A 71,101-nucleotide genomic window follows, 5' to 3' on the forward strand; every position below is an offset into this window, starting at 1 on the left:
CTAAAAATTATGCAGGCAATATTCCAATAGAAAGCCACAGGAGTATGATTGTTCAAGGAGTCCAGAGCAGAATACAGGGTGATCTGTTTAACTGAGACCGTGACTGGAAAATTTTAATACACTGAAACAGTGTTTCTCTTTTCATTGGCAAACAAGAGAAATATTTGTTGATATGCTAAACAAGTCCCTTCATATCTGCATAGGAGTAAAAAGGCTCTTGAGGCTGGGGAGGAACAGGGAGGAAATTGTGCCTGGGTACTTTCTCTTGATTAATTTCAAGTATGAGTCTTGAAATACACTTGGCTTTCCATTAAATGTGTAATCAGTTAATTGCACAATTAATCAATGAACAAGGCAGGAAAACGAAAAGAGCCCTGTGTGCCTGTGTGGTTCTGAGAAATAAATAAATTGCATAGCTACCTATATAATGTACATGTATTTAGGGAATAAGTAACTATTTTTATATTTCTGAAGTAGGGACCAATTTATTCCTGGTTGCTGCTCATGAACTTGGCCACTCCCTGGGTCTCTTTCATTCGGCCAACCCTGAAGCCTTGATGTATCCAGTCTACAAATCCTTCACAGACCTGGCCCGCTTCCGCCTTTCTCAAGATGATGTGGATGGCATTCAGTCCCTCTATGGTAAGTGATGCTGGTCAAAATAGGTAGCTTTGCAACCAACGATGCCATGTGAGTATTGGAGATTTAGCTCACAGCACCTTGAGGATGTTTGCAAAGCATCTAAATCCACATCACCTTTCCCCTCATGTTTGCCTTCTTTACTCTTTCCTTCAGGACCTGCCACTGACCCCCCTCGGAATCCCCTGGTGCCCACAAAGTCTAGCTCACCAGAGTCTGGGCTAGGCTCACCACCAGCCATGTGCGATCCTGCTTTGTCCTTTGATGCAGTCAGCACCCTCAGGGGAGAAATCCTATTCTTTAAAGACAGGTCAGGCCAGAAAATTATATTTTCCTCTCTATCCTTTTGATGTAAAATGCTTAGGAAAGAAAACAAACAGAAACTTGATAGAGATATTTAAACATTAAACATTTAAGATAAAAAACATTTCCCCTGAGCTTCAAATCATTCAGATCTGGTGCTCTCCTTTCCACATTTTCCTAAATTGCCAAGTTCACATATGAAAACTCAGGATGATTTGGTTCTTGATCTTGAATTGTTTTTCCTGGACATTCTAAGTCATATTTACTTTTCTAAGGATACAAGTAGATCTTTAGATTCAGAATTTTATCTGTGCTTCCTTTCAAAATGATGCCAGGATAAGTATTACATTTAATTTGCTTACAGTTTGATATATATACACACATGCTACACATTCAAACTGCCCAAAAGATTTACATTTTTGCTTCCCCAGATGACTCTACAGTCAATACTTCTTGTGTTTCCTCCCAGAATTATTCTAGGCATATACAAGAATATATTTAAGCAACACACACACACACACACAATCTTTTTGAAAAGTGTGGACGGTAACATGGTGTATACACCATTTTGCATGCCCTACAGGTAGTTAAAGCTTACGCTGGGCCGCCTAGTTTTCATGGTAGGATAACTTTCCTTTCACAGAAGACATTACTCTGGAAATCTGTGACAGGAAACACTTTGCAGTGTTCTGAAGAAAAAGTAAAGCTACTTTTCCAATGATGATATACCTAATTTCATCTGGAATCTAACCTAGAAGATGAAGGAATAGGAGACAGTGGGATAAGTGGGACAGGGAGGAAATTGTGCTAAAGATGAAAGACTATTTTCCAATTTACACTTCTCTTAACATGGATTTCAGGCATTTTTGGCGCAAATCTCTCAGGGCCCTGGAACCTGAGTTTCATCTGATCTCTTCATTTTGGCCATCCCTTCCTTCAAGTGTGGATGCTGCATGTGAAGTTACTAGCAAGGATACTGTTTTCATTTTTAAAGGTAATTATTATATAAACATTGAAATAAACTTTCTGACAATCAAACTTAATAGGACTTTAATTTTCTCTACTGTGTCAAATTTTGGCTGTTAAAGTTGCTAAAGGTTATGAGGAAATAGCTAAGATCAATCATATTCTATTATATCTGAGGGTTAAAAAAATGAACACAGGAAGATAAACTACCCAGGGTTGTAAATTCATTCATTTGATTTTTGTTCATTCCTTTAATATGCATATTTTTGTTAAATGTCCACTATGGAGCTGGAGACTAAATCTAAAATTTAGGCTTCATCTTTAAGGTGCTCAAATGTATTTCTAAAACTAAAAGGATTTTAACTGTTATAAAGTCAATATGACTCTGAATTTTTAACAAATAGGAAACCAGTTCTGGGCCATCAGAGGACAAGCAGTAGAAGCTGGTTACCCACGAAGCATCTACACACTGGGTTTCCCCCCAATAGTAAGGAAAATTGATGCAGCCATTTCTGATAAAGAAAAGAAGAAAACTTACTTCTTTGTAGAGGGTGAATACTGGAGGTAAGATGCAATAGGAAAGACTTTGCCTAGATCCCAGTTAGGGAGATCGCCCCTCCACTCTACCCTTGGATCTGCTTCCCTCTCACTAGAGGGTGGGGGCTCCTGACACTGTGGGCCAGCACCTCCCCAGACACAGGGCAGTGCCTCACAGCAGACATTGCTTCAGCTCTCCTGAGTGGTGTTCCATCAACTTGGCTGGCACTTCTACTTCTACACTGCTCCCCACCTACCTGGAGTCCCTCATTTTTTCTCTTCCTACTTGATCCTTCCCATTCTTTGAGTCCTGGTTCAAATCCCATTGCCCCCATGAAGCTTCCCCTCCTGAACTTCAAGACTTCAAGCCCAGCTGATCTTTGTCTCATGGCGTGTTTGTCTTATCTTATTAACATTACATATGCTTTCAAGGACTCCTTTAAATTGACCCATTTATTATCTCTGCCTGTTTGAGGAGCAACAAGAAACATTAGTCCTGTTTCATGAATACAACTCAGGATTTGAAGACAGGCTAGTGCCTAGGCCATCTTCCCAGACTCTGATATATCAGGGCAGACCATACAATGCCCAGCCCATGAGCCCAAAACATATTTTCATGCTCTGCTTCTTGTCTCAAACCCTTTTCTTAGGAGGTAGCCACAGATCTCCTCTTGTGTGGGGTGAGGAGGGAGGGCAGGTATATACTGACCAATTATGGTTGGGAACTTGAGGTTGTATTTCAGATAAATGATTAAACTCACTCTCTGTGTATCTGTGTGTACATTTATCTGTTTACAACTTCATGCTGTAAATAGACAATTAAGGATCTTTCCTTAGAGTCCATTACAAAAATTATAAGCAGCATCTTCTATAGTAGGGTGTTGCACCTGCTCCTAATGGAGCTTTGGCCTTAATAACTAAGTTGGTAGTGCTGTAAGGTCATATATTTCTATAGTGATAAATATGCTTGATGTTTATTTGCAGTACTTGGGAAATTTACTAGAATTCCATATGATTTATGAATTTGGGTAACACAGCCTGTATGCAGTCCTGAGCTGCTCTTCTTTTACTTGGTACAGATTTGATGAGAGGAGCCAATCAATGGAGCCAGGCTTTCCCAGGCAGGTGGCTGAAGACTTTCCAGGGGTGGACTCAAAGGTTGACGCTGTTTTTGAAGCATTTGGTAAGATGATTCTTACTCTGTTGACTGTAGGGCCCTTTAAACATTCCATGGCATCAGTGGGAAGAGGAGAATTGAATAAATTTTAATAACAGGATTTTTTAAAAGTCAGTTCCCTCCTCCTTCCCCCAAATTTCAATTCACCTACCTGTGTACCAACTGTATTACTATCTCACATGAGTTGTTTTGCGTCGTAAAGATAATTAACACAAACCTCTATTTTATACATGTTGTATATAAAAGCCAAATTTCTCAGGTGTTACTTTATCACATTACCATGTGTTGGTGCAAATATACCATCAAAAGATGTGGTCAGGTTTAATACTGCCTGGCTGACCTTCTCCCTCATCTCATCCAGTTTTTATTACTAATTCCCAGGGAGATTTCTCTGTCTTGCCTAAATTTATGATTGGCCACATTGCAAATACTTTTCTTCTCATGTACTCAAGGTTTTAATAATAATAATTTAAAAAGCATTTTTTTCTCACTCATGGATAAGTGAATGGAGGTTGATGATCTTTACTGAAAGATAACCTGGGTACCATGTTTTCAGAACACTGAAGTGTGGCCTTTGTTTTGAAAGATTTACTGTGATTCTTTGAGGCCAGAAATGTCCCTTAGGCTGCAAAGTGGACAAAGGGAGGAGGAGGAATGTTAGGAAGAAAGAAAGAAATAGAGAGAGAGAGAGGGAGGGAAGGTAAGGAGTAAGGAAGGAAAGAAGCAAGCAAGCAAGCAAGCAAGAGATCATAGTTTTCAAGCAAGCAGAGAGGGTTTTTGTTTGTTTGTTTTTTCTGATTAGAAGCAGAACAACCTAAAAATTTAGAACTTGGCTATGATACAGACACCTTCCTTCCTTGTGGAGTAAGTCTGGACAAGCATCTGAATCTGTCCAAACCTCTACTTGCTCAACTGTAAAATGGTGTTAGATGTGTTTACCTTACAGGACTCTTGTATAAATAAATTAAAAACAATCTCATAAAATGCTTAGTATTTTTCCTAGCACAGAGTAAAACTCTATAAAGACTTAATATTTTCAGTTATCTATTTTTCTGAGTTTTCTCTGTTGCTCGATTTCTTTTTTTGAAAAAATAATCACTGCTTCTCTTATCTGTATTTGCAGGGTTTTTCTATTTCTTCAATGGATCTTCACAGTTGGAGTTTGATCCAAATGCAAAGAAAGTGACACACATCTTGAAGAGTAACAGCTGGCTTAATTGTTAGGAGAGAGGAGAAGGCACAATATGGGCATTTTAATTGGAGCTAACAATTCTTCCTCTACATTTGTGAATTGAAGTGGTTTGTTTTCTCCTGCAAGTTCTAGGACAGAACTCAAGTGTCATCTTCACCTTACAGGGCATTCAAAAGGACTGCTGCTTAGCTTGCACTTTGGCACATGGACTGATCTTTCACAAGAGAAAGAGAAGTGTTCATGGGCAACAGACAAGTGATTGTATCTATATAAACTATTTGCTTGTTATTTAATAAATATGATTTGTCACTTATTTAATTTTTTTTGTTGTTTGTTTCAAGAATAATTCTTATCATCTTGGGCACAGTATGGGCTGAGCAATAGACAGCCTGAGCTGCTTGGTCAGTGCAGCTGGCAGGACTAGTCTCCCTGGCTAGGATCTCATAATGGTTTTATCCAGAACTGAAGACAATCATCCACTTGCCCTCCCCATGCACCATACAAATAGGATGTTTATTTCTACCACCCAGACATTGTACATGTTCTGACATACCTAAGAAGAATGATCTAGGGGATTGTCATGTTGTAGAGTAGGCTCTGAGAATAATTGTGAAGTGAACCCTATGATCATAGCAAATAACCTAGTTCACACGTTTTACAGGTGGGAAAGTCAAACTTACTCTTTCTTGGTCTCTTCCTTTTACTTATATATTCCCTCAGTAAAGCCCCTTCCCTAGCCAACAAATTTCCTCATAAATACCCTATTTATACATCAAAATATCCTCTTATACTCATTTTATATCTGTCTGTACCTAGAGGTAAATGTCCATTGACAAATAACAATTCTAAAAGATGTTTATCGCCCTTAAATAACATATCTAGCACAATGCCTGATACAAGGTAAGAGTTCGCCCTTTGGTTGATCCATTCCTTTGAGAATAATTTATTAATCATACTCATGTGCTAAGCATTGTGCTAGGTTGTAGACATAGGAACCTGGAAAAATGGACACAGTCCCTGCTGCTCTTATTGAGATTACAATTGGGCAAAAATGATTATATGCAAATAATCACAAATGTGAACATGTGATTGTAAACTTAATTAAGAGTTACAAAGGAAAAAATAGACACCTTTTGTAAAATAATAGGGAAATATAATTTGAACTTGATGGCTTTAGAAAAAAAGCTTTTGAGGAAATGACATAGAGAAGGTTTGAAGGGAGGTGTGGAGACTAGGTAGGAGATAATGGCATAACTAACGTGGTCACATAGCAGGGTCACAGAGAAGAAATGGCAAATATGCAAATAAGATGGACATTAGGACTCAATGCTGGGGGGGGGGTGGGGGATTGGACTTGCAGCTAAAGAGAAAGTATCCAAAATAATTCCCAGATAGTTTGTTTGAGCACAAAGGGAGAAGGTGACATCATTTACTGAGATGGAGGAAGAATGGCAGAGAAGGTTTATGAGGGAAGGGCAAGAGTTAAAATAAATTACTTAGTTTTGCCAATTCTTGAAATGTCTGTGAGATATTCAGGTAATTGCAAGACAAAGTAGTCTGGAATTCAAAAGACAGAACATAAATATGTGGGAATTTGCAGTATTTGTTAATTTATATATGTATTTATTTAGATATTGCATCTTGCTATGTTGTCTGGGTTTGTCTCAAACACCTGGGCTCAAGCCCTCCTTGGTCAGCCTCCTGAATGGCTGGAACTACAGGCATGCACCACCATGCTCAGCTTAGTTTTCAGCATTGAGGTTTTTCTTAAAGTCACAAATGTAGGAGAGACCATATGGGGAGACTTTATGATGAAAGTCCAAGAAATAGCTACATTTTGCTAAGAAATATAGCATTTCCTTATTTTTAAGGTTATCTAAATGTATTTAGTTTGTGTTTGAATGTCACTCCTTAGTCACAATGCAAAATTCAAAAGGTAAAAAATTATGCAATGGAAAGTAATTTTTCCCTCGCCTTTGTCTGGTTCTCAAAGACAGTCAAGTAGATTTTAAAGATTTTTATGAATCCTTCTAGAGATAGCTTATGCTTACCAAGTATAAATATCTTTTAAAATAAATCACATTGTCCTGCTCTTTATTATTTTTACTTTACATATATTGGCAACCATTCCATATTAGTGCATGTACAAATGCCTCATTTATTCTTTTTATTTTAAGATTCTTTTAATTTAGTATCAAAAGTGCAAAACTAAAGGCTCAAATGCAATAAAAGAACACATTCATCCATTTATACTAATGACAATGCACTTTTAATAAAGCTCATTACTGAAAAAAAATAATAGTGAGTCTTATCACAGTAAGTATCCTTCTAAAATCTTTTGCAAAATCATTGTTTATAATTCTGCAATCTATACCTGAAGTTAGATACCACATCTTCATGTTTGCACAGTCCTCAGTATATTATACCATATACCTCAAAGAACAAATCATTAATTTAAGAGTCAATTAAGTAATATTATCCCAAACCAAATGGTTAAACAAAGGAACCGGTTGTATTGACATCTGTTATTTGATTTTCCCAAGAGTATTAGAAGTTGTTTCTTAGCAAATTAACTTGACAAAATTCACCTTATTTGAGTTTTGACCCAGCAGCTGAACAACAATGATAAAGTCTACAGTCTTACTGAAAAATCTGATAGACAGCGTCTCTAAGTCACTATGCTCAATTAAGAGCAATGCATATTCCATTTTTACATTGTGCTAGAATTTTACTTGTTCAATTTATGGTTTTTAAATCTCTGGATTTCCATTTCTCCAAACTGCTAAAGACAAAATGTGCCACACACCTAAGACTTCTGTTTCTCCCTCTATATTTTTCCAACAGAAACATTTTCTTAAGTGTCTACATGTTCTATAGAAGAAAAAATTTTCACAGATGGCCACTTTTGTCTAATGGCATCAAGTCTCTGAATCAAGGGGACTTGGAACAGAAAAAAGCAGAAACAAGGTTCTTCGAAGTTTTACATGAGCTATTACAAGTGGGAAGTATAAGAAAATGGTTTTCTTTTCTTAGGAAGTGTGAGTCTTGTTCAGGAAATGAGTACTTAGTTGTCATATCACAACTTTTTAAGTAGTGGGATGGTCAGGGAATTCTGCACTGGTGAGCATGGTCTGTTTACTTACCAAGTATAAACTTCCAGCACTGCATTCATTTTGTGCTTTCTCCAATTTGGCTTGAGTCTGTGCTAGTTGTTTTTAGAAAAACCAAGTTGGTTGTTAAGTCTACCACTACTGATCTCAGCTAGGCAATACTAGGCTGTTGGCTTTGCTTGAGGTCCTGGATTTGAGAAGCAATCTCTTATCCATGGGTTGCTACTCCTCTGTCCCTGTGTGCAAACTCCTGCTGTGGTTGCTTTAGTTTTTCTTCAGGATGCCTTTAGCCAGTTACATCACTCAAGCTGGGTTTTGTGGATGGCCTTCCAAAGCTCAAACGGCTGTTTCATATTTAGCGTCTCATGTTAAAATGAACTCAAAAAGTGCCATGGCTTTGAAGTCTGTTCCACTCAGCCAAATCTTTAGGAAGAGTTTTTGTTGGTTATTTTCAATCTGAGAGTTGCTTCCTGGACCAGACTCAGGCATTCCTCCAACCCTGCAAGGGGATTGTGGCCAACGAGAGCCCCAGCAGCCTGACCCAGCTCTGTCCTTTCCCTGGAGTCTGTGGAATAAATATGTTGTTTATTTACTCAATTATTGGTGATTGAACACATAAATTTATGCACTAAAAAAAATTGAAGAAATAAAATGTTAAAGAATATTTAAATAAATATTATATAAAGAATATAACAATTTTATAACATACAAATACATTTTAGATACATGATATTTAAAAGAAAAATAATAAAATTTGTGTGTAGCTGTAGATTATTTCCAGTATTCAGTTATCAGTAAGCTATCATCTTCAATATTTTGCTATCACATCCAGTGCTACAATGAATATGCTTGAACACACTTGCATATTTGATGAAAAATCTAATCTTCAAAGGCTGAGCAAGGATGGAGGTGCAAGAACACTGCCTGATGATTTCTCCAACAGGAAGGCATTGGATGCTCTTCACAATAGCAGTGTTGGTGGAATAGCTGATCTGCATTAGGATTGTGGGTAGAAAAGTTGCAAAATTAGAATGTCTTGATTACAGGTAGTAGAAAATTTGTGTTGGTTTATATATAAAGGAGACTCTCGGTTTGCATTACTTAAAAGTACAAGACCAGGGCAGGTTTTAGTTTTAGTGTAATGGGGTACTGGCTTCTTCACTCTGGGACTGTCTTATTTTACTTTAAGAATGACTTTCTTCATGGCAACAAAACAAATACAGTAGTTCCAGGCATCAAACCTACATAGAATACCACCTCTGACCAGGAGAAGACAGTTTTGGGCCTCCCCCTAGTTGGATCATTTTAATCACATAAGCATCCAGACCAGTCACTGTGGCAAAGAGGAATTCACCCTGGTCACATTGGTGTTGCAGAGTGGAGGAAAATATGTTGAGGCAGCAATCTCTGTCCATTTACCACAAAACAAATCTGGGTCATGAGAATGTGGAAATAGTAGATACAGATGATTATTAGATGTTGGTCTGGGAAGATAGAAAAAAATATTTTCTGTGTCCTGGAAGACCAGATTCATAATTCTTACACATGTGTTTGTTTAATTGGGCAAAAGGAATGAAATAACTTTTTATTTACTGGATACCTCTTTTGTGTCAGCCACTGGACTAGGGTCCTGATATGAAATGCTGTTCATTTACTCCTCATAGTAACAGTTGCATTGGTGGTTTGTCTCAATAGTGCAAAAAAAATTTTGAGTGCTTCAGTAACTTAGTAAGTACAGTTACATAGTAAGTACCATTGGTGGGATCTGATTTTATATCATCCTAATTTCAAAGATCTCATTCTTACTTTGTCTTACAGACAATAAGTTAGCCTCCATGGTCTTATCTCATTAGTTTTGACTCCATTCTGTAGTAGAGGTTCTGCTGTATGCTGTATGACCACGATGGCCCTGGATAATCTTCAATCCTGCAGTTTAAAATCCCTTCAAGCTCAAAGGCCAAGGTTCTTTTGTGTGCATTTCACATATATCCTTGCTAAATTCTTCTGTGCTCTCTTAACTTGTAATTAAAATTGGGGAACCTTATACCTGCTACTTACTATTTGTGTCTGTAAATTTCCCAAGCCATCTTGTTCCAAAAGGCCTGATGTGTATGTGTGTGTGCTCACAAGCCACTTGCCAAGGTTTGCTTGATGCCAGCCGGAGGCCAGCTGCTAGAGTCCAGACTTGCAGCCCACATCAAGACAAGACCAGCCCTAATGGTGACGTGATGCTGAGTCCCAGAATGATGTTTAGTTCTTGGCTCAGTTCCTCTTGCCTTGGGCAGGTTTGCGCTGGGAACTGTGAAGTCTGCATGCATTAACAGGAAGTGATTGATCTGAGGCCTGAGGTTTCGGGTTGGAGAAGGAAAGCAGAAGCCAGAAATCAGATTGGGACTTGGCAATAAGCCAACAGAACGGTAGATTTGACAAAGATGAGAGAATAAGACAAAGAAGGTTTGGAATTTCACCAGTCAGTGAACAGAAGAGTCACGATTCTGGAGGCATTTGGGAAGCCTCTCACAAAAACTCAAGTGGAGAGACATTAGTGGTGATCCTATTGTGAAGGGACATAGTGGGGAGAGCATGCTGAGTCTACTCAAATTTGATGGAAATGACTTGTAAAAGCAGTTTGGTAAAATTGAAGAAGCTGGCAGGGTTTATTCGTGAGGAAGTGTCTAACTTGCTTGTCACAAACCATCCATGGGCTGTGTGTAAACTATGGCGCATAGTAGCCAAAAGAGGGGATAGGCCCGGCATTGCAGGCTCCCTGTCAGGGAGTGATCACACGATGCAGGTGCATCTCCCTCTCTAGCTCTGCCTAAGATCCCACACAGCACCTGAGATGGGAATGATTTGCCAAGATGTCAATCAATCTGCCGACCACAAGACGTCATGAAGCAAGACTCCACCCTTGAAACCTTATGCCTGCCTCTGATGTCCCCCACTACAAAATAAAGGAAGCACAGGCTCTTGTTTTTTTTTTTCCTAGTGCTCTTTTTCCAGTGTGGAAGCTGACCTTTAAGGTTGCAGAGCTGTCTCGCTCTTGATTTGAAAAACTAATATGTCTATGTTGCATGACTTTTCTCCACTTTCTTAGTTTAAGTTGCAGCTAGTTCTGTTAAACCCAGTGTGTCTTGTCTGCATGGGTCATGGGTGAGACTTGCTAACTTTGGATTTGGATAGAATCGTGGAAGCAGCACAAATGTCCTTTGCCTCAACTTACAATCACAGATAATAATCTGTATGTGCAACTTTAATGTGTACTGGGTCTGACATAATAATATGGTGGGGAAGCAAATTGGCCCCTGTTAGAAGGAGGAAATATATAGTGAGAGAGAGAAGAAGAATTAGAAGAAATACAATATTGAGATTTGACTTAAGTAGTATTGATGTGCTGTTTGTAGTCAGTATCAAAACTGTATGTTTTCTGTTTTTCAAGATATTTGAAAAGTATATGAGAATTCAATGTAAAGCATTTATTTATTTTTTTCATTTATTAGATTAATAGGAGTTAAAATGCTTAAAAATAACCTGCTTGTTGAATTTTAAGAATGCACCATAGGTTTGAATTATTTGAAAGAATTAGCCATATTAAAATTGTAATTATATCTTGAAGTATTGATGAAAATGCTATTTATAACTGCAAATAGTATTAAATGATCAAGGATATTTCATATTTCAACTGTAAGAGTCCATGAAACATTAATAAAAGAGTAGAGAAAGTGATTATGTTTATTTTTATACAAACATATTACATTGGTAAACAGAATAACAAGGTTAGAGTGCTGCACTTAAAACCTTAAGAAAATCTAAGACTTAATTTCTTGATAAGTTGAACGTTAATTGTAATATAAGTAGAACTCTATTAATAGGCAGGCAAAAAGAAAGCTCCGGTGGACATTACCAAATCCAACTGCAGGCTGACATATATTACTAGTCCTATTTTACCACAGAGGGAGACATATTTTACATATATTTCCTCATTTAATTCTCACCTATGAGGTAGATATTATTAAACTCATTTTGTAAATATAATTGTTGCTATTTGGAAAGTTTGTGCAACATCCCCAAGGTCATGTGGAAAGTAGCAGAGCCAGAGATCCAGCCCATCTTCCTTGACATCAAGCTTATATTCTGTCCACTCTGTTGCCTCCCTACTCTTTATGTTAACATGAATCGACCTAGAGATGTGATGAACAACAAAAGCAGTGGAGCAAGAAGAAGCCTGACTGAGGTAAGGCTGACTATCTGAATTGAAAAGAGAGAAGGAGCAGTGGCTCTTTGTAGCAGGCCAAGTAAAAGGAATAAGATGGAGTGGCTCAGCAATAGGCATATGATAGAGATATGCCAAAGTCAAAGCTTCACAAATTCAATAAGCTCCAGTAAGTGCTATCTCATATTATTTTTCCATTTAGATAAGCAATTTAAATTTTATTGATAAAAGTATTTTTACTTGCATGTAAGTGCCTACAAATAAGTATAGTAGCCATTTCATTGTTCAGAAGTTGGAATAAATCTTTTAAGAAATCACTGGAAATATTTCATATCACAAGGAAAGTCCTGGATGACTCCCTGAAGAGCATCCTGCAGGGCCTTTGCATTCTTGAAACAAGTTCTCTATCAGAAAATGACAATTTAATCCTTAACTTTTTCTCTATGTGAACTTCTTTTGAATTCTTGTCTCACAAAATCATGTTACCTTTTGACTCTGAGGCAGGTAAAATAGTCCTTTTCTAGAAGCACTCAGCCTGTAAAAGGCTTGTGACTATTCAGATTCAAATTATTCTTGTGAATGAGTGATCCAAGACCTTCTGAGGAGGGTCACAACCACAAGGCTACAGAAATTTAGGTCAAAATTCTGCTCTGCTAAGAAAAGACAGAAACACTTTCAATCCTTTGAAGCTCACAATTTGGGGATGATACCACTGATATGGATAAACAGATGGCTGACAATAAACAATAAATATAGTAGATAAATACATTGTATCATATATTAGAAGGAGATAAGTGTATAAGAAAAAAAAAGTGGAGTGGGGTTGGGTTGCAGTATTGTACAGGATGGATGAAGTGGGTCCCACTGAGACAAAGGCTTGGAGGAGGTACAAGAGCTGGCCAAGAGAATGAGGGGGATGAAAACCCAGGCAGAGAGATCAGCTGGAGTGCAGAGTGTGCTCAGGATGTTCTAAGAACAACACAAAACCCAGTCATGGTAATGAAGTGGAGGAAGGAGGGAGTACAAGATGAGAAAGTCAAAGATATGAGGGGCGAGCTGGGAACAAGTCCTGTGGGGTTATGAGAGCCCATGTGCACATTTCGTCTTTCCCGAGGAGTGGAATGGGGGCCACTGGAAAGTATGGATCAGGGAAGACCCTGGTGTTCTTATAGAAAGGGTAAAAATGCAGATACCAATTAGAAAGCAAGATGGAAAGGTGGCTCCAACCATGGTGGTGGCTGTGCAAGCAATGAGGAATGGGGAGAAGTGTATATTGGAAGGTGGAAACAGCAGGAGTTTTTTTCCTATAGTTTGACATTCTATAATTTGTTCATTTGCTTTGCTTTTATAGTCATATGTGAACCATTAGCAGAAGGATTGTACTCCAGTTTTCATGGGGACACATATTTAAATAGCATTGTTATAGAAATTACTTGAATCAACAGAGAGGGGGTAGTTCTTTGAAAACAGTTTTATTTTAAAAGGGGGTTGCATACATGGCTTAGGTCGAAGAAATATATTATTTGATGTGATATTTCCTAGATTAGGATCAGGAGCTCTCAACTCCTTTCAACCCTCATTTATTTATCCATGAGAAATCTGCTAGTGATCTTCCTGGGAGGCTTCCCCGATGCTCGATTCAGTGATATGTGGTGCATAGGAGGGGCAGGAGTTGCTCTCTGTATCCTCCATCAGCAGCACCTGGGACCATCGGGATCTAATGATAGACTGGCTGTGAAGTATGACAGAGAGGAGGAGTTTATTCTGATTCCCAATTCTTCATACTGAGCAACTGGAAGGATGAAGTTGCCAAGTTGCCATCACCCAAGATGTAGAGGACCATGGATGAACGGAGTTTGGTGGGAAGACTGGAAGTTCAGTTTTGGACGTGTGTGTTTGATAAGTCTATTTGACAGTCAAGTAGAGATTTTGGATGTATGAGTCTGTGGTTTAGGGAAAGCATCTGGATTAGAGAGATAAATTTGGGAGTTGTCAGCACATAGATAGTTTCCAACTTGAGACTAGATGAGTTTAACAATGGAATAAGAACACAGTCGAGAAGTGGTCCAAGGATCAAGCCCTGCAGCACTACAACATTGAGCTAGAAACACTTGCAAAATAAGCAGAAAGTTAGCCATTCTTTCCTAGTACTAGAACACAGCATCATAATCATTAATGAAATAAAACAGGATAGCAAATGCATTATAATCTATAATTGTAGATCGCCTCTTACTACTGTTTGTGAAAGTCAAGAAAGTGAATTATTACATTTATATAAATATGTCGGGGAGATGGGTAGGAGGTGATGTGCTGGTCGTATCAACAGTTGGGAACAGGAATGTGCGAACTCTAACAGATGATCCAGAGATGAGCAGGTGATGAGTGTAGGTGTGTCTCAGCAGGTCAGGGGAGGAAATGCAGAGAAGCTTGTGGAGAAGGAAAAGGATTAAAGTGACAAAATGTAGAATCACACTGGGAAATAATCTAGGCTGAACTTGCAGGAAGTGAGCAGAGAGTTTGGAAGAGAGAGGTATCTGGAGAATATTTATCCAGAGTCCTAGTATTGAGACCAGAGAACTTCCAAGAGAGCCTTCATTCTTTAGAAACTAGGAGCTAAGAAAGCTCCAGCAAAACCAGATTTATTGTGTCTCTAATCCAATCAGCCATTGCTGCAATTGTGGGACTGTTGGTACAAATGTGGTTGTATCAACACCACTCTCTTTCTCAAGAGAGAAAGGGAGAGCTTGCTGGTGGCTTGATTTGTGTTCATCTCATTTGTTCCTTGATTTATTCATTCACTAAACAGACTTGTACTGAAGGTTTAGGATCACCAGGCATTGTACTAGGGATAAAAATACATTCAAACAGAAGATAGTGAAGACATCGATAAATTTCTTAAGTCATATGATTTGCCCAGACTGAGTCAGGAGGATACACACAATTTGAACAGACCAATATCAATGGATGAAATTGAAGAAGCAATCAAAAGACTACCAACCAAGAAAAGCCCAGGACCGGATGGGTATACAGCGGAGTTTTACAAAATCTTTAAAGAAGAATTAATACCAATACTTTTCAAGTTATTTCAGGAAATAGAAAAAGAGGGAGCTCTTCCAAATTCATTCTATGAGGCCAACATCACCCTGATTCCGAAACCAGACAAAGACACCTCAAAGAAAGAAAACTACAGACCAATATCTCTAATGAACCTAGATGCAAAAATCCTCAATAAAATTCTGGCGAATCGAATATGAAAACACAACAAAAAAATTGTGCACCATGATCAAGTAGGATTCATCCCTGGGATGCAAGGATGGTTCAATATACAGAAATCAATAAATGTTATTCACCACATCAATAGACTTAAAGATAAGAACCATATGATCATCTCGATAGATGCAGAGAAAGCATTCGACAAAGTACAGCATCCCTTTATGTTCAAAACATTAGAAAAACTAGGGATAACAGGAACGTACCTTGACATTGTAAAAGCTATCTATGCTAAGCCTCAGGCTAGCATCATTCTGAATGGACAAAAGTTGAAGGCATTCCCTCTAAAATCTGGAACAAGACAGGGATGCCCTCTATCACCACTTCTATTTAATTTAGTCCTTGAAATACTAGCCAGAGCAATTAGACAGACAAAAGAAATTAAAGGCATAAAAAATAGGAAAAGAAGAACTTAAATTATCACTATTTGCGGATGACATGATTCTATACCTAGAAGACCCAAAAGGGTCTACAAAAAAACTACTAGAACTAATAAATGAATTCAGCAAAGTGGCAGGATATAAAATCAACACGCATAAATCAAAGGCATTTCTGTATATCAGCGACAAAACTTCTGAAACAGAAATGAGGAAAAACACTCCATTCACAATATCCTCAAAAAAAATAAAATACTTGGGAATCAACCTAACAAGAGAGGTGAAAGATTTATACAATGAAAACTACAGAACCTTAAAGAGAGAAGTAGAAGAAGATCTCAGAAGATGGAAAAATATACCCTGTTCATGGATAGGCAGAACTAACATTATCAAAATGGCGATATTACCAAAAGTTCTCTATAGGTTTAATGCAATGCCAATCAAAATCCCAATGGCATTTCTTGTTGAAATAGATAAAGCAATCATGAAATTCATATAGAAAAATAAAAGACCCAGAATAGCAAAAGCAATTCTAAGCAGGAAGTGTGAATCAGGCGGTATAGCGATACCAGATTTCAAACTATATTACAGAGCAATAGTGACAAAAACAGCATGGTACTGGTACCAAAACAGGCGGGTGGACCAATGGTATAGAATAGAGGACACAGAGACTAACCCACAAAGTTACAACTATCTTATATTTGATAAAGGGGCTAAAAGCATGCAATGGAGGAAGGATAGCATCTTCAACAAATGGTGTTGGGAAAACTGGAAATCCATATGCAACAAAATGAAACTGAATCCCTTTCTCTCGCCATGCACAAAAGTTAACTCAAAATGGATCAAGGAGCTTGATATCAAATCAGAGACTCTGCATCTGATAGAAGAAAAAGTTGGCTCCGATCTACATATTGTGGGGTCGGGCTCCAAATTCCTTAATAGGACACCCATAGCACAAGAGTTAATAACAAGAATCAACAAATGGGACTTACTTAAACTAAAAAGTTTTTTCTCAGCAAGAGAAACAATAAGAGAGGTAAATAGGGAGCCTACATCCTGGGAACAAATTTTTACTCCTCACACTTCAGATAGAGCCCTAATATCCAGAGTATACAAAGAACTCAAAAAATTAGACAATAAGATAACAAATAACCCAATTGACAAATGGGCCAAGGACCTGAACAGACACTTCTCAGAGGAGGACATACAATCAATCAACAAGTACATAAAAAATGCTCACCATCTCTAGCAGTCAGAGAAATGCAAATCAAAACCACCCTAAGATACCATCTCACTCCAGTAAGATTGGCAGCCACTATGAAGTCAAACAACAACAAGTGCTGGCGAGGATGTGGAGAAAAGGTTACACTTGTACATTGCTGGTGGGACTGCAAATTGGTGCGGCCAATTTGGAAAGCAGTATGGAGATTCCTGGGAAAGCTGAGAATGGAACCACCATTTGACCCTGCTATTGCCCTTCTCGGACTATTCCCTGAAGATCTTAAAAGAGCATGCTACAGGGATACTGCCACATCGATGTTCATAGCAGCACAATTCACAATAGCTAGACTGTGGAACCAACCCAGATGCCCTTCAATAGATGAATGGATAAAAAAAATGTGGCATGTATACACCATGGAATATTACGCAGCACTAAAAAATGACAAAATCATGGAATTTGCAGGGAAATGGATGGCACTAGAGCAGATTATGCTTAGTGAAGCTAGCCAATCCCTAAAAAACAAATACTAAATGTCTTCTTTGATATAATGAGAGCAACTATGAACAGAGTAGGGAGGAAGAGTAGGAAGAAAAGATTAACTTTAAACAGAGACATGAGATGGGAGGGAAAGGGAGAGAAAAGGGAAATTGCATGCAAATGAAGGGAGACCCTCATTGTTATACAAAATTACATATAAGAGGATGTGAGGGGAATGGGAAAATAAACAAGGAGAGAAATGAATTACAGTAGATGGGGTAGAGAGAGAAGATGTGAGGGAAGGGGAGGGGGGATAGTAGGGGATAGGAAAGGTAGCAGAATACAACAATTACTAATAGGGCATTATGTAAAATTGTGGATGTGTAACTGACGTGATTCTGCAATCTGCATTGGGGTAAAATTGGGAGTTCATAACCCACTTCAATCTAATGTATGAAGTATGATATGTCAAGAGCTTGGTAATGTTGTGAACAACCAATAAAAAAAAATACATTCAAACAAGATTCCTGCTTATTCTCTAGTGAAAAAGATGGAAAAGTGAACAGGCAGTCAGAACACAGATGAGATATGAATACTGCTCAGTCCAGGCACTCAGAACTGGGGAAGCACACAGTAACCCACCCAGCCTTAGGAGGGAGGAACTCCACAGCAGTTAAATCCAAAGGGCAATGACTTAGTAAATCAAGGAGAGGAGGGATAATTTCTTTGTCAGGTAGGGGGTTTAGAATGTTAAAAAGGCCAAGAGGGGAGAGAGTACCTGGCTTTTTATGCCCTAGTCACTGTTCTATCTCATCTCTTATCATGTCCTATCCCAATTGCAACACTGCAGAAATATTGGACCACTTGACATTCCTTATCATATCAAGTTCTCTGTCTCTTCTAGTTCTGAAGTTCAAGTTCACTGTACCCACTGCCTGGAATATTGTGGATAAAACTTGGAATGCAGGCCCTGTTGCTTTCCCTTCTCTGGATATGTCCTCCCAAAGTTCCAATGGAAGTGGTACACCTAGGCAACCATGTTTGTACCAACAATCCCACAACTGCAGCAATAGCTGGTTTGGACTACAGACAGACACAAGAATACAAAGCCTGTCAGGTGCTCTCTCCTAGAATTAGAATCAACAGCCCCAGAACTTATAGTCTGTCCATGTTGGGGACTGGATCCATAATATCACCTAGGATTGGAACCAGAATTAGAACCACGGCAAGTCAAAATCAGGCACAGGTTGATGTTATGGACAAACACTGTGCTTGAAGAGAAGCTAATGTATGGAAAGACAGGGTTAAAAAAAAAAGATAGCAAATATTCAGGCTCAGCCTAAGATCATGAAAGCAAAAAGGAGAGCCAGAGACTAAGACCTAGAGCAAAAGAGAGACAGACAGACAGACAAAGAAATAGAGATAGGGACAGAGACAACATTTAGTCTTCCCATTTCTCACGAAGGCTGTCCTGAGATGTGATTCCTAAGGCTTCCCAAGTTCCTTATTGTGGATAAATTGTAAATTATCTCCCCAAAAAATGATTCTAGGTTTAGACACGAATAAGAGTGGATTGGCAAGCTGGAGACTTCCCAAGAGCATGTGGAATTGGCTGTGGGGTCCCAGCAGGGCAGAGCAAAGTGCCGCGTCATGGTGAAGCCAGCAGTCTGTGAGGAGAGGTTCACTTCCATCTTATCAAGCTGTCTTCTGGAACCCATGCCATGGGTTCCCTGATGATGAACCTTTAAGGTCTATGGATAAAAAGTAGATATGTCTGAAGATTTTGATTCCTCCTCACCTACTGTCTATGAGGAAAGGGACATACTACAATCTAGATTTCTTTCTTGAAAAGAAGTAAAAACACCAAGGAAGCCCTTACAGCCTGTTATTCCCGTTCAGACTACCCAAAACATGTCCAAAAATTATTCATGCACCAAGCCAAATTGAAACAGTGGAATGTTCTTCCCCACCCAGGTGCTAATAGAAACATAGTGTACCGAGTGGTGAGAAATGGGATCAAGACCATTGAGAAAAGCTGGCGGAGGGATTGGAGAAGTTTAACTCTACCTGCTCAACAATCCTTTAGAACTCTTCTCATTAATGGATTCCATGAGATTCCTGATTCTTTAAACTTCTCTTTAATTCAGTTTATCATTCCCACCTACCAATCATTCCCGATTAAAACAGACTTGCCATTTTCCACTTACAGATCCAGCTCAGGGGTCAGCCTCTCTGGGAACCTACATACGCTGCCCTCTGACTGTGTTCAGTCTTCCTCCTGAGTATGTCCAGTAACACAGCACACTGCAACTGTCATTCATATACATCTACGTGGGCACATTGAGCAGTGCCAGCACAGTGCCTGTGACTTAGTGCCTATTAAACTTCTGTTGAATGAATAAGTTTGGAAAGGAAGCAATGCTTATCCTAGGTTTGAAGAAGCAGTAGGAGTCTATCAGGCTAAGTACAGAGAAAGAGAGAGCACATGCAATGGCATGAAGATGGGCAAATACGTCATATTTAGGGAATCATAAAGAGTTTGACTGCAGTGAAGAAGAGATTGTCTTTTCTGAGTCACACCTACAAGGGAGAATATGAAGAAACTTTATATAATGAAGAATATTAAGTTTCTTTTAGCAAATGTAACAACTGACAAATTTCTGCCAAATGCACACTAATTAGTTAATTCAGTCAGTAAATAAATATTCAGCTTCAGTAGAAAATCCATTTTGAAAGTAGTCTGACTATAAGCAATAAATTAAACTATGAATTTACTCAGCTAACTTGCCCTGCACACAAAGGAAATTTCAAAAACATCTCTGAAATACATTAAATATGCTTCAGAAAGGGGCAAAAAATATACAGGGAAAAGCACCTGGAAGGTACTTGAGAATCCATACAAAGCACTCATTTCCTATAGGTCAGTGGGGAAAAAAAAAACTACTTTGGGGAAGAGTTCATCCAGGGGTAATGTAAGGCAATGTAAGTGGAAGGTCACAGAAAAACAGGAAGCTGAGTCTTGGTGGTGATGATGTATTTGGTTTTTTTTTTTTTTTGCATTACTAGGAATCTGATTGCTTTTGGGAGCGATTGAACTCAGGGGCAGTCCACCACTGAGCCACATCCCCAGCCCTATTTTTTTATATTTTATTTAGGGACAGGATTTCACTGAGCTGCTTAGTGCCTTGCTTTCGCTAAGGCTGGCTTTGAACTCAGGATCCTCCTGCCTCAGCCTCCCAAGCTGCTGGGATTACAGGCATGTGCCCAGCAGGAATCTGATTGTTTTTAAATGTTGATGGGACTTTATTTTATTCATTTATTTTTATGTGGTGCTGAGGCTTGAATCTAGTGCCTCATAGATGCTAGGCAAGCACTCTACCACTGAGCCACAACCCCAGGCCCAAGGGAATCTGATTCTTAATGTAGATGTATTTACCCCCCCCGCCCCCCAAAAAAAAACCCAAACCCAAAATAAAACAAAAAACTCAGCATGGTCAGAGGTAAAATGTTCACTTTCTAAGCTAATACTAAAGGTAGGAAAGCTTCCGGGCTTTTACCAGAAATTTGCCACCTTTGCATTTCATGACAATAAAGATGGTGGTGGTGGTGGTGGTGATATAACATCTTATAGCACCATGCTTATAGCATGGTTGCCTTTCAAGCAAGATTCCAAAATTAATAAAGGAAGCAACTCAATATTTTGGTTTATGATATGCATTTAACAGAATGTTCAATTCCAATTGACTTGCTTTGCTTTATGGCCTAATAACAATTTCATCAAGAATCATTTAATTTACATATTAGAGAATCATTTAGTGTCAATATTCAATGTATCAAAACATTCTCATCAAGATGCTTGAACCACATACAGAAATCAAAAAAAGTGATTCACCACATCAATAGACAAAGACTAAAGACAAGAATCACATGATTATTTAAATAGACACAGAAAAAGCATTTGACAAAATTCAGCATCTATTCATGCTCAAAAAACTAGGAAAAACTAGGAATCGTAGGAACATACCTCAACATTGTAAAAGCTATTGTATTAGTCAAGGTTTTCTAAGGAACAGAATCAACAGGAAGTATAGTTATAAAAAGGGAACTTATTAAGTTGGTTTATGTGACCAGAAGCTGGATAGTTCACAATGGCTGTGAGAGGACTGGAGAACTAGAGGAACCAGTAGCTGCGCAGTCCAAGAGCCCCAGAACAAGAGGGGTCAACAGCGCTACCCTAGTACAAGACCAAAGGCTTCCAGAGAATCACTGGCAGAGTCCGCTTTGGAAGAGTAAAGATGTGATAGTTCAATATGCTCAGACAATTGCAGTGGCAATCAAAAATCTGTTCAAGAAGAATCAAGCTTGTATCTGCAGCTGCTTCCTTGTTCTTCCAACTTTTATTCCATTCAAGCCATTCAAGCCATTATCCTATTGGACAGTGCTGCCTATGCTTAAGGAGGGTCTCCATTTCAGTTGGCTATCCCACATGCCAATCATTCCTAGACACACCCTCATTGACACACCCATAAACCTCTTAATCCTTGGTATCTCTTAATCCAATGAAGTTGACAATTCAAATTAACCATTATAGCTATATTATAGCTAAACTCAAGGCCAACATCATTCTAAATGGAGAAAAACTGAAAGTATTCCCTTTAAAAACTGGAACAAGACAGGATGCCTTCTTTCAGCACCCCTACTCAATATAGTCCTTGATACCCTAGCCAGAGCAATCAAAGAAAGAAATGAAAGAGATACAAATAGGAAAGAAGAGCTCAAACCATCCCTAAATTTGCAAACGAAATGATTATACATTAGAATGCCCCAAAAATTCTACTAGAAAGTTTCTAGAACTCATAACCAAATTCAGCAAAGTAGCAGAATTTAAAATCAATACAAATAAATCAATTGCATTTCTATACACCAAAGATATATCAGTTGAAAGAGAAATCAGGAAAACTATCTCCTTTACAATAGCCTAAATGTGAAAAAAAAAATTGGAAATAGAACTAACAAAGAGGTGAAAGAACTTTATAATGAAAACTACAGAATACTAAATAAAAAAGTTGAAGAAGACCTCAGAAAATGGAAAGATATTCCATGTTCCTGGATAGGCAGAATTAATATTGTCAAAATGGCCATAACACCAAAAGTGCTACATAGATTTAATGCAATTCCCATAAATATCCCAATGATGTTCTTCACAGAAATAGAAAATGCAGTCATGAAATTCATTTGGAAAAATAAGAGACCTAGAATAGCCAAAGCAATCCCTAGCATGAAAAGTGAAGTAGGAGACATCACGATGCTAGACTTTAATTTATACTACAGAGCTATAGAAACAAAAACAGTGTGGTATTGCACCAAAATAGACAAAAGGATCAATGGAACAGAATAGAAGACACATCCACATAAGGACAGTTACCTCATATTAGACAAAGCTGCTATAAACATACATTGGGGAAAAGATAGCCTCTTCAACAAATGGTGTTGGGAAAACTGGAAATCCATATGTGCCGCAGTCCGTCCGGCTGCAGCAAAATAAACGGGGGTGGGGTGGGGTGGGGTGATGAACAACTTGTGTACATTGATACAGCAGGAGTGGGAGCCGTTTATTGTAGGACAGGAGGGGTATATCTACATTCCACACAGCTTATCTAATTAACATAAACTAGATACAGCAGTCAACCAATAAGGAATCCCCACACTTAATGGCTTGCTGGCGCCACCTCACAAACCACTCCCCCTGGCAAAATGCCAGGCGCCATCTTGACTTGTTTACAGACTCTAACACATATGTAATAGAAAGAAATTGAATCCCTATATCTCACCCTGAACAAAACTCAACTCTAAGTGGATCAAGGACATAGGCATTAGTCCAGAGACCCTGTACTTACTAGAAGAAAAGGTAGGGCCAACTCTTCAGACATGTCAGCTTAGGCACTAACTTCCTCAATAAGACTCCTAAAGTACAAGAAGTAAAATCAAGAATCAATAAATAGGATGGTATCAAACTGAAAAACTTATTCACAGCAAAGGAAACAATCAAGAACATGAATAGAGACCCTACAGAATGGGAGAAAATCTTCACCACCAGTACCTTAGATAAAGCATTAATTTCTAGGATATACAAAGAACTTAAAAAACTTAACACCAAGAAAAATAAATAACCCAGTCAATAAATGGACAAAGGAGCTGAACAAACAACACTTCACAGAAGAAGAAATGTGAATGTTCAAAAAATATATGAAAAAATGTTCAGCATCTCTAGCAATTAGAGAAATGCAAATTAAAACTACACTGAGATTCCATCTTGCTACAGTCAGAATGGCAATTCTCAAAAATATAAGTAACAAAAAATATTGGTGAATATGTGGGGAGAAAGATACTCTCATACATTGTTTGTGGGACTGCAAATTGGTGCAATCATTCTGGAAAGCAGTATGGAGATTCCTCAGAAAACTTGGATGGAATCACCATTTGACCCAGCTATCCCAATCCTTGGTCTATACCCAAAGGACTTAAAATCAGCATACTGTAGTAACGCAGTCACATCAATGTTTTATAGCAGCTCAATTTACAATAGCCAAGCTATGGAAACAACCTAGATGTCCTTCCGTGTATGAATGGATAAAGAAAATGTGTTGTAATACACAATGGAATATTACTTAGCTATAAAGAAGAATGAAATGATGGCATTTGCTGGTAAATAGATGGAACTGGAGAATATCATGCTAAGTGAAATATAAGGCAATCCTAAAAAAGCAAAGGCTGAATGTACTCTCTGATTTGTGGATGCTAACCCAAAACAAGGGAGTTGAGGAGGAGAATAGTAGAAATCCATTAGATTAGACAAAGGGAAATGAAGGGGAAGGGAATAGGAAAGATAGTAGAATTAACTGGACATAACTTCCCTAGCCTTGTATTTGAATACACAACAAGGGTAATGCCACATCATGTATAACTACAAAAGTGAGATCCCAAATAAAACGTTATACTCTATGTATGTATAATTTACCAAAATACATTCTACTGTCATATGTAACTGTGATAGTAGAAGCAAATCTGACTCCATTTTGTTTTATGACTTCATCCTGTAAAACAACCATGCCAAGTAAAAGGGTCATGACTGGGGCAAGATGTTCTTTTCCTTTTGCTATAGAAACCTTTAAGAACATGGAACTACCTAATGGGGTATTGTTTCTGTAACTAGGGTAACGGGGCTCTGTTTCTGTAACTGGGGTGACTGGGCTAACTGTGATTGGTTAGGCTTCCCTCCGCTTGACTGCACTGTCCCGCTTCTGTAACCTGGCTTGCTTGCATTGGCTAGACCCCCGAACATCCTTTTTGCGGTTTTCAGGCTTATGAGGAGCATCCTTGCAATTGTTCCGGGCTGATCAGGGGAACAGCTTTATGTTCTGGTCATCCACCACCAGTGTGCTTCAATAAAGGCTTGATTCGATTATACGTGAGTGGTCTGGAAGTCAGTTTATGAAACCCTGGGATGAAGCTTTAACTATAACATTACTAAGAAAAACAAATAAAAAATTTTAAAAATATACTTGAACCATACACAGTTCCAATCGTTTTGCTTCCAGTGAAATGAAAACTTAGGGACTTAATTTGCTCATCTCCAATGAAAGAGGGTTAAATTAAGTGGTCTGAGTATCTTTCTGTCCCGTCCGGCAGGACACATCAACGTGGGCAGCGAACCTAGATGGGGAGGAATGAAGGGACAAGAGACACGAAAGGTGACAGCAAGACAGGAGTTCTGATCAAGCTGCAAACTTTTATTGTTCACACAGGGGTATTTATATGCTGGGGATGGGGAAGCTCTCTAATCGGCAGTTGCTGGATAACCTCAGGATGTTTCAGGAAGACAGATGGCCGCAGGATGTCTCAGGGAGATAGATGGCTGTAGGATGTCTCCCAGGCAGGATGTCTCCCAGGGGGCTGTTTCTTGTAACTGTCAGGCTATTCTTTGAAGGAGAACTTCCTTCTAGCCCCTGGTATCTTTCCATGCTAAAAGGAATTAGTATTCATTGAACAGCTATAATGTAACAAGCATGATTTTGTTTTATTTGGGAATTTAACTACTCCCCAAACTCATGCAGATCTTATATTATTGTTTTCCCTATATATGTGGGAAAACAACAACAACAACAACAGAATACTAGAGAGGTTGACATGCTAAATCTATGTGTCTAAAAATTTACTCACAAAAATCAGATTTTGCCTCATACCAGAATGCTTTCTAGTTTTATATTGTTTCTGTGTACATCTGATAATTTTACCTTTGCAATCAATAGTAGTATATAGAATTTTTAATGCATACATAATATTTTGTATTATAATAACATAGGGACAAATTTCTCTTACTCAAGAAAATACTAACTATGGAGTAAGAAAACGAGCTACATGTCTGTGAGTCCCTCTGTTGACCTTTCATTGCCATGTAGTACCCGATCATGGGGACAGTCTTAGAGATTAGAAGGCAATAACTACAATATGCTGTGACTCCACTTGACTGTCACTTCAGTTACATCATAAGTCACTGGGCGAGGCAGTATTATCTTCTTTTTGCAGATAACATCCAAGGTTTCAGCTAATATCCAGTCAGTGAATCATCCATATTATTTCTATGATAATTTAAATAATTTTAGTTTTAGGAGACTAAAAAAAATGAAAATCCTAAAATCCTAACCACAAGCATAGACTTTTGTAGACAACTGAACCTAATAAGAAATATTCTTTTTATTCAAGTGTAATTTAAATATCTATTGATTGTTTGATTGATTCATAATTAATTCATTCAACAATCATTTGTAAACACAGGCTAAGTTGATGTAGTAAGTATAAGCTGCAATTTGAAGAAGATTGACAAGGGAGAGTGAGTAGTAACTTGAAGGGGAAGTGAGAAAGATTATTTTGGACCAGTGGGACAGGATAGTGGTGTGGTGACATTATTATAGACACAAGGTGGTTGACATAAAAGTCCTAGTGTCTCAAGATACTTTCTCTCTATTAGGGAATAAAATTTCTATACCCAGTGTGTGTGTGTGTGTGTGTGTGTGTGTGTGTGTGTGTGTTTACATGCGCATGCACCTGAAACAGGAGGGTGGGGAGATACCTGCTGGAGTCACAGAGACCTTTGTCTCCATCACTCACCTGCTGTGACCCAGGACTTAGAGCGGTTGGGTCAGTCTTTCTATCTGGAGGGCAATCATGAGGACTGAAGTGACAATGTGTACCAAGTATCTGCAGGGTTTAGCCATAAGGCTACCAGATGGCCATATATGGGGAGAATATAGAATGGGAAAAAAATTTTGCCACATGTTATTCTCAAAACAAAGCAGCATTAAGTATTTAAATTTCTAACTGAAGACCATTTCGAGATTTGTAAGACAAAAAATAAATTAAAAAATCCAACTTGAATGGATATATATAAAACTGAATAGCTTATTCTTTTTTCCAAGCACAAAAAATAAGAAAGAAGATTGAAACTACAAAATTGAATTTAATATGGAAAACACAAACATACTTGAGGTCTTCCACAGAGCAGCCAGGGTGAAGCAAACAGGAAAATCACAGAATAAGTTGCATGCTAGGAGAGTCACGTTGACGTAGTCACACTCACGAGAGCCCTTTTAAGCCTATGATTCTCCCAGCAGATGGAGGATAGAGGAGTAATTTTTACAAAATTATATCCAAAAAGGAAATTTCAGGGGAAGAAGATACTCCCAGAGAAGGACAGTTTTACTATGTTTTAATCTTGGAAACTATGCTAAATCCAGGCATTGCTAGGATTGGGTTGGAAAACAGAATCCCTGTTTTTCTGTTCTTGATTTTTGTTTTCTTTTTTTACTCTAAAGTAATCACGCACTAGCACCAGCTCAGAAGTTCCATGTGTATATTGTTGGTTGTGCTATGAATACGTAACTGCTTAACCATGACTTAATTTTAAAATCCTGGGTTATTTTAGGAAGAAATTTAACAAAACAAAACAAAACAAAAAAGTGGGCCTGACCTATGTGGGACCCTCAAGGTCAGCTTCCAGTTTCCAGAGAGGTTCTGCTTTTATCTGGTTTACAAATTGTTCAAGTAAAGGATATTCTGGTTTACAAATGTTTGAAAACCTCTAAAGCAGAATATGTAGCTCTTGCCAGATTAGACATTTTATGAGACTCTTCCAGGGTGATTGTTACGCTATTTCTTGCCCAATCCCCTGTAGTTGCAGTCTGCTTTCTTGAGTTAATTCAGTAAATTCAGTACCCCTTGTTTCCCAGCCCCCAGGGGGGACCTCTCCACACCAACCAGGTTCTCCAGCTATCAGGGTGTGTCAGACGCCCCTTGACTTTTAAAACACAGTCTGTGTCCAGCTTCTAATTCACAGAGCCCCTCTGGCTACCTCCCTCACCGGAAGTGGCTTGAGCCACCTCATCACTGATGTCCTTTGGAGTCCTCCCCACTCTCCATGTGATGTCCACCAGAAGGAGACTTCGTTTTTCTGAGAATTTTTTCCCATTTCTATGACCCTCTTGAGCTTACGTATTATTCCACTTAGATGAGGAAGTTGGTGGCTAAATGATTCGAGAGGAAATGATTAGAGTGATTTCAAATCAATCTGAGATATAGTGACACATCATTTATAAATAAGATATTGGGCTCGATGTGGCAAGCAAAACAGAAATCCACAAGGTGAGGAAAGTCTTGAAAAAGCAAGCCTGACACAGCAGTCAAGGTGAGAGACACCTCGAGGTGCCTCAGTGGGGAAATGGAGGCAAATGTTAACTCGATGTCTCATTTAAACACTTTCAAAGGAGAAGGATGCAGCAAGAGTAGAGGAAGCTACAACAACCGACCAGCTTTCCTTACTAAGGATGGTATGAATACCATGAGGGGTACTCAAGACAATTTGATATGGACCACTAACATTGGAGTGTGAATATTTCAGTACACAACTATGCATTTATTTTACTATGCAGGACATGTTGATAAGATCTTTTGAATAGCTGGATGCATAAATACATGAATGAATGCATCCATGAAAGAATAAATAAATGCTATGTACGCCAAAGGAAAAAAGATGTGCTCAAGCCAAGGGGAAAAAAGACAAAAATAAGACCCTTGCTTTGCACTTGGCCTCTTGACAGCCCCTGCCTCACCTAGTATTTTTGGACCAGTTTTAGAGAGGATCCTGTTTGTCCCATAATGCTGATGGGCAGGGTCTACATGATGCTCGGGCAGGGAGTTATCTCATATCCCACTTGTGGATGAGAGTTCTTCTTGGGCAAGGGTCTCAAATCTTAGGCCTGAATAAAGATTAAGGGAGACCCCAGTGCTGTAGCCAGCAAACCAGGAAGCTTAACAAAAGCAGACAGGAGAGCCCATGTAAAATGAGTGAGGAGCTTAACTTCAGTTAGTGCAGGGTGCCTTAAGACACAGGGTCAGAAATTTCACCCTCTGCCCCAGGGAAGGGTGTGAGCCCACACCTGCAGCACTTTATGAACAGCAGGAAGAAAAAGGCAAAACACTTTTTTTTTTTTTTTAATGGCCATGCTACTCTGTTCCTGTGTCTATAATTAATCCTTTCTCAATTAAGATGGACATGAACTAGAGAAAACAACTGTTCACATGGTAAAAAAAAAAAAAAATGTCCCCTTCACACATGTCCCATTTGATATTAATCATGGGATTACAACATCAAGCTAATCCAAATAATCTGCTTGGAGTCACCATTTCTGATGATTGCTCAGGCTATTCATTGCTAATCAAGAGGATGTTATGAAATGTGAGTCATATGGCCTCAAGCTTTCTGGGAGTGCTAGTCTGTATATAAAGAGGGAAAGTCTGAGCTGAGATATTGGAGCAACAGGCAGGTAGGAGCCCTCCATTGTCTTGCCTTGAGGAGGAAGACAAAGGCCAGCATGCTCTGCTTTTCTCTGCTGCTGCTACTGCTCTGGGACGTGGGGTCTCATGGTTTCCCAGCATCTGTAGAAACACAACAGCAGGATGTGGAGATAGTCCAGGTAAGTGCTGCATTACACACGCTAGAAATGCAAGTCTCTGGTTTGTATTTTTCTACCGCAGTAGAATGGAGTTAATTTAAGGGAGCATTTCCTACAAAGACAAATGATTTGTGTTAGATACGGGATCCTCCCCAAATTGTATCTAGCCAAGTGTTGACTCTCCTTTTCCAGTTGGAGGTGAGAAAGAACTGCAGAAACAGGATGCAAATCTTGGTCTACTGGGACGTTTGAACTTTTCAGTAACATGATGGGGAGATTTCTACTCTGAAATTGCATTTCTCCACCAATGATAAGAATAACAATAATCATGAACTCTAAACAACAGCTTTTAAAAAGTTTCTCTATTTTGGTTAAAACTTCATTGCTCTCGGTTTTGTTTGTTTGTTTGTTTGCTTGTTTTTGTTTTTTTAATGAGAAATGTTTCCTATTCAGTGTTTCAACAATTATGTCTTTTATCAGAAATACCTGGAAAATTACTACAATTTGAAGAATGAGAGACAAATTGAAAAGCAGAGAAGCAGTAGTTCAGTGGTTGAAAAGCTGAAGGAAATGCAGGAATTCTTTGGACTGAAAGTGACTGGAAAGCCAGATGCTGAAACCCTGAAGGTGATGAAGCAGCCCAGATGTGGGGTGCCTGATGTGGCTCGGTTTGTCCTCACTCAGGGGAACCCTCGTTGGGAGAAAACACATCTGACCTACAGGTAACCAGACTGGGTACCAGAATGAGGAACTATTTCCCATTCAAATGGTAACAAATAAGATCCAATGGGTCTCTATTTTATTTCATTCAAAGGATTGAAAATTACACACCAGATTTGTCAAGAGAAGATGTGGACCACGCCATTGAGAAAGCCTTTCAACTTTGGAGTAATGTCTCACCACTGACATTCACCAAAATCTTTGAGGGCCAAGCAGACATAATGATTTCCTTTGTCAGAGGAGGTAAGCTGTTCGTGTAGCATGAAAACATCCTCAGTTTAACTTCATTTTGCCCCTAAATGTCTCTAGTCTTGCAGCTGGAACTCCTTGTTGAAGAGGACTGTTGATTTTATGGGCTGAGGGAGGGAAACCTCATCACACCTGATGGAAGGCTATTGGTCCCTTCACAAGCTAATGTTTGCTCTCTTAACTTAGCTGGAATGAGAGCCCAGAGGGCCCTGGATTGATTTCTGTTTTACAGACCATGGTGACAACTCTCCCTTTTATGGACCTGGAGAAAACCTCGCTCACGCCTTCCAACCAGGCCCAGGTATTGGAGGAGATGCTCATTTTGATGAAGATGAAAGGTGGACCAAAAACTTCAGAGGTAAGTCAACTAGTTTTTTCTCTATTCTCTGCCCCTTCACAAGTCATCATAATATTGGTTAATTTAACCAACAGAATACATTAATAGAAGCTGGTATTTTTCTATTACCGTTCAGAAAGTTAATGGTAAGTTTAGAAAAGTGAGAGGTTATTTCTGCCAATACAGCATCTAATTGGTGACAAATAGGCCTCTCTAAAATTTCCATTAAGAAAATATTGGGGCTGGGGTTTTGGCTCAGTGGTAGAGCTCTTGCCTCACATATGTGGAGCAATGGGTTTGATCCTCAGCACCACATAAATAAATTTAAAAAATAAAGGTATTGTGTCCATCTACAACTAAAAATTTTTTTAAAAAAAAATAAAAGATTAAAGCTTAATGTTTTGTTTGTGGACATCTCCACTGAATCTTCTCTATTTGAAAGACAACAAAATTTAACAGTAGTTATAAGCACATGGGGAAATTAACAGAAGGAAAGGCTTTCTGTGTTTCCCAGAATTTTCAGCATTTTATCAGTTTCGAAAATAATAAAAAATATTAAATATTAATAGAACTATATTGCTTCTCTGTGAAATAATATCTGCCAGCTAATCATTAACAAGATTGGCTCATCTGTGCTAGACTCTCAGCCAGAGGGTTTGTCTTAATTTTATCTAACAACAGAACTTAGGCTTGAACATGTCCCTTTATTAATAATGTGTAATTCTCACCTTCAGAAAAGTTATTAGAAGTGTGTGTGTGTACTTCATCAACAAGAAAATATGAGCATTGATCTTTGCAGATCTGTAGATTATTTCTTAATCAAATGCCTCAAAGCTGAATACATTTCAAATAATTTAAATGGGTTCATTGACTCTTTAGATTACAACTTGTATCGTGTTGCGGCTCATGAATTAGGCCATTCTCTTGGACTCGCTCATTCTACTGATATTGGAGCTTTAATGTACCCCAACTACATCTTCAGTGGTGATGTTCAGCTTGCTCAGGATGACATCAATGGCATTCAAGCCATATACGGTGAGTAAAAATAAGAGTGTCATAGACAGGGGCCTATTGGTTTTGTACCTACTTCAAAGGAAAGAGCCATTGGTTTCATAGTTTAATAGTTCTAATACTAGGCAAAACTAACTCCAGGCCTTTTATTTTCTTTAGGACCTTCCCCAAATCCCACCCAGGCAACAGGCCCACAAACCCCAGAAGTGTGTGATAGTAAGCTAACCTTTGATGCCATAACTACAATTCGGGGAGAACTGATGTTCTTTAAAGACAGGTAAGATGCCACTTCTTTGTGTTCTGCATTCACCACTATGTGTGACCAATATGCTCCATGTATTATTTATCTTATCTTTGTTTACATTTATAACGACAGAGCAGCAATCGCTTGCATTTGTACAACGTAACATTGCAACTTTGTTTTTGCCCATGTGTTAAGTCCTTTGATTCTTTTTTTTTTCTTTTTTTTTTCTTTATCGCATTACATAGTTCATGATATATCATCTTTCATACATTAGACTCAAATTGTGTTTTGAACTCCCATTTTCACCCCCAATACAGATTGCAGAATCACATCTGTTACATATTCACATTTTTACATAATGCCATGTTAGTGACTTAGAAAATACCAATGAAGTAGAAAATCAGTAACTATCAGCCCACTTTACAGATCAGTAAATCAAGGCAGAGAGAAGAAAAGAGAAACCTTTTGGGGGCACAGAGCTAACTAGTGACAGAGTAATTATTGGTCTTCTGACCCCTTATCCAGGGTCACATTTCATTATGCCAGTCTGATTGTAAGTAAGGTAGGACTTCAGTAGGAGTAGTCAGTCCTTTCTGCAACACTATCACATTAATGAGGCTCATGGGCTTCTTGACAGTGTTTAAGTATAGCTAATAAGGTTACATATTCCAGTCCCTACAAACTGCAGAATCAACTTTGTGTACCACCAATCAAAGGACAAGGGAGTCCCTGCCAGAACTGGGTTTAAATTTAGACTTTGCCTTTTACCAGCTGTGTAGCCTTAGAAGCCTCTCCTACTCCCACTAACTCAATTTCTCATCCCTGAGATGTGAGTCATACTCTTGTCAGGTTTTTGTGATAGTCACGATATAGGTAGAAAGCCTTAGTGTGTTGTAAGTACAATTGGCTCTCCAAATCTGGAAGTTCCACCTCTACAGATTCAATCTCAAGTCCATTGATCTAACCAATATATTTTTTTAATTGCTCCTCTACTGAATCCATACATATTGTATATTGTCGTTATTCCTAAACAACTATTTACATTGTATTAGGTATTATAAGGAACCTAGAGATGATTTAAAGCATGTGAGAATGTTCACGGGATATATGAAGAAATGACACCACTTTATGCAATGGATTTGAGCATCTGCAGATTTTGGTATCCACAAGGGGTCCTGGCACCAACCCCCTGCAGATGCCTAGGGATGACTATATTTACTAAATACAGGGTATCAGTGTTGTGTTCCAAGTAGCAATGTACTGCAGCTGGCTCCTAATGGCTCACCAAAGTTGACTTAAAAGTTTGTTGTGAACCACAGCCATTATTCAAAATTAAATCATATAAAAAATAAAATAATAAAAACATCCCTCCATGGTTATTTTAACCAGATTTTACTGTTAATTCTTGTATTTGAGGTTATTCATGCCGATTGTATTTTTATGGTAGAAATACTATACAATGGTGCTCTGTTTTGACTCTTGAAATTTGCCATGGTGGGAATATTTTCACCAAGGAAATAAGCAACTGCTAGAACCTTCCATGCCTGGCCCCTCCTTTGGAAAGCCAGATGTTAAACATTTACAAGTGCACCACAAGTGCCAGCAACTAAAAGGAGCTGGAAGTCAGCCAGAGATAATTAGAAACTAGAGAGAAACCTTGCTTTCTTTTGTTTTCAAAACAGATTCTACATGCGTGCAAATTCCTTCTACCCAGTTGAGCTCAATTTCATTTCTGTTTTCTGGCCACATCTGCCAAATGGACTTGAAGCAGCTTATGAACTTACTGATAGGGATGAAGTCAGGTTTTTCAAAGGTAATGCTCCTGATTATTTTTCACTGCTTTGATGAATTATTTTTCATCTACTTTTGGGTTGAGATATAAAGATACTAGCTGTATTCTCACCATGAAGTTCTGAAAATTCAATAGTCTCACTAATGTGAATCCAATAGTTCAATTAAAAATTGCATCAGGAATTTCTGAGTCATTTTAAGTAAATTGCAAATGACTGGAGATAAAAGAGTTCAGGCCTGTTTATGAATCTGGACTTAGAACATGTTTTCTGTGAAAACTATTCATGTATTTTAAACTCCCTTCATATTTCTAGGAAATAAAAGTGCTCAGGAATAAAAGTGAGAAAGATGATCCCATTCTAGAGAGACAAAACAAAGATTTTGCTTGTGCAAGTTCCTGAATCCTATTTTAATTTGAACCCCAACTTAAGATAAGGGAATGCCACCATTGGGCAGCCAGATGGTGGCACTGATACCCTGCTGTCCAGATGTGGTCTTCAGATAGTGGCACTGGCTTCACTGGACTATCAATTACAATCATAGAACCCCAAGTCCTATCCAGACCTTCTTTGACCAAATTGAATTTTAATAAGTTCCCCAGGCAATTCATTTGCATATTAAAATATGAGAAGGCCTGAATTATTGTGAAGTGAATTAGACAAATTTGTTTGATTATATTAGAATGAAATAGAGTCCCATGCTCCTGACTTTGAAGACACTAGGCCAAACACATGTTCTTTTGCAAATTTTTGTACAGGTGTTTAGCATCATATAGACACATGTTAAGACACTTGATGAAGTCATACACTCAAGGCAATGATTTTAAAGTAGTTCAGATGGGCAAAACACTTTGAAACAGAATTTCTAGTTTTCATTTTATGAAATTAATTAGGAATTTACATGTGCAAAGTATCAAACTGATTTTTTGTGAGGAATAAATAACCATAGTGAACAAGAGCTATTATGGTTCTAGGACATAAGACTAGTTTTATGTGATATGGGGTTTATTGAGTATAAACATGTACAGCATGAATTCACATACTCATAATTGTAGTCTAGTCAGATACAGTGAATTCAATACAGGATTGCAAGTCATTTGAGATCGTGAGTCATTGCTGTGCTCTGCCCTTAGTATAGCATTGTCGTGAACTTCCACTTGAACTTTGTATCACTGAGGTAGTATGACAAATTAGCCATTGAACATCTGGCATTGGAAAAAAGCCTCCATCCCATAAACAGGTCATTCTCAAAGCTTGCTTCAGGTTAGACCCACCTAGGAAACTTTAAAAAAAAATACTGATTTAGTGGTTCAGGAAAGGATCCCAGCATCAGTATTGTAAAAGTCTCCCTAAACTATTCTAACCTGCAGCTAGGACACTGCTGTATCTTGCAAAACTATTAACTCGGTGGAAACATAGTTTACAGTCTACTGGAGCCCTGGACAATTATTTTCATCTCTGGTTTTTGATTGGCAGGAAATAAGTACTGGGCTGTTCAGGGGCAGGATGTGCTACGTGGATACCCCAAGGACATCTACAGTTCCTTTGGCTTCCCTCGAACTGTGAAGCATATTGATGCTGCTGTTTCAGAGGAAGACACTGGAAAAACCTACTTCTTTGTTGCTAACAAGTGCTGGAGGTAAAGACAGAGCACAAGAACTATTAGGGCACAAATTCTTTCTAGGCAGAAAATTCTACATGTACCCTTCTCAAAATGAGTCTCAAATTGTTTTGGACACCTGCCTCTTCTGTGATTGGCTGTATCCAAACCAACATCCATTTAGTTAATTGAACAATACCCATGACTCAATTCCTGTGCTCAGAATACAAATAATAGGTGATGCTGAATTTTGAAAATAAGAGCATTTATCTTGATAGAGCTTTGGCCAAGGAACTTACCTTTCATAGCATCTTACCTTAATAGGACATAGAACTTACTAGATAATTAACATAAGATGTTGAATTTCAGAGGAAGCTTATAAATCTTCTAGACCACCCAACATTCTACCTCTCCCCATCTAGGTCCCCATTTTACAATCTCTAGAATTAACAGTTCTTGTTAAATTTCTTGTTAACTTCTGCTAAATTTCCTGTAGAGTTTTTGAGTTTACATGTTTAGCAAAAGTTCTGACACCCCAATTCCTTTTTGATTAGATATGATGAGTATAAACGATCCATGGATGCAGGTTATCCTAAAATGATATCTCACGACTTTCCTGGAATTGGCAATAAAGTTGATGCTGTTTTCAATAAAGATGGTAAGTGAATCTAACAGTCTATACTTCATTTTGTTGCCATAGTGATAGAATCAGTACGTTATTTAGAACAGCAAAGGCCAAAAATAATTGGTGCTGATTTTGGTAGATTCAAGTCAAACCTGGAAACTTCTTGTATAATTTGATAAATTTATTTTCTTTTATTTCTAGGATTTTTCTATATCTTCCATGGAACAAGACAATACAAATTTGATCCTAAAACAAAGCGAATTTTGACTATCCAGAAAGCCAACAGCTGGTTCAACTGCAGAAAAAATTGACAAACTGTTACAAAGTTAATGAAAAAAATGTACTTTGTGAGCCCAAGAAAGATTTTTTCCTGAAGAGCCATGTATTTTTCAGTATTTTATTTAACTTCTAGAATCACTAATATGCAGCTACTAAGTATAACCTTATTTATACTTTATTTTACATATTTTTTACAATTTAGTATTATGTTTTTATTTACTAATATAATTTAATTCCACAAATGGGGGAAAAAGCTGATCAAGTTCATGGCTTATGAATTCACATTTTCCAGTGTTACAAAGAAGATCATTTCCACAGTATAAGAGTGTGACATTGGTCCTGGAGATCAGCCTCAGTGCTCTTATCTTCTTTAAAAAAAAAAAGTCAAAAGATGTAAACTGTTCTGGAGGAAAAGCAACATCTGAGCCATCATTAGTATCATCCTGACACATAGGGACAACTCTTCTTACACAAAATAAAGTGATATTTGCAATAAGGCCATCCTTGTCTCTATTTTTTTTATAAACATTCTATTACTTTTACAATACAAATTTGATCCTAAAACAAAATTTGATCCTACTGTTATTTCCTGATTATAAAGCCACATGTACAGAGATTAAATTTCAAATCTGAAGTGGAAAGTAAATGATATACAAAATATTCATGTGGGAAATTAATATATCCCCAAATTTCAAATTTCTATATTCTTGTGGAATTTATTTCACATATGGGGGGGGAAAATCATTCTCCAAGTTCCATTTAATGACCCCAAAGTTGGTTTTAGATAAAATAGATAAAGGCATGATAAACTTTCTGAGTAGAAGTCACTTTCTTTTCTGAGCATGTGTGAAGATCATATTTTCCTAGTCCTACCCTTTACAGTTACGAGGTATTGTGGGGCTGAGGATGGTGGGCAGCGGGGCAACTAACAAGTTCTGACCAAGGGTTGTACGAAGTGGCAAAATCACTTCTGGACAGAACTCTTGAGTGATGGTGCCAAGATTTCCAGCGGTCTACTGTTAGGGTCTGTAAACAAGTCAAGATGGCGCCTGGCATTTTGCCAGAGAGAGTGGTTTGTGAAGTAACGCCAGCGAGCCATTAAGTGTGGAGATTCCTTATTGGTTGACTGCTGTATCTAGTTTATGTTAATTAAGATAAGCTGTGTGGAATGTATATATACCCCTCCTGTCCTACAGTAAACGGCTCCCACTCCTGCTGTATCAATGTACACAAGTTGCTCGTCACCCCCCCCCCCCCCCCCCCCCCCGTTATTTTGCTGCAGCCGGACTGCGGCAGTCTACTCCCCTGCTGTGGTGATGGTGGAAGCATGTCATGAGAGACTTGCCACAAGATGGAAGAAGCCAGAATTGCTGGGTTACCATTCCCACCAGTTACCCCCCACTTTAGTAGACTTCACTTGAGGAAGAAAAAACTTACTATGATAGGCCACTAAAATTTTAGATTTTGTTAATGCTGCATAATCCAGTTTGTTGAGATAAAGCATTATCTAGTTTATCATGACTAATTTGGGAAGAAGTTAATGGAGGTAGGAGTCCTTTCAGTAGCTTCCAAGGCTCATGAGTTTTGTGAATAGTTCAAGGACTTTGGAGGCTTTGCAAGTACATAGAGAGTCTTGAAAATGTTATGAGGAATGCATGATTCTAACCAGTTCCAAACTAAAGATTTTGATAGTATAACTTCTCCTTTGGCCAAAATAAGTCAGTCAGTCAGTCTGTCTGTTTGTCTCTCTCAAATGAACTTTTAAATATTGAACTATAACATAAATGCAGAAAAAAATGCAAAAATCATAAATGTTCATCTCGGTGTCTAATCATAAAGTTAGCAAACTCTCGGCCAGGTCAGGACACAGGACATCATCAATACCACAGCAGCCCCCTTGAGGGCCCCATGAGTGCTCCACTCTCCATGAGGTTGATTCATTAGAAGCAGAGCCTGGAACAGAGATTCTCTGATGAGGTCATAGGGGGAGAGTGCCCTCTGGAGAAGAGGAATGAGGGAAACATTTGACAGCAGGAGGAAAACTAGACTGTGGTCTCAGTGGGGATCTAATTTCATGAGGCGACTATGAAGCAAAATCAGAATAAGAAAGTTAGTCCCCTCCTGAGGCAGAGGGGCCAGGCTTTTGTATTCCTGTGTCAACCAGCCATCAGTCAAGGTTTGGTTGGGGAAGGGAGCATAGTTATCCCGGCAAGATGTTTCCATTTGACAAAGGAACTAACTGTAAGTTGTAAATCACCAATTCTTGCAGTAGCCAGGAGGATGGATGCCCTGATATTAAAGAGATCTGAGGAGGGCTCCGACAGCACCTACTGCACATTATCTAGTCCTAAGGATGACCACCATGCTGACTCCTAACACTTTAGGTTAAATTTGCCTCTTTTTCAGCTAAACTGGATGTGGCATGAATTTCCTTACTCTGCCTTACTGTGATTAACATTATGTTTCTGCACTTCATCATTGTTGGTGGGCCTCAGGTTATTAGCATTAGGGGAGTTTATAAGTAATACTGCACATATGCAGGCATTTCTGTCAATTATCTGCCTAAAAGTGCAGTTGCTGAATCACAGAGATTTTCAGACACTTCGGGTTCTTCCTCAGACTCACCTGTCTTTTGTCCCAGCGGCAGCAGTGGACCCTGGTTCTACACAGGTCCTAAACCAGCTTCTAACCTTAGCTGTTTGGGGTAGGCCTACGCAGTATGCTTCCTGCTTCCTGTTCCAAAGCTTTCCTGGCTTTTCTGCTGATGTTGCATGAGGGTCTCCTGTGGTACCTTAACAGGTCTTAAGACCTGTTTCAAGAGGAATCTCTAGAGTAGGAGCAGTGCTTTGGCAGTGGTGGCTGTGGTGATGTTCTAATCATATTGGATAAAGGTGATGTTGAGGGTTAGGTGATAACTGAAGCAGACCCCAGTCTTGAAAATGGAAACTGTGAGCCAGCCAAGAATTCTGAGTCTGTTGAACAAAGTGCCACAGCAGAGAGTAAATTGGAACCTGTAGTGTCCACTCAGAAAAGACCAGAGGTCAAACCTTCTAGTGATCTTGAAACTTCAAAAGTTTTCTCTGGATTGGGGCATTTCTGATCGGACCATTAGCAGAGAAGGAAGAAGAGGAAGAAAACAATCGGAGGCAGAAAATACTGAGGAAGTCAATAAAAATTCAGTAGAGGATGTCCATACCTTTGCAATCTGCTGCCTAGCAGAATTGACTGCCTGCTCAATGACCTGTTTCACAAAACAGCAGCATTGGTTCTGCATGGCTGGAAGCAGGAAGTGACAGACAGAGAAAAAAGCCAAACTCTTTCCCAGATGACAGTTGTATTGTGCAAAGAGTTGTCCTTTCTGTCTAAAGAGTTCACCACCTGTCTAACAACTGCTGAGATCAAAGAAAAGGCAGAGGTCCTGAACCCATTAATCATGGCAGTCTTTCTAGAGCATCAATGGTGCCATCTACATCCAGGATGCCTTTCAGCTACTTTTACCTTGTGCTGCAGGTCTCTCTCATTAAGAACAAGACAGAATTACCCAGGCAGGAGTTGCAAGTCCAGAGGCTTGCAGAACATTGAAGAATAAAGGAGATTTGATCTAGGATTTGTGATGGCTAACAAGTGCCAAATTCTTCAAGGACCCCCACAGGAATGAATGAGAAAGGTTATTTTTAATATATAAAAATTCAGACAGGAGAACAGGTTTAAGAAGTTTGTTTCTTCACTTGGCTGAAGTAGTCAAGTCCTCTCACTATTCCCAGTTGTTATAATAAATAAATTATTTGAAAAGAAATTTTTGTAAAAAGTCCCAGAATAATAGCTCTAGATAAAATTTAGTGGGACACTCAGGAAAAAAAAAATGTTGATCTACTTTGACATGTTGCAAAACACTAACAATCTTGTAGTTATAATCTATAGTCTGTAGATAAAATTGGTGTAATACAGAAGAAAAAGAACTTAATTTGGCATTCTAGAATTTACAACATGCTTGGTTAATTAATGGCATGTACTTTCTCCTTTCTAGAATAAAATCTATGACTTTAAGAAAACTGAACATAAATAAACTCTAAAATGATTATCTTTAATCATGTGAATTCTTGGAAATGGTTAGGAAGTTTCATCTGCTCTTTAATTCTCAGTACCTATTTGACATTGAGGAGAAACTTTCAGAATATTATACTTTCGTGGGCACATGAATGAACTACAGCAAAGGCCCCTTTGCCTTCAAATGACTCCACCATGATGACAAGGTTCAAGTCATAGCTGATCCCTACTCAACTGGATTTAAGACCAATAAGTGCAAATTAGAGAAACAGTTTCATATTTTAGACACTCTGAGCGTCTTTAGGTTGTTTTTCATACATATCTCATAAACAGGATAAATTTGGTCACAACCAAGCCTAAGGAAGTGTTGAGGCTCTTTTCTTAGTAGGGTTTTTGTCAATTGAATATTGTTAAAGTTAGTCATAGAATCCCATAGAGATGATATTCGTTTATAATAGGATTTAAACTCTTTGCTTTTTCTTTATTTGTTTTAATGTATTCTTTAGCATGCTTTTAAATACAACTTTTATCCTATAAATCTTAAGCCCTTTTTTGCTTTCTTCAACAACTAAAAGATATTTTGGTATATGTTATTAAAAAAAAAAAGTTCTCCACTTTGTGGTTTTTAATGATTCAGGCAACATTTTTGTGAGCTCTGCCCCTCATATAACCTTTTATTTTAAACCTTATAAAAGGTTTAAGATAAAATATAATTGTACCAATGTAAAAAAAAAAAGAGGGCTCTCAAACAATGCCATATGATTAACACATTCTTGTATCTCTAACTGGTTGACAGTTCACCTTTGCATTATCTCTCTCAGGTTCCCTGCTTGCTCTTCCTGTTCTTCAATCAGCCTCTAGATCATAGGTCCCAATACATACTTATTCTTTGTCCTGGGCTCTGCTCTCTGGGAATGCCAGATTAAGTTTATTCTGGAAGTGGGGTTGTAATACCCCACTAGCTAGGGGGCACACAGTTACAAAGATTCTTACCAAAAAGGTGAATGGTGAGGTATAGAGTTATCTGGTAATTGCACTTCAATAATATGAGAGGGATGATAATTACAAGAAGTGAGGAGTGGGCTGGATTACTATTCTGGGAATTTGTAAAAGAAAGTATCATGTTCAGGGAAGCTGAATATCCAATAAGACACAGCAAATACCAACAGTCATTACTGGTAACATTAAAAGAAATCCTCATCTATCATAAATTGTGATGACAAGCAGTTCCTGACCTGGGGGCAAAGTTGTTCACATCCTAGTTGGAGTGATGAATGGACAAATCTGGAAACCTTAAACACTTCAATTTCTCAGAAAATTCTACACAGGCAGAAGTAGTTCCTCTTTCTTCCCAGAAGAGAGCAATCTGCTCTTGCATAGGGAATTAAAGATCTTATCTGGGATGATATTTCACAAGATAATGCTTGTCCTGCTCCCAAATTACCTTCCTCATCCCTTCTTGATCTCAGTAAAATAACTAAGATAAGGTCTCAGGATAGTTCAAATCTTTAGCTACTATCAGAGAATAGTTTATAAATCAAAGGAATTACAGGAGCTGGACAACATTAAGTACCATAAAGAAACCAGGGAATGTGTAGGGAAGTTTTTTTTATTTTATTTTAAAGGTGTTGGAACAAGGTGGGGGGACTTAAGGCTGAACAGGGGAGAATTTATTGACACAGGAATATTTATTTGATATTGGAGATTCAATATTTTGGAAAGGAAATCAGAAGCTTGTCCAATATTCTGCTGACATGGATTTTTAAATCTTAGACACAATGATGTCCCCTAGCATATGAAACAGATAGAGATACCAATACTTCTGTTGCAAGGTATTGAGGAAGGAGTCAGAAAGTTCAGGAAAATGGAAACTTCAGAATGGATTTATTACATGAGTTTGAAGCACCCACCCCTAGGTTCTGTTTCCTAGGGTGGCCCAAAGGGTACCTCTTTCACTGAAGCTATAAAGAATGCACTAGAGAGGGACACCTGGGTGTCTCAGAGATACACGGTGGTGGTTGTTCTCTGTGGGTGGGGTTGAGGGTGTCAGCTATAACTGTGGAATTGGGCTCTTGGCATCATTAGAGATGCTGAGACTCAGAATGGTGACAGGGAAGGCAGCAACACTTAACCATCAGAGGCATGAGATTGAAAATGATTCCAAAAAGCAGGGGAGTATCTATCAGAGAACCATGCTCTGTATGGTCCATCAGTCATGTGTTTCCAGGGGCAAGTACATGCAGAAGAGAGATAGACAGACAGACAAAGAGTTGTCAGGGGGAGAGATATCTTTAAGGGAAGCCAGCATCCTACACATACATAAGCACGTGTATCTTAGTAACCACAGACAAAGAGATATGTATCTGGGATCATCTACCAAGATAACTGTGTACTAGGGAAATAGAGGACTCACACTTGGTAAGGACCGCTGGATATTGTATCTGAACTGACACTGGAGTCAAAGTACCCAAAATGCCATGACAATCTTCCAGTTTAGAAAAGAGGCTATGAAGGTAAGTGATGAATTGGGTTATGGTCAAGGTCATCTTACAGTCCACAGACATCCCATGGTTGTTTCTTTGGACAAATTTTTACTGGTTCCCTGACTTGTAGAGTAAGACTGTTACTGTAGGAACCAACCGGAAGCCATTGAAAACTGCTCCCTACAAATTTTCTGGCCAAGATAGTAGGTCAGAACCAGCAAGACGAAGAAGAAGAAGAGGAGGAGGAGGAGAAGAAGAAGAAGAGGAGGAGGAGGAGGAGGAGGAGGAGGAGGAGGAGGAGACACATACACACATACACACAGGGAGGACTACACAGATTGGTGATATTATCAAAGACTAAAAAGCCAAAAGGGAGGGTGGTGTCATCATCATCTCATTCAATTAATCTTTCAAGCTCCTGCTTAAACCAAATAAATCCTGGCAGATGCTTGTACACTTCTGTAAAACTACCTAGTTGGTAACTACCATTGCAGATACTGTGTCAGTTATGATTTCTTTACTAGAGCAAACCAGCACAACCTCAGAAACTTGATATCGATGATTTAGAAGGAGTGTTTAGAGATTCCCTTTATTGTCTATGAGCTCAGAAATGCATTGAAAAGTATGGATTTTTGCTTGTTTACATTTTATTTGAATTTTTCCGGCTGGAAGCATTTAAGGCACTTTAGCCTCAAACACTTCTATAAGGAGAAGAAGAATTTGCTTTATTCTTGACCTATACCACATTCTTGAAGAGGCGCATACAGTCCTGTGGATTATAGTGCAAAACTCAAAGATCTGGTCTGCCACTCTGTGATCTTAAGTAAGTGATCTGGGATTTCTGAGACTTATTTTCTTTTATGCAAAAAAAGGAAATAATATTAACTTCTAGAGTTGTCATTAGGGTTCAAGAGGCTAAATCATCTAGTATAGTATCAGCCATGACAAAAATATTCAGTAAATCATAGTTGCCTTATCCTTCTTACATTCTCCAAATGCCAACAATTCCTCAACAAACTTTTTCCCAACAAAGAAGCCCACTGCACTGGTTATCACCCCAACAATAAACTCTAATCCAAATTGGAAATATACCAACAATGTGCAGACAACATTCTTCTATGTATTAGCTATTATTAATAATAGCAGCAATTTAAGGCTACAATATATAATTATACATTCTAATCCTTACAAAGCCAACTGAGTGGAGCTACTGTGACTACACACACTGAAGCCACTCTGAGGTCTCTATTACCCCCTTTTTTAACACTTTCCTCCTTCAGTTGATAGTTTTTCTATAGTAAGTATTGGTAATATACAATACTTGGTTAAATTATCAGGAAGAAACTAAAACAAATTCAACAGTACACTACATACCCATTATGAGTAAATTAAATTGGTATTTAAATTTGGGGAAAGAAATGAACTCACTTTTTCTGGGTCTGACTTAGCATAATAACCCCAACTTGTAATAAAACCAATATTTCCAATGAAAGAAGGAAGTTGCAAAATACAAAGATAGCGTCATGCTGCATTAACCCAGAATCATGTTAATTGTGTTATTATGTGCAATCTTAAAATAAGAGGTCAATGGACACTGAAAATGGATAGCTCCCCAGGATTCCCAAGAATTGGACCACCTGATATTGAGGAGCTGTTACATATTTCTTAGCCTTAGTTGTGGATTGTGGTAAAATGTCAACACATGTACCTTCTGGACCATCTCAGTGCAGCACAAGCCAAGAAGAACTGCAGGTGTAAGAGCAGGGAGACATGGATCAAAAGAAGTAGCTGCCACTCTCTCCCGGAGTTCATCCATCATCCTCAGTCGGTGAGCCTTCTGGGTCCTGCAGTGTGGCAGAGCCTGCAGAAACCGGAGCCTGGATCTGTGAGTTTCTGGAAACCTTCAGGGACACTTCAAATCTACAGAGTAGAAACTATCCTGCCTCAGATCCACACAGCTAGATGGGAAGACACACAAACAAAATGAAAAAACAAGGGAATAAAGTACTCCAAACAAACCAAGCTGCTCCCATAAGAGAATCCATCGAAGAAATGTCAGAGAAGAAGGAGTTCAGGATGTATTTAGTAAAACTGTTCCATGACTTAAAGAATTATATAAGAGAGCAAGCACAGGAGTTAAGCAGTAAAATAACAGATTCGCTTCAGGAGATGAAAGATCACTTCTGTAAAGATATATTAGAGGTCCTGAAAAGAAATAAAGAAGAAATCCTTGAAGTGAAGGAATCACTAAACCAACTTAAAAGTTCAATGGAAAGTATCACCAACAGACAAGACCATTTGGAAGATAGAACCTCAGGCAATGAAGACAAAATATATAATCTTGAAAATAAAGTTGACACCACAGAGAAGATAATAAATTGTGTGACATTCCTTCACCCAGACACCACGCCTGAACAGCAACTGCTAAAGCCAACTGAGCAGAGCTACTGTGACTAATTCTGGGCTGATAAAAAGGATCCCCAAGGCAATGGCACAGTGGCTGGGTTCGAACGGCTGCTCCAAAAGCAACTGAAGGGCAAACAAATGCAGAAAGAAATGTCTGAATTCGTCCTAGAGAGGATAAAAATTGAAGAAGAATATGCAAAGAACTTGGCTAAGCTCTCTCAGAACTCCTTCGCTGCACAGGAGGAAGGCTCCTTGGGAGAAGCCTGAGCCCAGGTGAAGAAGAGTCTGGCAGATGAAGCAGAAGTTCATCTCAAGTTCTCCACCAAGCTTCACAGTGAGATAGAGAAGCCCCTAATGAACTTTTGTGAGAACTTCAAGAAAGACTTGAAAAAGTGTGACCACCATATTGCTGACCTCCGCAAGCAGCTCGCCGGCCGCTATGCGTCGGTGGAGAAGGCCCGGAAAGCCCTCACAGAGCAGCAGAGAGACCTGGAAGTGAAGACCCAGCAGCTGGAGATTAAGCTGAGCAACAAGACAGAGGAGGACATCAAGAAGGCACCGAGAAAGTCCACACAGGCTGGCCATGACCTCATGCGCTGTGTGGACCTCTACAACCAGGCCCAGTCCAAGTGGTTTGAAGAGATGGTGACCACCACTTTGGAGCTGGAGTGGCTGGAGGTGGAGAGGGTGGAGATGATCCGGCAAGATCTGTGTCAGTACACACAGCTGCGGCATGAGACAGACATGTTCAACCAAAGCACAGTTGAGCATATGGACCAACTGCTTCGAAAAGTGGACCCGGCCAAAGACAGAGAGCTGTGGGTCAGAGAGCACAAAACGGGCAACATTCGCCCCGTGGACATGGAGATCTAGACACGCCTGTGTGGCCCGGGGGTCCTGCCCAGGAGAGGGGCTGGGGGTCCCGTGGAGAGGGGTGGTGGCTCTCGCTGGGTGAAGCTGCCCTCCCACCCACTCTCCTATCCGCTGAGGAGAGAAGAGAGAGCTGGCAATTCCAGAAGGGTGATCTGGAGGGCCCAGCTGGGGAATCCCAAATATTACCAGGCCAAGAAGACAGACCTGCAACCCCACCCATTTCTCCAAGACTGAAGCCCCCCCCCCAACCCCATGCTGTGCTTGTTGCTCTGAGAACAAACTGAGGCTGGAACTTTGTGGTCCCTGCTGAGTTCCATAGGGGTGGCCATCATACATTTGTGCCCATGGATGCCCCAAAGCCCATCCTTCAGCTGGTCCCTTTATCTCCCGGGCTTTGGAAGATCAAGGAAGGGCTGTCTCTACCTCTAAGCCAATGTTAAGAACATATCCAGAATCATGGATAGAAGGCGCCGTCACCTCAGCCTGCACCTAGAATCCTTTACAGCCCTCTCTCTATTTTTCTCATTGTGTTCTGGGAGCCCAAATCTGGCTTTTTTTGGCCACTTTTCATCCCCGTGGGTCTTGAGAAGGCCTGTTTTTCTGTCTTCCCTGACCAACCCTGCCCAGAGAGGTCAGGATGGAGCTACCTCATTAGGCTATCAGACCAGGCATCATCTCTGAAGTCTCTGGAAAATCCCCATCCCTCCATTCCTCAGCTGCTTTCTCAAGGCAGTCCCCACCCCCACCCTGCCACCCCTGCCCAGTCTCACTAGAAGGAGCTTTCCAAAGTTCTCTGCCCGTGAGACTTCCTCTAGCTGTGTGCATGTCCAAAAGCTTTGAGAGATGGAGATGAGCCAGAAACCACATGGGGTCTGTCTCCCATGGTATCCTGTCCAACACCGGGCTACCCTGACCTCCGCTCTCCCAGGCTGCCCACCATGGGCTTAATAGGGCTAGGTCAGTCCTACATGAGAGACAGGTTAGGGCAAGACATCCCCCATGTGACTCCATCTGCTTATGCAAGATATGTCCCTTGTATGAGCATTGCAGACTCTCTCTCTCTTTGCTATCCGAGCGCGTCCTGCCACCTGGACCAGCTCCTCTGTCCATATTCCCTGGAGAAGCCTGAGCCAAGCGTGACCCTTTTTTCAGCACTACCCCTGGGTTCAGCCCGCCACTTTGTTTCTCGACTACAGCAAACACCATCTCCACCATCTTAGCCTAAAGAATCAGCCTGAGGGGGCTGGGAGAAAAAATTGACACAGTGATCAAGGAACAGCTTCTAGCCAGAAACCCCTGCTCTGAGAGCCCATCTTTCTTCACCTTTCCCATTGATGTCTTTCGGCTTGACCCTTCCATCTCCCATGGGGGCAGAATTCTACGAGCACAATTCACTGATCTTTCCCTCAATTTAACATTGCTAATAATGGATGTTAATCTTGAATCTTTCAGCATCTCTTCCATTGAATTAGAATGGCTTTCTCATAGTTTATTTTAGAAAGATGTTCAATATACTAAAGCAAATCAGAAAAAAAAAAGAAGTAGCTGGATTAGCAAGACATTCAGGTGAACAGAACAGCAACTAATGAAGAAATTGAAGGCAAGTTCAGGCATAAGTGACAAGAGCAAGAGAAAAATATCAGAGGGTCAAATCCAAGAGAAAGATGTTGAGAAAGAACCAAAGTCCAAGCCAAGAGATCTTTGATAAACCTACAAAGTGTAGTGGCCGAGTTCTATGATGACAGTTCTGAGAAATCGCTTTCCATTCATTAGTTAGATGACCTTGAATTTATCATTCAAGTTTTCTGATCCTAATTTCAACCTTGTTGGGTGGTTCTAAAGAGTAGAAATAACATACCACATTTAGAAACTGGTACATAATAGAAACTCTATCCTAGGAGTTTCACCTTTCCTTAAAGATTAATTAAGGCCTGCTTGTCTGACAGTATGTATACTCCAGTAAACTTAATAAGTAATAAATTACTTAAAGACAAATAGGACTCCCCTGCCAAAGTCACTATTTTTTCCAGATATTATGGCTTAATGCAGGATAAGTTTACACACCAACATCACTACTGTGAGGTATGTGGTTTGATGTTTTGACAATTATAATCATAATTATAGCTCTCACTGCTACATAAGATCTCTTAATAGGATGTGCCAACACTAATAAAGTTATGACTCTATTGAATATGAGGCATCTTAGAGCTTGTCTAATCACTGCCTAAGTGCACCATCCTGGCTTTGTCCAACCAATAAGCTTTGCCTCTGAAAGAACTTGGAATGAAATGAAAGAACATTTGCTCCCCAGCATCAAGTATACGTAACCACCCTTCAAATGAAGTTATCTACATCTCATTTTTTAGGTGCAAAGTAATTGCCTGAAGAAATGATATATTTGCTCCAGCCCATCTGTCTTTGTCTGGGTCTGGTTGTCAATCCTTTCCCTCTGATTTTTGAGCTGATTCCATTCTACTCTACCTCATTGTGGAGCAAACAGGCTACACTAAGCCACAAGTTGACTCATCTGGCTCAGCGAATATCCAAGCTTCTCCCCAACTCTGGTTAGGAGGTCTTTCTTGTAGTCTCCTGGATTTGGACATCCAACCTGTCCAGTCTGCCTTAGGTAGGGTGGAGGTGGTAGATGGTACTAAAAAGATCATTTCCTACACATTAATTAATTTAATGTCCCTTTACTTTGGATTTTCATACTTCAGAGATGGTAGAACTAATTTATCTTTACTGAGAGAAAACATGTAATTCTATACAATAAAATTTTCAGGGTCTTTTATATTAATAGGTTAATTTGACCAGTTATTGCAGAGTTTGTGTTACTGCATGGAAAGCACTGTATTTTTGCGAGGAAAAAAGAAAAGAGAAAAAAGGAAATTCTATTCATGAGTAAAGGTGAGTGAAGGAAAGGAAGGATTTGAAATCATTCTCTATAACAAATTTCAATCCATCTCTTCCTTTGTACCTTGGGAGAAGGAAAAAAGGATAAAAATAATTTGAAAAGCTGAGAAGAGAAGGAAGCTAGAAGGAACATTTTAGTCAAATGTGCAATTTAATATATCTCAACTTATTAAGTCTTACTAAGCAATTACTGTGTCCATATCATTCATTCTGGAATGGAGAATGAGTGAACACCCAAAGTCCTCTCCTTTGTGTCCTCCTTCCCCTACAGGTTCTCCTGTTCATGCTCAGCTCCTTCTCACAGTCCTCCTACTCCAGGTCCAGCATATACTTCTGAAAATCTGTAATACTCATTAAAAACAAGGATTCTGGAAATGAGATATCTGTCATTATATTTCCCTAGATAGTAAGCCTCACATTTAGGCCACAGTTGTATTTGGAATTTCGTCCCATCAATCTATTTATTCCTTGCCTGCTTATATTTGAGATAAAAATATAGCCTTTTTAAGGAAATTGCACTGATTTTAAAATATCTAAATATTTGAGATTGTATCAGGCTCGTCAGCAATCTCCCAGAAAATAAACAATCATGAATTATCCACCCAGTTCTTTTTCTTCTTTACAAACACAGAAACCACTTCCTGGAAATTAGTCATGTTTTCAAGTTTATTCAGTGGAGGGAAATTACTGATATAGGCTATATCGTACTCACATTGAATTTTTGTGAATATTTTTGGTGTCATTCAGATTAAAAAACCACAAATATGAATCATGCTATTGGTGATCTAAACATTGTTTCCCTATAAAACGGTAGCCACTGAAAGGTAGAGGTAGAAGCCAGTAGGAGCTTTCTTCAGGCGAAGGCAGTCAGGATGAAGCATCTAGCCTTCCTTGTGCTGTTGTGTCTGCCAGTCTGCTCAGCTTATCCTCTGAATGGGGCAATGAAGGAAGAGGACCCAAACATGGATCTTGTCCAGGTAATTAAAGGTGGCATCCACTGCAGCTACTTGATCTTTCAAAAGCAGCATGACTTGATTGGAAGTTATTGTGTTGGGAAAAAAATTAGCATCAGAAAATGTCAAAGCGCTGCAGGTGAAGAGTGGTTTCATTTTAACAGAGAGGGAAAGAAAGGCACAGGAAGTGGGAATAATTACTCAGGAACAGAACAGCGGTAGCAACCTTGGGGCTATGTTAAAATAATTGAGGAGGGAGAACATGCTAATTTTGGTCTTTAAATAATATCAGGTAATAGTACTTTAATTATTATTTGCTGTGTGTGGACGAAACAATGTCTCTCACTTCAGTCTTGAGCCAGGTCTACATTAGCAATGTCAAGTGGAAAAAAAATTAGATACTTCACTCAAAGTATTTACACAAGTATGTCAATTTCCTCACTTGGCTAGGAAATTAAATTACAATGAAATAATAAAATAAGGCATCTCAATGAAATATCAAATCAAATGGGATACTTACTTTTGTTTCAATAAACAGGGAAATAATTAAAATGTTTTTGAAATTTAAGTAAATGGCTAAAAAGTGACATGAATGACTTAAGAACTGTATTTATTGTTCCACTAGCAATACCTAGAGAAATACTACAACCTTGCAAAAGATGAGAAACATGTTTTTAGAAGAAAGGACAGTAGTCCTGTTGTTAAAAAAATCCAAGAAATGCAGAAGTTCCTTGGACTGGAAGTGACAGGAAAGCTGGACTCTAACACGTTGGAAGTGATCAACAAGCCCAGATGTGGAGTCCCTGATGTTGGTCACTTCAGTACATTTCCTGGCATGCCAAAGTGGGGGAAAAACCACCTTACTTACAGGTAATGGGTCCAAAGAGGTCCTCACATGTTATTGAAATTTGATTGGTTGTATCATAGGAGAAAGCATTACATTACTTTCTTCACATTTTCTCATCCAGAATCGTGAATTACACCCCGGATTTGCCAAGAGATGCTGTTGATTCTGCCATTGAGAAAGCTCTGAAAGTCTGGGAGGAGGTGACTCCACTCACATTCTCCAGGATGCATGAAGGAGAGGCTGACATAATGATCTCATTTGCAATTGGAGGTAATGAAATAAAATACCAATTCATCTCGTGTTATGATAAGTTAAGGCTAAAAAAACAATACGTTTGGTTGGGTAATTTATAAACAACAGAAATTTATTGTTTAGCCTTCTGAAGGCTGAGAAAGCCAAGATCAAGTTGCCAGCAGATGGTGTGTCCGATGAGGGTCTATTCTGTGTTCCCACTTGGTAGAAGGGGCCAAGAGACTTCCTCCAGCCTCTTTTGTACGGGACACTAATCCCATTCATTAAACTCTCAAGACCAAATTACTTCCTAAAGGGCCCATTTTTAATACTTTCATACCAGAAATTGTTTCAACATATGGATTTTGAGGAGACACTAACATTCAGATCATTGAATTGGTATTATCTTACTAAAATGAATTTTTAAAAAATCTGAATACTAATATTTACATTAATTGTTTTTCCACCAGCACATGGAGACTTTGAAACTTTTGATGGACCAGGAAAAAGTTTGGCTCATGCCTATCCACCTGGATCTGGACTCTATGGAGATGTTCACTTTGACGATGATGAAAAGTGGACGGAGGATGCATCAGGTGGGTCATAAGTCCCTGAGGGTAATTTCATAAAAAATGTTGAGCTACTTAAGAATAATTTGTACAGAGTGAGCAGTAAGTGGAATAGACTGATAACTGAGATTTCTTATTAACTGAGTGGTAACTAGAAGTACCTATCTTCATTTAATCATTATTGAAGAAACTTTGTGGGGAGGATGGAGTACTGGGGATTGAACTCAGGGGCACTTTACAACTAAGCCACATCCCCAGCCCAATAAAATTGAATTTTATTTAGAGACAGGGTCTCACTGAGTTGCTTAGCACCTCGCCATTGCTGAGGCTGGCTTTGAACTCGAAAACCTCCTGTCTCAGACTCCAGAGCCACTGGGATTACAAGAGTGCACCACTGAACCCAGCTGAAGAATTTTATAAAATGTGTGCATTTCCTTCTTTGCCCCCACTATATACAATGCAATAAGCACCATTTGATCTATTTCCACAACTCGAGATCTTGTGGCGGTTTTAGGACTGGCATTTTTAATTGTTTTTCATCACTTAAATTATGAAGGATTACTGAGGAATGAATTCCATTGAGTCTGTTCTGACTCTAAAATGTGCCATTGAGTTTTTTTTTTTTTTCTTTCTTTCTTCTCATTGGCCTCCTTTTAAAAGTAAAGATCTGGAGAAAGTGCTAGGAGTGAGTAAATCTCTAGTTCATCTGTTTACATAGTACATCCTGCTGCTAGCTTGGGAGCTTTTTTTTTTTCCCCCCAAGTTGGTTCTGAAAGACTTTACTAAATCTAAACATGATGGCAAAAATTAACTTGGCTTCCGAAATTTGGAAACAGATGGTTGAAACAATTACGATTTCTGAGATTGGGTGAGATCTTTAAAGCAAGTGCAAAGAGCATCTCTGCTGAGTAGATAGATCTGAACTTTGTGCCACATGAAAAGATCTAGTTTGAATGATTATTCATTTCTGCATAACTGTTCAGGCCTTTGGTGAAGTCATTTGTACTATTAATTAAACTCTTTTTATAATCTAAAGTAAAGTAGAATCCAGCTGTGTTTGTGCTACAGAAAACTGGTATTGGGCATGTTTCTGTTATTTATTTTAGTGTTTTCCATGTCCAAAGTATTCTGATTTTCTATTTGTTCTATTTATTTGCTGAGAGAAATGTCCAAACACAATTGTAAATGTGTCTATTGTTTTTCATTCTGATAATTTTTGATTCAGATATTTTATTTTTTTCTTCCATATTTTAGTGGGGCATTATAATTATACATACTAATGGGATTTGTTGTCAAGTTTCTATTTTAAACTGGAAAGTTTGCACATCCAATGGCACCTATTACTGGCAAGATTTTTGACAATCAAAAATTATTTGAGTATGATGAAGAGGGAGAAGAACAAATCAAGCTAAATCCCTGAAAGAAATATCTTAGTTTTATACTTCAAGGAATATGTAAATAAAATTCTCTGTGCTTAACTTAAACTAAGGCTGAAACTGGTACATGTTACTAAATCTGAAAAATGACTAACTTTATTTTTAGACAATGAAAATTTATTTATGACATGTTATCAATCTTGGTGTCTTGAAAGAAATATCTTTTGGAAATAATGTTTATCACTATTAGTATAGGAAAAGTGACCTAGTTTTCCTGCCCCAAAAAGGAACTAAGGCGGGATATAGTGGAAAACTCTCCCATATATTGACTTGTCAACCTTGAAACACACATGCATCTCTATGAAGTATGGAACATACCAATCAACAAACTTGTTCATAAACAAGCGACAGACAAGAATGAATTGTATAGCTGGCATGTGTTCTGAATGCATATTTATGGAATAAATCAATGTTAGACTCTGAAGATTTATGGTTTTACCAATAGGGATCAATTTATTCCTGGTTGCTGCTCATGAACTTGGCCACTCCCTGGGTCTCTTGCACTCAGCCAACCCTGAAGCCTTGATGTATGCAGTCTACAAACCCAACCGGAACCTGGACCACTTCCGCCTTTCTCAAGATGATGTGGATGGCATTCAGTCCCTCTATGGTGAGTGATGCTGGACAAAACAGGCATTGAAGCTTTGCGACAATGCCACATGAGTGTTGGTGATTTAGCTCACAGCACCTTGAGGATGTTGGCAAAGCATCTAAGTCCACATCACCTTTCCCCTCATGTTTGCTTCCCCAACTCTTTCCTTCAGGACCTGCCCCTGAAACCTTTCAGAACTCCGTGGTATCCACCCAGTCTAGCCCACCAGAACCTGGGACACCAGCCATGTGCGATCCTGCTTTGTCCTTTGACGCAGTCAGCACCCTCAGGGGAGAAATCCTATTCTTTAAAGACAGGTCAGGCTGGAAAATTGAATCTTTCTCTATCCTTTTGCTATACAATGCCTAAAAAGGAAAACAAACAGAAACCTGATTGAGATTTTTAAATGAAAAATTTCCTATACATTTGAAAACATTCAAATCTGGCTCTTATTGAATTTTTAACATCTCCAAAGAAGTATCCAGGTCATTTCTTTACAGACTTACAAGGGATGATTCTTGGTCACTGGAATGTATACTCCATGAAGACAGGGGGGTTTACCTGTTTGTTTACTTTAAAATATCACAAGTTATAGGACTTCTTCAAAAAGTACTGGTGTACCTTTAAAAGCAGAGCAGTATCTTTATCTTTAAAGTTCTACTATTTCAATTAACCAATTTTGGAAAAAGCAATATGGGCTTACGCATAATATTTAAATAGTACCCAAAGACACAGGGGTATAAGAAAAATCCCACCATCTCTGACTTATAGTTCTCTAGTTCCTTCCTATGTGCAACCACTGCTACCAATTTTCTTCATTTCTTTACTAAGATGGTCTATTCATATACAAGCATAAAGAGGGACAAGTGTGGTGGTGCACGCCTGTAATACCAGCAACCTGGGAGGCTGAGACAGGAGGATCACAAGTTCAAAGCCAGCCTCAGAAATTTAGCAAGGCCCTAAGCAACTTAGTGAAACCCTGTCTCAAAATAAAAATTTTTAAAAAAGAAAGAGCTAGGGACATGGCTCAGTGGTTAAGTGCCCCTGAGTTCAATCCCCAGTACCCAAAATTTTTAAATGAATAAAAATAAAATTACAAGTATAAAGAGGTATATAATAATTTTTGAAAAAATATTAATGGGTAAATAATATACACAACATTCTACAGACATTTATAATGAAATCAAGCTAAATTATCATATTGGCACTGGTTAATAGACTTGCAGTAGATTTCATTATCCTAGAATCCCATGTAGTAAGATCCAATCTAGGCTTCTGCAAAAGGATTAATTAGCACTGATTGAAAATAAAGAAGACTATGTTTCTTTTACTTATATGTCTATTTCTACATATTTGTTATTTAATGAAGAAATACAATTGTAAATCATTTTTATGTATTGCAGATATTTATGGCGCAAATCCCCCTGGAGCTTTCAACCTGAATTGCATTTGATTTCTGCATTTTGGCCCTCTCTTCCATCAGACTTGGATGCTGCATATGAAGATAGTAGCAAGGACATTGTTTTTATTTTTAAAGGCAAGTATTGTACAAGAATTTTTAACTTGTTCACTCCATTTTATTACATTTTAGATGATCTATTACTGCAAGACCTAGTGTCAATGATTTTTAAAGATGTGTACAAAGAACATCAGAAGCTTTATTTTAAAACATTCAATGAAGCTTCCTGAATAAATAGATGATATCTCATATCCATGGACAGAAAAAAAATCAACGAGTTCAAAATGCCAATTTATCTACAGATAAATAACATTATCAATTCAAATGTCAAAATATCTTTCATGGAATTTGAAAACTGGATTCCATGATTTTTATGAAAGAGCAAAGGCCAAGAATAGCCAGGATGCTCCTAAAGGATAATAAGATGAGAATAGCTCTGGGATACAAGGCTCAGTATGTTAGATACTGTAATATGAGGGCAGCGATAGGTCAGTGGAACTATCTAGGCTCAGTGGCTGCTTTGTTAGATTTAGACTAGATTTATGGTGCAATTCCCCTATATTATTTATAACATTTTTTGAGCTTCTATTACTTTTTGAGTTAGTTTTATTAACATGTTTTTGTAGGAAATTGCCAACTTGTTTTCAAATCAATTGATATAAAGTTTTCAGAACATTATTTTGTTGCAATAAATTATTGAAGTTATCTTTTTTTGTTTGTTTCTCATATTGACTCTTTTTGACCTCTATTTTTCTTCATCAATCTCATATGACACAATTATTCTACTGGTCTTCTCAGGGAATTAAGTTCTTTGTAGATCCTCTAATGCATTTTTATTTTCTATGTGTTTAATTTTTTTATCCTTATTATGCCTTTATTTTTTTCTTTGAATTTATTCCACTATTGTTTTTATAACTTAAGTTTGACTTATCTTTTTGACTGCAACCTATTTTCTTTTCTAATATAAGCATTTATGCCTATAAGTATCCTCTTTTTTTTTTCTTCATCCCACAAATTTTGATATGTGGTATCAAAAGGCATTTTGTTCCCTTTTAAGTTTTTTATTTCCATTTTTTCCCTTGGCTCATAACTTATTTGTTTTGAGGAAGGAATTCAGGCTTAGGATGGGATAATAAAATAAATGTGGAGGGATTAATTGGAATCCATTGGCCCAATTCACTTGAATATTTCTAGAATATTCAGAAGAAACACAAATTAGACTTGGCAATTTTGAACTACCTAAGAGGAAGTGTCCAAAAAGCAACTGATCTACTGATATGAAATTTGGGAGGGAGGTCTAGGTTAGAAATGTTGATTAAAAATTCATCAACAATTGAGTACTGAATCAGAGTTCTTTACTAATTTATTTGTTCATTCATTCACTCATTCAGGAAATTTTTGTTAAATATGCCAGCATCTAGACCTCGGGTTAGTAGCTGGCATTAAAACCAGGACCTTCTCTTAATGCAGTAACGTTTTTCAACAGGAAATAAGTTCTGGGCAGTCAGAGGAAGTGAGGTACAAGCAGGTTACCCAAAAGTCATCCACATTCTTGGATTTCCTCCAACCATAAGGAAAATAGATGCAGCTGTTTATGATAAGGAAAAAAAGAAAACATACTTCTTTGTAGAAGACAAATATTGGAGGTAAGGTGCAATAGGAAGAACTTTGGAGGGAAATTATTTTCTTTATTTAAGGATACTCATGCACCCCACTCTCTTTCTCTAATTTCGATTTTTGTGATTATGAGGAAGATAAGTTTAGTCTTTGCAACTTTCCAGATGCAAAGAGCTTTGAAAATGGCAATCACTGCCTACATATTCAGACACCAAAAGACACCAGGAGAGGCCCACTGAGGTCCAAAGGCACATTTACTTCTCACCCTATTACCAGTCACCATGTGACTGCCTTATGAAACCCAAGTATTGCAAGCTACAAAGCCAAGGTCTCCAGGGTCCGTGTGTGATAGATGACATGAAGTTTGTTTTTAACCAAATGATTTAATTCATTTTGCATCTTATGTACATGTAGTCCTCGTTAATTTGTGGCAGGTAGATACTTGGGTTCTATGTGTCCAAGCTTAGAAAATTGACTTTCGATACATACATACATACATACATAAAACCTCTGTAGCACCATGACCCTGTTTCTGGAGAAAATATTCTTTCATATGATGAGTTTATAAGCCCAGAAATGACATTATGATAGCCTTCAAAATGTTTGTACAAGTGGAGAAGTATCTATAATTCTACTCTAGAACACTGACATCACTTCATACTGTTGTGTAACGGGACTTCTGTACAACAATCAGCTGAATTTCTTTTCTTTGGTGCAGATTTGATGAGAAGAGCCAGTCCATGGAGAGAGGCTTCCCTAGAAGAATAGCTGATGACTTTCCAGGAGTGAAGACAAAGGTTGATGCTGTCCTACAGGAATCTGGTAAGAGGATTCTCGTGTTATTGCCAGTGGGAGTACTTTGGGGCATTTTATGGCATCAAATGAAGTATATTTTGGACTGTTTTGACTCTTTGCCCATTTATAGAAAATGCTACTGTGAACATTTGTATACAAATCTTTGTATAACACTTATTAAACAGTACACTTAAAATTGGTAGATTTTATGTTATGTAAATGGTACCTACATAAAGTTGCTAAAACATCACAAAAAAATGAAGAATCAAAGCAATTTTGAAATCATTCAGTCTTCTACTCTTTTTGCTCTCTTTTTACTCCTAAAATTTTTAACTTTTCAACTTGTACAGATTGGTTTTATATTTTGTTTTTTCTTGAATAACCTCTAGTCTCTGTTTCATGCCTGCATACAAAATCAAAGGATACATCTTTATGCTGAAACCAGTATCTTTCAGATCCCTATGTTGGTATTAATATACCACCAAATGTGAGCCAGATTTACTGATGACTGATTATTTTTCTCCCCTGTTTCATTCTGCTGTCCCTTCAATCCTATCCTTCTTTAAGAGGCCTTTACTGGACTTCTGTTGCAATCTGCAATTGTTTACATTGGTTTTTCTGTAAATAAATAATTGTCTTCCCATCTACTCAAAATAGACAAAATTTGACTCCCAATAAAGGGTAGAGAGCAAAGCAAAACTTGTGCTTGCTTACTCTGAAGCAAAACTTTTACTTGCTTGCTCAGATTTTGGAGGGAGCTATCAAGGGCTTGACACTGATATATCAGCCATAATTCTCATGAGGCTGATGACCTTGTTATTCAAACAACTTCACCATAATGTATACAAAGTGGAAAATGAACCTCTGGCACATTTTACCATTAGTCAGATTCTCTTGGATTCAATTGCCTCCCATTCTGTGATTTCTGGCCTAGCAGAGGGAAGAGAGGTTGGGAAGAAAGAGGAGCAGATAAAAGTTTTGAAAAACCATAAAATCCCATTTAAAGATACTATAATGTAATGTTTAAAGCACTGGCTTTGGAGTCAGAGGAGAGGGAATCATCCTTCAATCTTTCATTAGAGATATTACCTTTGGAAAAATACAAAGCCTTCCTAATTTTCAGTTTCGTCCTCAGTAATAACACCTTACTTTTTGTTGTTGTTGTTGTTTGTTTGTTTGTTGTTTTTTAACAAGGATGGATGAGATAAAACATGTAAAGCATGCAACATAATGCCGGGAACAGAGAACTTCTTAATAAATGTCATCCATTATCGCTCACTCTTATTTAAAGTTATACAGGTTATGAAACTGATTAATTTAAAGAATGTCTCATCATTTTCTTCATCTATGTTTTCAGGGTTTTTCTATTTCTTTAGTGGATCATTACAGTTCGAGTTTGACCCGAATGCCAAGACGGTGACACATGTACTGAAGAGTAACAGCTGGCTACGTTGTTAAGAAAGATCAGGAGAAGACAATGTGAAATTTTTGAATTAATTTAATAATTGCTCATCTAATTTATTGTGAGTTAGAAAGATTGATTATTCCTGTATGTGCTGTGGCCAAAGATGAACCTCGCAGACATCTTTGTGGTCATGGAGCATTGTCTGAATTTCTTCACTTGCTCTTGAATTACATTGCACAGAAGTGAGAAATGCTCATGTGCAATAAGTGAGAGGGTGTATCTTGTGGTTATTTTATTTATTATTTAATAAAGATTTTAATTTTTATTCTGTTCCTTGCTTTCTGGAGTAATTCATGTTCAAAACCTATATTGTGGACTGAGATTTGACAGATGTTCTGCCAATAGGTGTGTTAGGATCCTACATTCCATGGGTGGGTTCCATGCATATCACAAAAAAAAGCTCCTGTTCTCTGCACCAACTCAGATGTTTTAAATGTGCCGTAACATCTTAAAAAAGGAAGCAGGTCAATAGTGGTCCTATGGCAATGGTTCTTGGCAGTCTCAGGAAGTGACATTTTAGAATGCTGGAGCCTGAGACTCTGGTATATCATCTAGTGCACATTATACTTTTACAGGTGGGGAAACAACTTGTTTGGAGTTCAGCGACCTCTGTTTCATTCCAAATATTTCTTCAGCAAAATTTTCTGCTGTCCTAGAGACCAAAATTCTCTTAACATCTTCACCTTCTCATTAAAATATTCTCTTGTTGCCATTATGTGTCTGGAAAACCCTGTATGATAAGAGTTTGGGTGTACATGCCAATCATCTGACAGATTTGTTACCACTAAGTCATATGCCATAAACCACACCAATTGCAACACAGAAACTTGTTCAGTCTTTCGTTGATTCACCTAAATACCACACATCAAGGTATAGAATAGTAAGGAAAACACATTTAACCCAACCTGATTGATTTTTTAGCTAGTGGTAGAAAGAAATCAAATAAATGAATGCACATTAACATATAACAAATGACATAAGTATTATTTTTAAAATGACAAAATGTAAAGGGAGAATAATGTTGAAGGAGAAATTACCTGTTAAAGTTTTTTGGGTTAGAAAAGGTTTCTTTGAAGCAGTAATGAAAAAAAAAAGCATCAAAATTCAATTAGCAAGGTGGATGAGTAGAAGGAGACAGACCATTCTAAGAAAAGAAAATGAAAAATTAGTGTTGAGGTCTAGTGGTAAAAAAAAATCTTGCCAGATTCAAGAAGCTGAATGAAGATAAGTACCTGATTAGAGTCTTGGAAGGGAGATGTATTGGAAAGGAAGATGATGTTAGGTAAGCAGAATCAAATCAGCAGGAGTCTTTCAGACATATTAAAGATATATTTTATTTTTAATGCAAAGTGACACAATCCATCTTATATTCTGAGTGATTAGCTGGAGGGAATTGGAAGAAAGCAGTGATGAAAACTAGAACCCAGGCTAAAAGCCTATTACAGATGATGGATCTCAGGGAAGATTTAGAGAGATTACTGGATTTGAGTTATGTTTTATCATTATTCAGATTTAATGGTGGATTAGATAAACAGTTATAAGGAAAAAATAAGTTGCTAAGAATACTCCTTAAACTTCTGGCTTGAACAACTTCTTGGATGGCAGTGGTTTCAACAGAGTTAGGAGAAGACCTGAAGAGAAATAATTTTGTGGGAGAAAGTTAAGAGTCAGGAGGAATCATGTCATTGTTAGATTTATAATTTCTGTAAGATAACCAAGTAAAGGCATTAAAAGGCAATAGATAAGGGAATCTGAAGCTCAAAATAAGTAAATATAACTGGCAGTTTGGTGGCTATACACAAATCCTGGGAATAGATAAAGTTATATGGGATACTGCAGAGATAAAAGAATATGGTTCAGGACTGATTGTTATAAAATCAAGGGTCACTAAGTTGAGGTCAGGCTGTGCTGTGGCAATCCCCAATTGTCAGTGTCTTTCCACTGAAAGTGCATCATGGTGTTCTACTTGGGTCTTTAAGTCACCCTCACTTTAACATCCAGGCTAGTAAAAGACCACCACCTTGAGCTCTGCCCTTCACTGTGGCACAGGGAGTTACTGATACTTTTCACACCAACTCCTAAAGCCGTATGTGGAGATAACAGACATTATTCTGTTCACATTTCACTGGCCAAAGAAAATTACATTGCCTAATCTAATGCCAAGAATGGGGAAATGATATCCTTTCACACACCTGGGAGGAGAATCAGAAAATTCCTAGATAGCACTAATCATGATCACAAGGACATTTTCTTTCTTTCTTTTTCTATGATTTTTTTCATTAGTGCATTATAACCATACATGATAGTGGGTTTTGATGTAATCATGCATGAAATACACATTATTCCATTTCAGTCTCTAGTACCTCCTCCTTCTTTGCCTTTCTCCTCCTCCCCATGCACCCTCTCCTCCCCTGGTCTTCCACTCATGTATTTACAGGGATATATACAGGTGGAATTCATGGCACATTCATACATGCACAGAATAATTCGTTCAACCTCCTAATGTCCCTCCCCTTTGGTGTTCCTCCTCTCATCCTGTCACCCCACCCCCACCCCTTTCCTTTCCTCTGATATCACAAGATACTTTTTCTTGGGGAAAACAGAAAAATAAAAAACAAAGTGTAATTTCTTTATTTTAAATATTTGACACTAGTTTTTTGAATTGTAAATACATAAAAATGACCCAAAATCCAAAAGGAAAGAAACATTTATTTAGTAAAATAAATGATTTTTCTTTTTCTTTTTCTCTCATCTCAGCCACCCAGTTTTCTGGTGCAGATGTGAGCAATGCTACTAATTTCTTATGAATCCTTTCATCTTCTCTATGCATTAATAACATTAACTAACTATGTCCTTTAAATTTTGTGGGTTTTTTAAGCCAAAGGGTAGCATCCTGAACCATATTCTTATCCCACTCTTCACTTTTTCTCACTTGATGTCTCTCAGAGACTGTTCTGTATCAGTAAGAGAAGGATGGCCTCATTCCATTAAATAGCTATATAGTAACCCAAATATGAATCCATAATTTAAGATTACCTTATTTGTATGAATTTTGGATTTGTTTTCAATTTTTTTTTTACAAAAACATTACAAGTATCCTTTTACATATGTCATTTCACAGATGTGAATATATCTACTGAAAAATTCTACTGTTATGGGTTAGATAAAGAAACAAGAAGTGGAAGAGAAATTCAATGATTTGGTGATGCAGAAGTCATGGAGGAGCCCAACAATAGTAGCATGGATGGGACAATAGGGGCAGAAATCTGACCAAAGTATCCCTTAGGATGGTTTTGGTACAGATTGATTTAATGAACAGAACTCAGCAGCTCACCAACTAGCAAGAAAGCCTCAGAGTAGCTTTTAATTGTGGTTTGATCAGTCTCTTCACCTGTTCTTTTGACTCTGCCTTCTGAGTGGTACCTAGATGTCCTTCTAGTGGCCCAGCAACATCAGGACTATGTGTCTGCCACACATTACCTCTATGCACCAAAGAAGACTTCTCCACTCTCTCTGAAACAGGCCAGAGGACCGCCCCCCCAGAAGACCCTTATCATAATTAATCAGAAACCCCCATTATATTTGTAACACATATGTTCCTCTTCTTCAGAAAGCTTTCTATCAGCAAAAACTTCTGCATGCAGAAGGTCATTGTGGTTGATAGTTTCCTCTTTTTTGCAAAGGCCAGGTTTTCAGGGGGGAAAATGTGAAACTGTCTAGAGGATAGAATGAAATGTACTTGTCACATGAACCTCCTAGCCAGAGGCCCCACCCCACCCCCCACACACACACTGGATATAAAGTTCAAAGAGTTTCTGTACTCATTGCCACCTCTGAACTCTGCAGTCAATAAATCTGCTTCCTGAAGATTCCTCAGGTGTCCAGCCTCTTCTGTCCTATTTCATTCCCTGGCTGGGCTATCTTTGATCATGGAGCCACACTTACTATAGAAACAAGACTGGTTAGACCCTTGAAGGTGGAGACATGCTTAATCTCATCCCAATTATGTGGTCACTAGTCAGTGGATAAGGAGAGAGTTGACCCTGAGGCAGCATCAGTGCTTTCCACCAAGAACAACTGTGCTTTGAGGAAGGAGAAAGTGTATGCAAAAATTAGTAGTGGGACAATGTTGGCAAAGCCCTCAGAAAGTGCTTTCTTCTGTGTTTCCGGGTTTGATTAATGGTTCTCATGAATGCTCTTATTTGGTTGGGGTGGGATTAAAGATAAAAAGAAACTTCAGTTTATAGGCACCATAAAGTGCTTTACATGTGCAATTCATTTAGTCCTCATAATAACCATGGTAAATAGTAATCTCTTTATATTACAGACTCTTAGCCTCAGAAGGATGATTTCCCCAAGATCAGCAACCATTGAACAGTAGCACCAAGATTCTCCTCCAGAACTCTCTGGATTCAAAGATCTTATTCTTCTTCAGACTCAGGTAACAGAACATAAATCAGCCTAAGATAACTTTGCCTCCGTGATTCTCTTGTTAATGTCTTTGCTTTCAAGCGCATAAAAGTTTGACCGTACTGTGGTTCTCTGAGATTTCTGAGTTATCGCACCATGGTATTTCTGATTCTCAGTCCTTGATATGTGAACAACATCTGAGAACAGTTAGTACTAAGACGAAACGTAGTCTGACTCAGAATCCTGACACTGACTCAGAATTCACCTCCAGAGTTACCAGGAAAGTACTGGATTCATAGCACATTTCACATGCTTGGAGACATTCAACTAAACAATATTAAGTGGACTCCTTTAGATACCTGAAGCTGGAGAAATCTGATTCTTATGGTTCTACCATCGCTTCAACATTATGTGACCTCCCCAGGCTTGTTTCTTCTTCAGTGTTCCTGGTTCAGACAGCCGCATCACTTTCTTCTTGAGCCTTCCTCTTAAAATCTCAGTCATCTTTGACCCTTCTTTTTCCCTTGTGGGCTCCATTCCCTCAGCTGTTGTAGCCTGTGTCATGTCTAGAAAGGGAAAAGTAAGGGATGGGTACAGTATGAGAGGAGCAGGGTAGACAAGAAGAAATACGTGAGAAGTGTTACTCAATCCTTGTGGTTGTCTACCTACCTGTGTGCCCTCACATTGCCTCTATTCTCACCTACTTTCTTCTTTTTCTTTATCTACAAAAACCTAACCATGCCTTAAAGCCTGGATCATTTTCCACCTTGCCCATGAAGCCCACATAAAATTAACTTTTGACTCAGATTTAACAAGTTATGGAATCAATTCTGGCATAACCACTTTCTTAGAGCTGATGATGTTGAATCAGTATCTGTTCAGAACAGAGACTGGGACAGAACTGGAGTTGAAGAAACTGTTCCAGATTCAGGTGCCAACAAGAAGTGACAGTCCAGTGAGCAAAACATACATTCAAAAGGGATAAAAGCAGAGTCCAGTCACAATTGAGTCAAGCAGGTGAGGTTTGCAAATGAGTCAGTGGCGATCCCAGGAAGTGGGAGGAGCACTGAGAACAATCTGAGGTGAGCAGGCTGGAAAATCCAGGCTGGAGGCAAGCAGAGTGCAGGTGGGAGGCAGGGTCCCAAAGGTAACACCGTGGATGGTTGGAGTAGAAATCTATTTATGAGTGACAGGTCATTGCTGACTTAGTAGCAAAACAGGAATCTCTGAACAAGAACTAAAGCAGAAAATAAATAACCCAATCTGCCACCTCCGCATACTTTGGGATTCAGCTAATGACTTTTAAATAGACTTGTAACCTGTATGGAAAAACCGGACTGTTTTCTCCTCTATACCCACAATACTACTGACACCAGAAATATGGGGTTTTCCCCACACCATTCAATTCTCCAACTCAACCAACACCAACTAGGTGTCCCATAATTCAATTCTGACACTAACTACCGGGAGTTAGTACAGACCCTGCAGGTTAAGAGTCCAGTCCCATTCGATTGCTCCCCTCATTTCAGACACCAGATGCATAATGGGGCCACCCAATCTCTGACAGACCGTCTATAAATCAGGGTCCTGCAACCCACTCCTCATGATTGTTAATTTGCCAGAAAAGCTCATGATACTCAGGGAAACATTTACTTACGTTTACCAGTTTATTGTTACAAAGGATGAAAATGAAGAGGCACATTCATGGGTAGAGGTAGGTGGGAAGGGCACAGAGCTTCCACACCTTCTTGGCATGCCGCACTCCCACTACCTCAATGTGTTTTTGTTCACCAACTAAGAAGCTCTCAAAAATACCATATTTTAAAAATTTTTATGGATACTTTCTCACTTAAGCACCCTAGACATGATTTCCAGTTCCTCTCCGATCCCTAAGATTTAGAGGTGAGGCTTCATGGGTTGGTCTCTGCTGTGACCACTCCTATCTAAGTGGGAAACTCCTGCAAAGAGTCACCTTATTAGAGTAAAAGATGCTCTTGCTTTTATCAACCAGACAATTCCACAGGATTGGGAGTTCTGTATCAGGAGCTAGGGTCAGAAACCAACTATTAAGACTCGTTTCTACCCACGTTTACATTGGTATTAGGAGCCCTGTCTCAGGAATCTGGGCAGAGGCCAAACACTACAACAAAAGATTCTCCTGCACATGAATCACTCAGAAAATTCCAAGGGATTAGGAGCTCTGTTTTAGGAACTGGGGGTGGAGAACAAAGTATATTTCTTGTTATTTCATGGATTCCTATGTCAGGACAAGACCTGTATTAATGGTAAACTAATGAGAATTTTCAGAAAGAGGGAAGGTGGATATTTCAGTGGTTCCTAACTCTGGTCAATTTTGTTTCAGAAATTTGGGAATATGTTTGCATGTTCAGGAAAGGAACAAATGGTTCAAGCTTTGGATAGACGAATGCTGAGAATCGTATGGGATTGCCAATAAATAGCCACAGACGGTGATAGCAAAACAGAAAAGAAAGTAAATAAATACAACCTGAATATTCGTGGATGTAGATTTTTCTGTAGTAAAACCTCCAAATAAGAATGAAACCTAGAGGTTAACTAGGTTATCATATGCAGAGGACCTATCCGAGGATACAGCTAATATCTACACTCAAACCTGCAGCTATTTAAATAATATATGTGTGTTCTTTTAATCTGCTAAATTTGCCATAATTTTCTGCTTAACAATGGATATCTAATAAAACAAATGATCTCCTTATATGGAGCCTTAGCCACACAACAATTATCCATGTAATTCAGGGACAAATTCAGTTCTGTTAAGAAGGTCTGGAAGCATAAATACTTCATCCCTTTGTGGAGCTAACAGTCTGGCAAAGATACCCTTAACAAAGAGAGACATTACTGTGACTAAGGTGAGCTTTAAGACAACATTTTGAAATGGGGAAAACTGACCATCAATGTCCTCATTTGAGGTACTTTTTTCTTTCTTTCTTTCTTTCTTTCTTTCTTTCTTTCTTTCTTTCTTTCTTTCATTCTTTCTTTCTTTTTGTATTTTACTCACCTATTTATTCAGGCACCAATAAATTTATTTGCATTTATTAATAAAATTATGCACAATAACAAGTTTGAGGTGTGTATGCTACAAATTTCCCTTTCCTACAGTTGACCAATATTAGGTAACAGGTTCAACATGCTTATTAAGAGACAGAGAGATGATAGAATCAGAACAAAACACATGCACACACACCACAGAAAGAGAGACAAAGTCAGAGGCAGAGAAAAAGAGACAGAGAGGAGGAAAAAGGAGACTCGGTGGTAAGAACAACTGTGGGCAAGAATATGTGAGCCACATTTGAACTGCAGGAAGACGATCCAGGTGAGAACAGAAGAAGGGGAAGTCTGCGAGTTGGTGGAGGACGAGGGAGGGGCAAGGTCAGTGAAGAGGGAAAGTACCTAGATGACATGCAGGAGGAAGTTACACTAGGAAGTTCCAGCTAGGAAGCAGCCTGGAGATCAGGGAGGGGAGACTGGCCTGGAGAGCAGTTTCTTCTTAAACTCTGGGTGAAACAGAAGACTTGGCAGGGGGACCTTGATGCTTCAACTACAGGAGCAGAGAGAATTTCAACTGGTCACCCAAGAAGCAAAGTCCAGCTGCTAAGTGCAGAAATGACTGTTGGTATGAAGCGGTTTCTGGAGCTTGGATGGCAGTTTTGCCTCCTTCACTCCAACATTTATTGATTAAGTAATTCATTTAACAGACATCCACTGAGGATCTGCTGTATAGCAGGCTCCATGCTAGGAACACAGAACTTACCAGACACTGCCCCACTCTTGCAGAATGTATGTTCTCCAGAAGGAGATGGAGAAGTGAGCAGCCTGCGTGATTTACTGAGTGTTGTGGCCGTGGTGGGGAAGCACAGAGATTTGTGGGACACCCAGGAACCCTTCATCCCCAAGACCAAGAGATGGGGGTGGGGGGCTTCCAAGAGGAGTAAGTATCTACATGGAGAAGGGAGAAGCCAAGAGCAAGACCTTAGGAGGCAAGAGGCAGGGAGGTGGTGCATATGAGGAAACAAGGGTATTAGAGGGTTTGGGACCTTGTGTTCATCAGTGCTTTTCGAACCATCTGCAGTGAAGCTCTAACTTTCTTGAATGTCCAATAAATCACAGACCAATACTTTTATAGAATATAGTAAAGAGAAATTAGTTAGAAAATGAAAAGACAAAGATATTAAGAAAGCCTCACTTTCAAATTATTGGAGTCAGAAGACATAAGTCCCTGTGTCAGACTGCTACAAGAGCTCTAAGTACTTAGTCTCCATTTTTTCCCACCTTTTAATACACAAGACAGGCATTACTGAGATGTGGGAAGTTAGAGAACTCTATGGCCAGAAGTTCTTTCTGCATATAGCTGGCACTCAGGTTGCTGAAAGCCAGATCTAAGGAATCAATCATACACCTGGCTGAATTGTACGAGTGGAATCCTCACAGCACCTGATAACAATCGGGATATTATTCTGGTAGAGACAATGGGACCCTAGCAACTGGAACTGGGGTGGGAAAGTTGGGAGAGGAGTTGGGAAAAACTAACCTTCCCTCACTATCCCTCCTTCAATGGACTTTTATCATTGCAAATCTTTTTACTACTCGAAATAAACCTTTAGTCTGACTTGACTTTCCAATAAACGGCCTCTGGTTAAAAACATAAAACAGGAAAAAAATCCCACAAAAGCTATTGTCCACTCCTTTTCTTCAGTCCTTGCTAGTTACCTCCTCAGGCTTCAAGACTCTGGTCAGGAGCTACCTTCTTTGAGATGCCCTCTCTATTCTCCTGGCTCTGTTGGATATCCTGCCCAAGAGCTTCTGAAATACTTACCACACTACATTGTAATTATTGCCTTAAATGTATCCTTCATTAAACTGCAACTTCTTTGAGTTGTATATCATTCTTTGTCAAGGATACAATAATTAATACAAAGTGGGTGCTTAATAAATGATTGTGGAATAAATGAATAAATTTATCCCTAAGCCTAGGGAGGAAGTATGTCTGATCTTGGAGTGAAGAACAAGAGGAGTTGTCAGGCCATAGGTCTGAGGAGAGAGGGCATCCAAATAACTCCACAAACAATGGCAGAAAAGCACTAGAAGACTTGCTGTGTTCAGGAACTTTAGAGGAGATGCTTAGAGGTCAAGAAAAGGGTGAGCATTCTTGATATATTTTTAAGAGAAAATGATGAAGAATTCAACTTATTAAGTCATCACATGAAATTTTATTCAGTAAATGAAACGACTGAGTTAAATGTCTCCATAAGTTAAAAAGTTTCTTTTTAAGTGTGTAATGATTTATTTGCCACCTAAATTCATTCACTAATCATTTGATCACAGCATCACATTTGATTTGGACGCAGGAAGGATGTCAATTGAAAATCAGGAACGTACTCGGTCAGCTAACAAGCACCACAAAGTACCCTCTACTACATACACACACACACACACACACACACACACACACACACACACACACGCTCCAAAATTTAGTAAGTTACAACGACAGTCACCCTTGGTTGTATGGGTTGACTGTTTACAGCTGTGCGGTTCTGGCTCAGCACACTCGCATTCGGGGGCTGCAGTTAGAAGATTAGTAGGGATGGAGTCATCTGACACCTGCTGGAATGGGAACAGCCTCACCCCTCAGCACAGCCTCTTCATCTGCTGGCTTGGGCTTACTCACCCTGTGTGGTCTCAGCAAAGTCAGACATCCTTATATGGAGACACAGTGCTCCAAAAGTAAGTGTTCTGAGACTTACATGAAGGCTGCCAATCTGCCACTTACTTTTGCTTGTTCTAGTGGTCAAAATACTCACAGAATACACCCATATTTAAGAGGAAAGGGCATAGACCTAATTTTTCAAAGGAGGGGAGAAAATGCCAGAAATTTGAGGCCATTTTTAATTTGTCCTAGAGGTATTTAAGGATTCATTTGAACTTGATCCTTACAAGGTCAGTAGGAGACACAGCTCTTTGGGGACAGTCTTCTCTAGACCATGGACATGGTAAGTGGCAGACAAGTGGATATCTAGATGGTGACACATATGTGATTTTATCAGTATAGCTTTCCCAGTATTATCATCAACTGATCCAAGCATGTGTGCATGTTATATGACTTTAGGGCATAATTTATCTTGAGAATACACCATCTCAGCAATTATACTTAGAATCACACTTAGCTCATGACGATGACAATGATGCTTGAATACTTGATCACATGACTGTCCCTTGGACAAGGCTTTCAAATTTACACAGGGGGATGATTCAATGTGTGGTTTACCATGCAGATTCAGCTAAAAATGTTTCTTTTTAAAGTCATTTTATCTCATCACAGAGAAGCAATTTCCTCAGGAAATTTACTTTAAGAAGTTGATATCCACTTCCCTGTCCCTTGAATCATTTTTTCCAAGAAATAAATAATTTTTCCCTAAGAAATAAAACAGCTTAGCACATCTGGATCTTGATTTTCCCATCTTTCATGTGAGAAGATTTAATAAAGTGATTTGAAGGGGGAGGGTACTAGGGATTGAACTCAGGGGCACTCAGCCACTGAGCCACATCCCCAGCCCTATTTTGTATTTTATTCAGAGGCAGGTTCTCACTGAGTTGCTTAGCACCCCGCTTTTGCTGAGGCTGGCTTTGAACTCACGATCTTCCTGCCTCAGTCTCATCCCCTCCCTGAGGTGCTGGGATTACAGGCTTGTGCCACTGTACCTGGTTTAAAGCAATTTTAAAAGGCTTTGTTTCAGGTCTAAGAAGAATCAACACTCACTGGGCAATAGGACAAGCATTGAAGTAGATCAACATTGCACACTGTTTTCATTTAACTCTCTTGAAAACCATTTTTGAAGATATTATTATTATTTCTATTTTCCAAGAAAAGGAACTGAACCAATAAACAGTAGCAATTATTATGAAAAATAAATCTCTTCAGTGTTTCCTCAGTGCCTTCCAAGATAATTCCCACTTCATCTTGACATCCATGAAATTCCATGCTCAAATTGTGAAATGCCTTACAAGATGGCACCCCTTCCTCCCCTATCCTTCAGTAAATAAACAAGTACACTAAGACCTCTCATTCTTTCAATGTGTCTCAAACTTTGTTTTCTTGTCCTTATCCATACTTTATGTTTACATACATCTCTGCCTTGGTTTTTATCCCCGTCTTGTATTTTCTTTTAAATAAAATATATTTTTATATGATAGATTCTGCTCACTGCAGTGCTTTGTACAAACTAAATGTTCTATGTAGGAAAGGCTATATTCAATTGGAAGGGCCTCAACAGGTAGATCACTAATGACTTCATGCAAAGGTGTCTCAAGTTCTTTGAACAGTCAAAATGTTCAGTCAAAATTGCACAGTCAAAATTGAATAAAGCAATATATAAATTACCCAATGAAATGATGAAGTTATAATTTTAGAATTTATACTATGAAATATATGGGCAAGAACCCATTGGTTAATGATTTCTTTTTATTTTTCTGTCAAAGAGTCAAAAAGTTCACATAAATCTCACTCACTCCTTCAGCAAGTAAGCGTTATTCTTGTAGGAATGACTGAATGGAAGCCCTAAGAGTGTCTCCTCTCTACCAAAATAGTAAAACAGAAGCAATCTCATATTCCTGGGAAGAATT

The 71,101-nt window shown here is 38.6% G+C and overlaps 3 protein-coding genes and 1 pseudogene across 4 annotated transcripts in view; all 4 read left to right on the top strand.

The window, feature by feature from the left end:
- Positions 1 to 4,983, top strand: part of LOC308642546 (stromelysin-1-like) — an 8,220-nt gene extending 3,237 nt beyond the window's left edge. The window contains exons 5-10 of the mRNA XM_081281644.1: positions 478 to 642; positions 796 to 949; positions 1,803 to 1,936; positions 2,313 to 2,472; positions 3,525 to 3,628; positions 4,746 to 4,983. Coding sequence (XP_081137770.1) covers positions 478 to 642; positions 796 to 949; positions 1,803 to 1,936; positions 2,313 to 2,472; positions 3,525 to 3,628; positions 4,746 to 4,846 — 818 coding nt within the window. The 3' untranslated portion in view covers positions 4,847 to 4,983. The remainder of the gene's footprint in view (positions 1 to 477; positions 643 to 795; positions 950 to 1,802; positions 1,937 to 2,312; positions 2,473 to 3,524; positions 3,629 to 4,745) is intronic.
- Positions 4,984 to 29,377: 24,394 nt separating this feature from the next.
- On the top strand, positions 29,378 to 36,656 carry MMP1 (matrix metallopeptidase 1). The gene is made up of 10 exons (XM_081281643.1): positions 29,378 to 29,512; positions 29,972 to 30,213; positions 30,306 to 30,454; positions 30,693 to 30,818; positions 31,677 to 31,832; positions 31,968 to 32,085; positions 33,735 to 33,865; positions 35,319 to 35,481; positions 35,997 to 36,100; positions 36,269 to 36,656. The coding sequence occupies exons 1-10, from the start codon at positions 29,411 to 29,413 to the stop codon at positions 36,376 to 36,378; spliced, it is 1,401 nt and encodes a 466-aa protein (XP_081137769.1). The 5' UTR covers positions 29,378 to 29,410; the 3' UTR covers positions 36,379 to 36,656.
- A 6,214-nt stretch (positions 36,657 to 42,870) lies between these two features.
- Positions 42,871 to 46,155, top strand: LOC308634543 (growth arrest-specific protein 7-like; annotated as a pseudogene). Its single transcript has 3 exons — positions 42,871 to 42,906; positions 43,007 to 43,079; positions 45,230 to 46,155. The product of its transcript is annotated as a growth arrest-specific protein 7-like (transcript).
- A 3,785-nt stretch (positions 46,156 to 49,940) lies between these two features.
- On the top strand, positions 49,941 to 59,025 carry LOC308642547 (stromelysin-2-like; the record flags this gene model as incomplete). The annotated part of the gene is given in 10 exon segments (XM_081281645.1): positions 49,941 to 50,045; positions 50,647 to 50,891; positions 50,990 to 51,138; positions 51,570 to 51,695; positions 53,550 to 53,714; positions 53,869 to 54,013; positions 55,100 to 55,241; positions 56,644 to 56,801; positions 57,491 to 57,594; positions 58,925 to 59,025. Coding segments are annotated over 10 exon segments (1,440 nt in total).
- Positions 59,026 to 71,101: the final 12,076 nt, after the last annotated feature.

The sequence above is a fragment of the Spermophilus citellus genome (genome assembly GCF_964194105.1).
Source record: "Spermophilus citellus genome assembly, chromosome: 2".
Classification (NCBI taxonomy): domain Eukaryota; kingdom Metazoa; phylum Chordata; class Mammalia; order Rodentia; family Sciuridae; genus Spermophilus; species Spermophilus citellus.

What these genes read in the sequence shown, in the direction of transcription:
- MMP1 (XM_081281643.1), top strand. Translation starts at nt 29,411, where the DNA reads ATGCTCTGCTTTTCTCTGCTGCTGCTACTGCTCTGGGACGTGGGGTCT. An exon ending in GTGGACCAAAAACTTCAGAG is followed by an intron (nt 30,819 to 31,676) that starts GTAAGTCAACTA and finishes TTGACTCTTTAG; the next exon opens with ATTACAACTTGTATCGTGTT. An exon ending in TGCTGTTTTCAATAAAGATG is followed by an intron (nt 36,101 to 36,268) that starts GTAAGTGAATCT and finishes TTTTATTTCTAG; the next exon opens with GATTTTTCTATATCTTCCAT.